The sequence below is a fragment of the Lepus europaeus genome, chromosome 11 (genome assembly GCF_033115175.1).
Source record: "Lepus europaeus isolate LE1 chromosome 11, mLepTim1.pri, whole genome shotgun sequence".
In the NCBI taxonomy this organism is placed as follows: Eukaryota; Metazoa; Chordata; class Mammalia; order Lagomorpha; family Leporidae; genus Lepus; species Lepus europaeus.
In genome coordinates, this window is record NC_084837.1 from 117285413 (window position 1) to 117357501 (window position 72089).

A 72089-nucleotide genomic window follows, 5' to 3' on the forward strand; every position below is an offset into this window, starting at 1 on the left:
AGAGATAGGCTGCACACTGGGTTTCCATTCAGTACTTTCACAGGCTGTGATTCTGTAAGAATATTATTACAGTAAATCCTAGGATTCTCTGAAAATTCCTCAGCTAAATAATAAAAATTTTTTTATTGTAAATGATTTAATGAGTTTATGTTTGCATTTGTCTATCAGCTCATGTTAAATTTTGCAAGTTCATCAAAGCTAAGAACTTGCCTTCTCATAGGTACTTTGCTGAGTGGAGCTAGTTTGGGAATTAATAAGGAATGGGGATGTTTCTTTGTGTTAACAGCTTAAGAGTAATTTGATGTGATCTAGAAACCATGAGTTACTAGGAAGGTGCTTATAAATGAATATAGCCAATCACTTGCCCACGATCCTTTATAACAACCAGCCTGACCCCCACACGCTGTTGTGCATGAATGATTGTCATTTTTGTCAAAAGACTCAGGAAGGGGGTTCAGAATTTATCCTAGGTTTGCTAACCTCTATATCTCATGTACCCTGATTCAGAGCAAGGACATTCAGTTCAGGAAGATCACTTATGATTGATTTTTTCATTGTAGTTGTAACTGTGAAGCCCTCAGACACAAGGAGTGAGGATGGTGCACCTGAAACAGCCATTGTGCCAGAAGCTTGGTACTCACCGGCATTTTTTTTAGATACTCATTTATTCAAAAGGCGAGGTGGTGGAGGGAGGGAGGGAGGGAGAGAGAGAGAGTGAAAGAGTCTTCTATCTGCTGGTTCTCTCCACAAATGGCCACAAGGGTATGAGCTGGGCCAGACCAAAGCCAAGAGCCAGGAGCTTCTTCCAGGTCTCCCACACAGGTGTAGGGTACCAAGGAATTAGGCCATATTCTACTGCTATTTACAGGGTTACATTGCCACAGAGATGTGGGCTAGTTTATATTTTGAAGGCTTAGTGAGAGTCTGGATTATTCTTAGCATGTCATTTACAAAATATTTTTGATTGCAGCAAGTATGTTAAATGGAGAATATAATGTAAATTTTTAAAACTGTTCTTTCTGGGATGGTGCCGTGGCTTAACAGGCTAATCCTCCACCTTGTGGCACCGGCACACCGGGTTCTAGTCCTGGTTGGGGCGCCGGATTCTATCCCGGTTGCCCCTCTTCCAGGCCAGCTCTCTGCTATGGCCCAGGAAGGCAGTGGAGGATGGCCCAAGTGCTTGGGCCCTGCACCCGCATGGGAGACCAGGAGAAGCACCTGGCTCCTGGCTTCGGATCAGCAAGATGTGCCAGCCGCAGCGGCCATTGGAGGGTGAACCAATGGCAAAAAGAAGACCTTTCTCTCTGCTCTCTGTCTCTCTCTCTCTCTCTCTCTCACTATCCACTCTGCCTGTCAAAAAAAAAAAAAGTTGCTAGGGAGCAGGTGCCTCCACTTAAAGGGTTTACAACCAAAGGGCCGTTTCCACTCCGCAGGGTTTTTCTCTGTAGGATGAATTGGACCTCTTCCCTCCTGCAACCCCCAAATTAGGAAAAAAAACAAAAACAAAAAACAAAAAAACCTGTTCTTTCTGGGGCCAGTGCTGCATGGCAGTAGGTTAAGCAACTGCCTGCAGTGGAGTCCCAGATACTCCACTTCAGATACAGCTTCCTGCTGATTACCCCCAGTAGGAATACCCAGATGAAACCTCTGTCCCCTGGCTTCAGTCTGACCAAGCCCTGGCTGAGGAAACCATATTGGAGGGAACCAGCCAGTGGAAATCCTCTTTCTCTCTTTCTCTCCCTCTCTCTTTCCCTCCCCTCCAGAACTGCCTTTCAAACACAAAAATAAATCTTTTTTTAAAAAAAATGTGTTTTCCTTTATCACAGTGATTATCTTACATGGTACAAGTGTTTTACGATATAAAAGATTAGATCTAGACTTCCCCTTAAGATACATACATTATGAAAGCCATGTGCACAGTGTGCAAGAAATTATTTTATTCCCCTTGTTGTGTTGATTCTGTCAGTGTGCACATTTCATTAAGGATCAGTCAGTATTGGACTTGGGTGCATTGAGTAATGTTAAAGGTAGGTGGGCGTGGAAATAATTGAGAGGAAACTGCAATGCTGGAATTTGAGTTTTTGTAACTAAACTTTGGAGCCAGAAAAGGCATCATAATATTTAGCCAGTGATGAGCTAGAGATCAAAATATATAAATTTAAGAGGCTAGCACTGTGGTGCAGTGGGTTAACAACCTGGCCTGAAGTGCTGGCATCCCATATGGGCCCTGGTTCTAGTCCCAGCTGCTCCTCTTCCAATCCAGCTCTCTGCTATGGCCTGGGAAAGCAGTAGAAGATGGCCCAAGTCCTTGGGCCCCTGCACCTGTGTGGGAGACCTGGAAAAATCCCCAATCTGGCTTCAGATTGGTGCAGCTCCAGCAGTTGCGGCCAATTAGGAAGTGAACCATTGGATGGAAGACCTCTCTCCCTCTCCTCTCACCTGCCGCTCCTCTCTCTGTGTAACTCTCTCAAACAAATAAATAAAATAAATAATATATATATATATATATATATATGGGCCGGCGCCGCGGCTCAAGAGGCTAATCCTCTGCCTGTGGCGCCGGCACACTGGGTTCTAGTCCCGGTCAGGGCACCAGATTCTGTACCGGTTGCTCCTCTTCCAGTCCAGCTCTCTGCTGTGGCCTGGGAGTGCAGTGGAGGATGGCCCAAGTTCTTGGGCCCTGCACCCCATGGGAGACCAGGAGAAGCACCTGGCTCCTGCCTTCGGACCAGCGTGGTGCGCTGGCCGCAGCGCGCCGGCCGCGGCAGCCATTGGAGGGTGAACCAATGGTAAAGGAAGACCTTTCTCTCTCTGTCTCTCACTGTCCATTCTGTCTGTCAAAATATATATATATATATATATATATATATACACACACACACACATATATATATATATATAAATTTGGAGATTTGTTTTCTGATATTAAAGTTAGAAGTGCTACCTAGATCTTGTCCCTTTCATGCCTATGTGCTCCTTATTTGGTACAACTTCCTTGGTGCAAATCACACTTTTGCACTTTATCTAAATCCTGGCTTACTTTTGAGGAAAAATAAAATAAAGATATGTGTTCCCAGAAGACCTCAATCCAATAAAATTACCTTTTGTTGACTTTGTCAAAACAAAGGATCCCTTCTTGGCCTGGAGACTATTTCAAAAGTACATACATTTCCCCCTTGAATTATGATATGTTAAATGACCTGATACAGACAGCTACTGAAACACAAGTCAATTGAAGTTGGGGAGAAATTTTGCATTTGTGAGAAGTGTGGAGAAGAAATTCAAAATAGTATATCAGAGAAGACCAGCTAAGAAAATTCAACTTAGAAAAAATGTAATTTTCACACCTTTGTTTGTGCTTCAGAGCAGTTAGAAGGACCAGTGGTCTGCCTCATAGGAGGACTTGGTTTTTGACTGTTAGGGTTACGCACAGAACAATTTTCTATACAGTCTTTGTCAAAATTGGTGCACACATAGACATACACACATACACAAAGATACACATACACATAAACAGACTAAAATGGGAATGTTTGATGGGTGTATGCAGGTAAAATTAGTACCGTAATCCATAAATCCATAAGGTGGATTATTAGCACATACTAAAACATAATAAACATTGATAAAATAGTTATGTTTGTTACCCAATATTTATAGTTTCTAACACATAAACACTGAAATAGAAGAAATAGTGATTAAAAACTGTACTTTATAATCTTATGGAAAAGTCAACCTGAGGGATGTTTTCCTAAGACCTTGCAAACATTGCTTTGCTGTTACTCAAAAGTAGCACTTAGGAAAGATGCACTCCCAAAAGCATAAATACAACAATAATGTAGCAAATTTTAATGTTTTCACAGAATTATCTCATTAATTAGCCCCCTAGTGAAGCATTGTTGGTTTTTCTGCTCTTTGATAATCCTTTATAATACTTCACATATCTTCAAATTTATCATCAAGTATGTTTTCTCAACACATGCACTGATATTACCAGTTCAGTGAGAATGGGGGCATTACAGGATTTAAAATAAAATCTATATTTATAATGTCTTCTTTTTAAAAAATATTTATTTATTTATTTGAAAGGCAGAGGAGGAAGAGGGGAGAGAGAGAGGTCTTCCATCTACTGGCTCACTCCCCAGATGGCTGAAATGGCTGATGCTGAGCCAATCAGAAGCCAGGAGCCAGGAGCTTCTTCCAGGTCTCTCATGCAGGTGCAAAGATTCAAGACTTGGGCCATCTTCTACTGCTTTCCCAGGCCACAACAGAAAGATGGATCAGAAATGGAGCAATCAGTTCTTTTTTTTTATTTCATAAATGTGAATTTACAAAGTGCAACTTTTGTATTGTTGTGGCTTCCCCCCCCAACCTCCCTCCCCCCCGTGGCCCTCCCCTCTCCCTCTCCCATCCCACCCTTTATCGAGTTTCATTTTCAATTACCTTCATATACTGAAGATCAACTTAGTATATACTAAGCAAGGATTTCAACAGGCTGCACTCACACAACCGCACAAGGTATAGGGTACTGTTTGACTCGTAGTGTTTTTACGTTTCATAGTAAAACACATTAAGGACAGAGATCCTACGGGGGGAGCATGTACCCAGTGTCTCCTGTTGTTGATTTAACAATTGGCACTCTTATTTATGACGTCAGCAATCACCCGAGACTCTTGCTATGAGCTGTCTAGGCTATGGAAGCCCCTTGAGTTCACCGACTCTGAACTTGTTTAGTCAAGGCCGTGTCACAGTGGAGGTTCCTTCCTCCCTTCAGAGAAAGGCACCTCTCTCCTTGATGGCCTGTTCCTTCTGATGGGGTCTTGCAACCAGGTCTTGAATTGGTGCCCATATGGAATGCCCAACTGCAGGCAGCGGCTTTACCCACTACACCACAGTGCTGGCTCCATACTGTCTTCTTAAAATCTTCAAAGTCTTCAAGGCACATAAATAATAATTTGGATCATTCATTCTTTCTAGCTAATGTGTCATTACTGTGTGACAATTAGAAACAGAATTAATTCTCAGAGTATGGATGCATTAAGGTTGTATGTTTCCTAGAGAAAATTTTGGCAGGACAGTTTGAGTAGCTGCATAGACCTTCATTGTAGTAGGATATATGCCATTACTTCTAAAAGATTTATTTATTTAAAAGCCAGAGGACACTGAAAGCAGGAGAGACACCAAGATGCTCCATTCACCAAATCACTCTCATAATAAGCTCAGTGTCCTAGGCTTGGACAAGGCAAAGCCAGGAGCCCAGAACTCCATTTGGTTCTCTCATACAGGTGGCAGGGGTTCAAGTAATTGGGCCATCATTTGCTGCCATTCCAGGTGCACTATCATGAAGCTGGATCACAAACAGAATGGCCAGGATATGGACTGATATTCTAATATTGGATGCCAGCATTGCAAATTGTGACTCAACGTGCTGTACTGAAATGCTATCCCTGATAAAAATTATGCTAAAATGTAACTAAGGGGCTGGTGCCGTGGCTTACTTGGTTAATCCTCCACCTGCAGCACTGGCATCCCATATGGGCGCCGGGTTCTAGTTCCATTTGCTCCTCTTCCAGTCCAGCTCTCTGTTGTGTCCTGGGAAGGCAGTGGAGGATGGCCCAAGTGCTTGGGCCCCTGCACCTGCATGGGAGACCAGGAAGAAACACCTGGCTCCTGGCTTCAGATTGAAGCAGCTCCAGCTGTAGCACCCATTTGGGGAGTGAACCAATGGAAGGAAGTCCTTTCTCTCTGTCTCTCTCTCACTGTCTATAACTTTACCTGTCAAATAACTTAAAAAAATAAAATAAAATGTAACTAAAATAAAATCCTTGTAAAGTTCTAGAAATGGTCCCAAAGACACATCAAATATAAATATATTTACAATTTAATTATTTGTAAGAATTAGGGGCTGGCACTGTGGCACAGTGATTAAAGCCCTGGCCTGAAGCGTCAGCATCCCATATGAGCACCATTTCTAAGGGGCCGACATGGCTCACTTGGTTAATCCTCCATCTGCAGTGCTGGCATCCCATATGGGCACTGGGTTCTAGTCCCAGCTGCTCCTCTTCTGATCCAGCTCTCTGCTGTGGCCTGGGAAAGCAGTAGAAGATGGCTCAAGTACTCCCCTGCACCCACATGGGAGACCCAGAAGAAGCTCCTGGCTCCTAGCTTTGGATCAGTGCAGCTCCGGCAGTTGCAGCCAATTAGGGAGTGAACCATTGGATGGAAGACCTCTCTCTCCTTCTCCTCTCACCTGCCGCTCCTCTCTCTGTGTAACTCTGACTCTCGAACAAATAAATAAAATCTTTTATATATATATTATATATATAATCTTTTACATATATAATCTTTTATATATAATATATATATGGGCCGGTGCCACGGCTCAATAGGCTAATCCTCTGCCTTGCGGTGCTGGCACACTGGGTTCTAGTCCTGGTCGGGGTGCCAGATTCTGTCCGGTTGCCTCTTCCAGGCCAGCTCTCTGCTGTGGCCTGGGAGTGCAGTGGAGGATGGCCCAAGTCCTTGGGCCCTGCACCCCATGGGAGACCAGGAGAAGCACCTGGCTCCTGCCTTCGGATCAGCACAGTGCGCTGGCCACAGTAGCCATTGGAGGGTGAACCAATGGCAAAGGAAGACCTTTCTCTCTCTGTCTCTCTCACTGTCCACTCTGCCTGTCAAAAAAACAAAACAAAACAAACAAAAAAACAAAAACCTGAAAACTCAATGCTGTCTTAATCCAGACCCATTTTCTCCCTCCACTGTTTTAAATTAGTTAAATGGAAGGCCTATACCATACAAACGAAATGAACACAGGGCTCATCTCCTTCTAGATGCCATGTCAGAGGGACATCTTCATTTTTTCTGGACTCTGTTACCTGTTACAACAACAATGTTCTGAGTGCAACTGAGGGATTGAGGTCATACCATGGTAGACCGATGGTGAATATATTGGCTAGGAGTGCAGGGGCTTCAATCCAAAAGGAAACAAAGTTGCTAAGCCTTTGCTTGACAAGGCCACTAAGACTTTGCTCGAGTTTCCTGCACTTCTGCATCCCAGTGACTCAGGGTTTCAACAATCCAAGATGGCCCCCGGGGGAGGTACCTAGCCTAACAGGAGACTTCTGTATTCATGAACAATGTGTCCTCAGCTGTGATAGGCCCATGAGGGCATGCCCAGCTCATGTCCTGCCTTACCTTTCAGCTGGTTGGCTCAGTTCCCTTGTGCCCTGGACAGCCCCCTTCCTGTGTCTATAAAAGCTTTTCCCCCTCCCAATAAAATTGAGAACCCAGCTGTGCCCTGGGCATTGACTGATCTCCCAGCTCTGGTATGGTTCCTTTGCCACCGACACTCATCATCCCGCTCAGCCCTTGAGCTCCCCAGGCTGGCCCTGAGGAGCTCTATCGGACCTGCTGCCCCATGATGAGCAGCATAGGAGGACACTTGGATATAATATTTCATTACATGCAGTGTCCACAGTAGACAAATAAATAAAAACAACAAATTTGGGTTGGCTTTGAGGTAGAAGTATTCGGGATGCTGAGGAAGTAGCCAAAGAGTACTCCTTCTTTTATATATGTTATTTCCGAACAAGGACAAAGATAAGGGAGAGGAAAGGGAGAATACACTCATCTTCTGGCTCATTCCATAAATATTCAAAACACCTCAGGATGAGGTGTTAAAACTGGGAGCTAGTAAGGTAGGCATGATAGCAGATTATGACATTAATTGGAGTGTTCACATCCCTTATCAATGTGTCAGTTCAGGTCCTGGCTGTGCTGCTTCCAATTCAACTTCCCGCTAATGTGCTGGAATAGGCAAACCATGGCATCTGGGCTAGTGAATAGCTAGTGAAATGATTTCTAGTTTCACCAGTGAAGTTGCTCTCTGTGCTTGGCTTTGTGTTTTGCACAAAAGGCTGAAGTGAGGAAGTTTTATTAAATAGTATCTTAGTCTCATGATGAAAAAACTACTGAGCTTTAAAAAGAACATGTGAACAAATGCATAAATGAAACTAATAGACATTATGCTACATTAAATAAGCCAGTAATAAGAAAACAAATGTTATTACTTGACGTATATGAGGCTCTAACATAGATCAATTCATACAGAAAAAGTAGAGCAGTTATTTATAGGGCATGTAGTGAAAAATATAAAAATAATTCTTTAGAGGGATGCTGGTGATGGTTGCAAAGCAGTATGATGTATTTAATGCCACTTAAATGTTTACTTAAAGTGGTTTAAGTGCCACATTTAGGCATACATACCTATATAAAACTAAAAACTTTTTTATTGACCACTCTTCAGATAATAATCATAAATATGCTTAATACATACATACATACATTGTCCCATACCCATGTAGAAGTCACTAAATCAATAAAAGAAATCATGAAAAGTCATTTTTGTATAGAAGCATAATTTTAGGGGCTGTCACTGTGCTAAAGGCACCACCTAGGATGCCAGTATCCCAGATGGGTGCTTGTTCATGTCCTAGCTGTTCCATTTCTGATCCAGCTCCTTGTTGATATCTCTGAGACAAAGCTGAGAAAAGTTCATGTGTTTGGGCCCATGAATACACATAGGAGACATGGATGAAGCTCCTGGTTTCTGTTTCTGCTTGGCTCAGCCCTGGCCATTGCAGCCACTGGGGAGTATACCAGCAGCTGGAAGATTCTCTGTCTCTTTTCCTTTAAATAAAATTAATTTTGAAAAGCATAATTTTATATCAGTAAAAATAATAGAAAGAATCCCTGTTTTTCATTCTTTGTGGAACTTTATCTTGATACTTATTCACATGATAACCGTTAACTCATAAATTCTTTCACTCCCAGGGCTGTTATCACACCTTCTGGCTACTAGCAGAGTCCAAAATAGATTCAGTCTCATCACTGAGCTAACACATCCTTTACCTTTGGCAACAAGCAACACTTCTGGTACAAAAAAGGTGAATTTACATTATTTTCTTTGGAGCAACTTCAGCTCTTCCTCTATGCACCTTGCATGTGAACATTAAAATAAAATTAGCTGAACTCAACAACAGGTCAAAACAGACTTTAGAAAGAAGCAAGATGGCTGGCGCCGTGGCTTAACAGGCTAATCCTCCACCTTGCAGCGCCGGCACACTGGGTTCCAGTCCTGGTTGGGGTGCCGGATTCTATCCCAGTTGCCCCTCTTCCAGGCCAGCTCTCTGCTATGGCCCGGGAAGGTAGTGGAGGATGGCCCAAGTCCTTGGGCCCTGCACCTGCATGGGAAACCAGGAGAAGCACCTGGCTCCTGGCTTCGGATCAGCGAGATGTGCCGGTCACAGCAGCCATTGGAGGGTGAACCAACCTCTGTCTCTCTCTCTCTCACTATCTACTCTGCCTGTCAAAAAAAAAAAAGAAAAGAAAAAAGAAAGAAAGAAACAAAGAAAGAAACAAAGAAAGGAAGAAGCAAAAGTCCAGGAAAATTGCACTTTCTTATGGTTTGGAATGAGGCTATTTGGTAGCAATCCCATACATAGATAATGGAAGAAACTGGGATATGGTTCTCATTTTGGATTTATTGAGCTTGAGGTACCATTTGGACATCTACAAAGAAGAATTCAACAGAAAGTTGAAAATGTCCAGAGGCTTGGAAAGAGGCCCAAGCTAGAAAGAAACAGGAATGTAAAACAACAGATGGCCAAATCAGTCATGGTGAATTAGGAGGTGGAATGAATGAGAAACTACATATAGCATTAGGATGGGTCATATAATGAAGGTCGTTGAGGAGTCCATGGAAGAAGCATAACACCAGTTAGTTCTTGGTAGAAACTAATGAAGAAGAATTGCCAAGAGAAAATCATTGACAGTAGTTGCAAAAATGGCAAAGAGTTTAAAATGGGACAAACATGTAGCATAGTAGTTAAGATGCTAGTTAAGCGGCCCTAGTTCCACACCAGAGAGGTTTTGTTTGATTCCCTATTCTGGCTCCTCCTGATCATGTAGACCATTGTAGTCTAGCAGAGTGTGCCCCTAATTTGGGTGACTTGGGCCAGTATTCATCAAATTCCAGCTGCTCTGGGCATTTGGAGAGTGAAAAAGTAGATGAGAACTCTTTGTATATGCCTGCCTCTCTCACTTGGTCAATCTGTCTTTCTAGTTCACAGATATATAAAAAATTAAAAATACATTAAAGTGCAAAGGGTAGAAAGTAGTCTTTAAATCTAACTAGAAATTAGTTATAGGTAAATTTCTGAAATGCTAAAGCAAGTCTATATTGAGTTGGTTAAAGAAAAAAAGAAATGCGGCTGACGATGTGGTTTAACAGGCTAATCCTCCGCTTTGCGGCGCCGGCACACCTGGTTCTAGTCCTGGTTGGGGTGCCGGATTCTATCATGGTTGCCCCTCTTCCAGGCCAGCTCTTTGCTGTGGCCGGGAGTGCAGTGGAGGATGGCCCAAGTGCTTGGGCCCTGCATCCGCATGGGAGACCAGGAGAAGCACCTGGCTCCTGGCTTCAGATCTGCGCGATATGCCGGCCGCAGTGGCCATTGGAGGGTGAACCAACGGCAAAAAGGAAGACCCTTCTGTCTGTCTCTCACTATCCACTCTGCCTGTCCAAAAAAAAAAAAAGAAATGCAAATATTCTCTTGAAAATATATCTTGGACAGTTGGCAGTATAACTTGCACATATGGAAATATATGGAGATTTATTTAAGGATCTGCAGTACAGTCTCCACACATACCCAGTTCTATCCATCAAACAAGCATTTCTCTGAATAATTATCGGCAATAATCTGGTGTGAGTTTTCAAACCACAGTATAATTATCAAAACTAAATAGAAGTAAAGTTAGTGAAAATACAAAATATTCTTTCTGTATTTGAATGTATTCATTCATAGCACATTTATTTCAAATATGAACTTACTAAACCACACATTAATAAAAAAGTTAGAATTGCCCATGAGTTCTGCTGTATCCTATCTGCTTTCCAGGAAGATGGGCTGTCTGCAAAGAAAATATAGGGATCATCCTCCTTGTTTAGTTATGGATGGCTGCAGTGTCATGTAGGAAATGTAATCTTATGTTCCCTTGATTCACCAGCTCAGGTTCATGAGACGGACTGTCTAGGCTGCCAAAAGATATTGCAAACTTTTAACAGTAAAACAAAAAATTCCAAAATGTGCAATACAGAAATGTCAGTTAAATTTCAAAGATTTCCAACTAGATTCACAGGTGACTTCTCATTAGAATCTTTATGATCTATGAGAGAATGGAAAATCATAGTGTGAGTCTTCAGAGAAAAAAAAATCAGTCAACTATATATGTGTGTGTGTGTATATATATATATATATATATATATATATATAGTATATGAGAATACTATACCCTGCAAAGTACTCATTTATGTTGAATGTGAAAGAAAGACCTATGATAACAAAAAGAAACTGAATTTGTCAACATTCACCCAGCCTTACTAAAGAAGCTTTCATGTGTTATGAGTTGTGATTTACAGCAAAAAGCTTTTCTGTAGTAATTACATTCATGAGGTTACACTCCTGTGTGAATTCTCTGATGCATTATGAGTTGTGACTTCTGGCCAAAGGTTTTCCCACAATCATTTCACTCATAAGGTTTCTCTCCTGTGTGAATTCTCTGATGAATTTTGAGTTGTGAATTATAGCTGAAGGCTTTTCCACAGTCATTACATTCATAAGGTTTCTCCCCTGTGTGAATTCTCTGATGGATTTTGAGTTGTGACTTATAGCCAAAGGCTTTTCCACAGGCACTACAGTCATAAGGTTTCTCTCCTGTGTGAATTCTATGATGGATATTGAGTTGTGACTTGTAGCCAAAGGCTTTCCCACAGGCATTACATTCATAAGGTTTCTCCCCTGTGTGAATTCTGTGATGCATTATGAGATGTGACTTCTTGCCATAGGCTTTCCCACATTGATTACATTCATAAGGTTTCTCCCCTGTGTGAATTCTCTGATGGATTGTGAGTTGTGACTTAAAGATGAAGTCTTTTCCACAGTCACTACATTCATAAAGTTTCTCCCCTGTGTGAATTCTCTGATGGATTTTGAGTTGTGACTTATAGCCAAAGGCTTTTCCACAGCCATTGCACTCATAAGGTTTCTCCCCTGTGTGAATTCTCTGATGGATTATGAGTTGTGACTTTCGTCCAAAGGCTTTTCCACAGCCATTGCACTCATAAGGTTTCTCTCCTGTGTGAATTCTCTGATGGATTATGAGTTGTGACTTTCGTCTAAAGGCTTTTCCACAGCCATTGCACTCATAAGGTTTCTCTCCTGTGTGAATTCTCTGATGGATTATGAGTTGTGACTTACAGATGAAGGTTTTTCCACAGTCATTACATTCATAAGGTTTCTTTCCTGTGTGAATTCTCTGATGAATATTGAGTTGTGACTTGTAGCCAAAGGTTTTTCCACAGTCATTACATTCATAAGGTTTCTCCCCTGTGTGAATTCTCTGATGGATTTTGAGTTGTGACTTGTAGCCAAAGGTTTTTCCACAGTCATTACATTCATAAGGTTTCTCCCCTGTGTGAATTCTGTGATGCATTATGAGATGCGACTTCTTGCCAAAAGCTTTTCCACATTCATTACATTCATAAGGTTTTTCCCCTGTGTGAGTTCTCTGATGGGTTATGAGTTGTGACTTAGAGCCAAATGCTTTGCCACAGTCATTACATTCATAAGGTTTCTCCCCTGTGTGAATTCTCTGATGGGTTTTGAGTTGTGACTTATAGCCGAAGGCTTTCCCACAGCCATTGCACTCATAAGGTTTCTCTCCTGTGTGAATTCTCTGATGGATTATGAGTTGTGACTTCTTGCCAAAGGCTTTCCCACAGTCTTTACATTCATTAGGTTTGTCCTCTGTGTGAATTTCCTGATGTCTAATAATATCTAACCTCGGGTATAAGGCTTTTCCACATTCATTACACTCATGCGAGTTTTCCTGTAAGGAAGTACTGTGAATGATGGTATGGCAGGACTTACACCTGAAGGATTTTCCACAAGGCTTACATGCATAGGGTTTTTCCTGTATATATTGTCTCTGATTTATTAAAAGATCTGATTTGTAAAGAAGAGGTTCCACATATCCCATATCTCCATAGAATTTCTCTCCTGTGTTGATTTGTTGATGCTTACTGAGGTTAGTATTTTTATGAAGAGTTTTTTCTATTTGAGTTGTCTTTCCAACAGTGACAGTTGACTTATTACAGGGGTCTCCCATATGGACCGTGCCAAATCTAAAGAATATCTTCTTCCTTTTGAAGTCTTTCCCTTGTCCACTATGTTCAAATGAAGGCTTCACAGTCTGAATCTTATGATACTCACTAAGAGGCTCACAGCATTGGGCAGAGTTCCCAGATACCTTAGTGGCACCAACTTTCTCTCCAGCTTGCAGCTCATCAGCTCCACCATGGGGATACACATTGTGACACACATTGCATTCCTCAGGTTTCATTGATGAATCATTTCTTCTTTTGATAATCAGTTTTGAAACATGACTTGAATTTAAATTAAGTCTTTTATTTAATTCAACTCTTTTGGGAGTTGATGTCTTATTATTTGTAATAACATTCTGCTTAAAATTTTTTTCTCGAATTTCCTGGTTGATCCTAATAATGTCATCACTTTTCATGGCAACTGAAATGAGACAAAAAAAAAACCACTCAATCACATATAATAACTTTCTTCTGGAATACTGATGTAAGGGGAATGAAGATTTTAACATAATCAGTAGAAGACACTTATTCTCATTATATTTTTGGTTTTTTTTCCCTTAAGACATTGATATATTAGGTTGTACCAATAGATTTCTCTGTTCAATCATTTACTACTTGAATTTTATTCAAGTATGGCAGATGGCTTTCCTGGTTAGATTTGCTAATTCACTGCTTAGGGTGCTTGCATCCCCAAATAGTGCCAGATTGAGCCCTGGCTACTCTGATTCCATTAAAGCTCTTGCATATATAAATGAGAAGGCAGCAAGTAATGAATCATGTGCTTGGGACCTGTGATAAATCAGGTTAAACTAGATGAAATTCCAGCCTTTTGGCTTCAGACTAGTCAGACCTAACTGTTGCAGGCATTGGGGAAATGAGCTAATAAATGATCTTTCTCTTCTCATTGCCATTCTACCCTTAACAATGATGAGACAACTCTAAGATTTTAAAGAATGGACAAAAATTTAGTAAATATATTCCCCCATTGCCTAACAAACAGTTTTTTTCCTGTCCTTCTTCTTTAGTTAATTTTTATTAAAAAGATTATGTTGTGAGCTCTCTGATATTTCAATCATAAATATGGGAATGCTTTACTGGATCATTTTCTTACAGGTGAAGAAGAGTGAAATGTTTCTGTACTCTAAACAGTATCACATAGTTGTCTCATGTTCAGTCTTCTCAGGTAAACATTTATGGGATTTTTCAAATGAGAAACTGCTTTTATCTGCACTCTATGATAGCTTCCCCATATTCCTAAGGAAATCTAACATCTTCAGCTCCTCAGAACTGCAGTAGGTACAGAAACATTGCAATATACCACCTTGGGTATACACTCTCTAACAGCTGAAACAATTTGTTTTTGCAACTAGAGTGTGTTTGCCTTCTTTGGAATATATTTTCTAGCTCATTCTGAAATCACTAGTCTTGGTTATCTCCCCTCATTTTTTTCTATAAACACTCATATGTGATAATTTGCATTTTTGGAGGCTTTTGATCAACTGTCTCTTATATTCAAAGAAATCTTAATTTCCTATTCTTTTCTTATCTTTTTTTCTTTGAGACAGAATTCATATTTCAAATGACAAATCTGAGACATTCAACATAAAACCATGAGGTTACTTGAACTTGGGATTCAGAATCTCAAGACTTTCTTGGTGAGTTTAGGATCAGTTATTTTCATGTTTCTATACAAGTTCCTGCTTACTTCAGGACTTCTGATGTCACAGCACAGAGGCTTACTTCTGACCATCTCTTAGCATTCCCTTATTTATTTACATACTTGAGAGTCAAGAGAGTTGGAGAATTTGAGACACACAGAAGCTTGCCAGCCACAGGCTCTTTCCTCAAATGTTTGTAACAACCCATTTTTTTCTTATTTTATTTGAAAGCCACAGATAAAGAGAAAGAGGATAGAGAGAAAGAGAAAGAGAAAGAGAGAGAGAGAGAGAGAGAGAGAGAGAGAGAGAGAGAGAGAGATCACATTTATTGGTTCAGTCGTGAGATTCTTAAAATAGCAAGTTCTGTGCCTGGCCAAAACCATGAGTGGTAACTCATCTGAAAGAAGTTTCAATAGCTTGCCCAACTAACAAGAACTGAAGAAAAGAATAAATGCATGAAGGAAAAGGTATTAAATATAGAGAATTTGGGGAATGTATCTAACCTAGAAAAAAGCCTTAGTAACACCAGAAAAGGATTGGAACATTTTTTTTTTAAATCAAAGAACATCTTCATCAAGAACACAGAGATTTAGAGATCAAATGGCATCCCTAGATACTCTAGAATCCCTTGTCTGATGCACAAAACCAGATATCATCAGGAGTAACACTTGGGAAAAAGTCATGGAAAGAGCATCAGTGAACATATGTTGCAATCTTTCTGCCTTGGCCTCCCTTACCATTAAGTACGTACTGACCTGGAAGGTTCTGATTTAGGAATTCGCTCACCATCCATGGCTCTGCTCCTTGCTCCAACTTAAAGATCAAATCAGGTTTGGTAATGCAGTGTCCTATTAATGCAAACAATGTAAGACTTTGTGAAATCACGATCTTGGGTTATTTATAGGAAAACAGCTTATTTCAGGAGCTATGCAACAAATGTTCCAATTTGGATCCTTTCCTAGATGGTACACACTAGGATTATTCATGGACATAAGTTCTTTAACTGCACATCATTAAACTTTATAAAGTCTTCACTTATTTTTCAAATAGCAAGACAATGTGTTCATTAGGCATGTGATGGGTGCCACTCACCCAAGAAGAGTAGGCTGCTGTAGGTCTCCAGCATCACTTCCCTGTACAGGATTTTCTGAGCTTTGTTCATGTTCTGCCATTCCTCCCAGGTAAAGTAAACAGCCAGGTCTTCAAATGCTATCATCACCTGTAATAGAACACTTGTGGTCAACATATCAACTGTCACAAAACAAATACTGGCAGTTTTTACCTTACAGATGGGTATGAAGGAAGAGGGAAGGATGTGCTTTCATTTTAGACTTGTTGAGCATTTGGACAGCCACTCAGAAGCACTCAGCAGGGAGTCAAACCTATGGCCTACAGGCTGTGAAAAATGCCCCAACTGGAAGAAAATATGGGCTTCAGGTCACAAAGGGCCACGTATTTCAAGGGGAATTGCACCCCAGGCTGAAAGGAGGACAATATTGAATCTCTCTCTCTCTCTCTTTTTTTTTTTGTCCCAAGATCAGTTTAATATTTCACTCTCTAGAGCAAAGAAAGATGATCTGAAAACTGGACACAAAGACCTCTTAACTTCTTTACAAACTACAGTAGGAGCTCCTGGCTCCTGGCTTTGGATCTGCGCAGCTCCAACCATTGCGGCCAATTGGGGAGTGAATCTGTGGATGGAAGATCTCTCTCTCTCTCTCTCTCTCTCTCTCTCTCTCTCTCTCTGTAACTCTGACTTTCAAGTAAAATAAATAAATCTTTTAAAAAAATAAAATAGGGATTAAAAAACCTCCATTTTACACCTCCCTTAAAGTTAATGTGTATTCTCCTGTATTTTCAAAATTCTTGTAAGTTACATTCCATTGCCAAATTTTAAGATTAATAACTTTACATGCAAGTTATAAAAACATGGCAAAATATAACAAAACTGGTGATGGAACCAATGTATAGCTAAACAAAAAGTTCATATCCTAATAAGGAACTAAGGAATCAAAAGCATTTTATGATACTATAAAAGTTATTTTTTCACTATACACAGAACATGTCCCCTATAAAATGTACATGTAAATCACTAAAAATTATAATTTGGTGAATTTATTCTCATTACAGAACATACTAAATCAGTTGGGATAACAGCTCTCTGTCTGCCTCAAAAGAATCTAATTATAGCACCCAGAATCTCCTTTATATCTGATGCAAAGTTAAATAGTTATTTGTGGGATTATTTCCTAATGTATTTAATGAGGCAGAGTTAACAATTTAATATAATGCCAGTATATTACAGTAATGGCACAGTAAATCAGTTCACTACAGATTGAAACACCATTTTTTCATTATGAATGGGGTGCAAACAAATACTGGAAATACTGGATACTTTTTTTTTTTTAACTTATTTGACAGGTAGAATTAGACAGTGAGAGAGAGAGACAGAGAGAAAGGTCTTCCTTTTGCTGATTCACCCCCCAAATGGCCACTACAGCTGGTGCTGCACTGATCTGAAGCCAGGAGCCAGGTGCTTCCTCCTGGTCTCCCATGCGGGTGCAGGTACCCAATCACCTGGGATATCCTCCACTGCCTTCCTGAGCCACAGCAGAGTGCTGGACTGGAAGAGGAGCAGCTGGGACTAGAATCAGGTGCGCATATTGGATGCTGGCACGCAGGTGCCGGATTAGCCAAGTAAGCCATGGTGCCGGCCCCAGATACTTTTTGAAAGGTAGATAAACTACAAAATTACTTATCTTTGATAGTATATTGGGTTTTATAATTACATAAAGATGTGAATGGTCTAATATAGTCACAAATAACACACTTCAAACAAAACAATGTGGCCATATGTAATGATACACTAGAATGTGCTCAGTAGACATTTATTGAATATGGGAATTATCTATTTTTCTATCCAATTACTTTGTACAATGTTTTGCCCACTGTTAAGTGCTCAATAAGTATCCACTGAACATACTGATTAGTAAATAGGTGAGAAGAGATGGGCCCCCTCAAACTGGATGTCAAGTATAATTGGAATCTACGTGGGAAAAAGTGGTTAAAGAAGTCAACTGTATGTGGTTTTTAAGCAAATATACTCAGATGCCAACAAAGCAAATGATTATGCAGAAAATACTGGCACCAGAATAAACAAAGGCAAAGCTTGCCAATAATGGCTAAAAAGGAATTTTAAGGAGAATCCAGAAAAAATGTATATTGGACTAAACCTTTTCCCACCCAATTCATTTTGAGACAGACCAATAGAGGCACTGTAAGAGACTATGGCTGTCTTCCTTGATATCTAGACATCCTAGTTTCAAATAATTTATGGACCTGTTACCCATGAATCAATATAAACCTATTCATATTTAGGGATTAGTTTCCCCAAGTACAAGGTTGAACTTCCTTTTATTTGTCCTAAAATGCTTATTTTCAAACTTGAAGGGACTTCAATTATTCCATGTAGATTTTGATAATTCTTTTATCTTTTCAGACCAGAGTCAAAATATCCGTACAGTATTCATACTGCAGCACCTTCCACATACCCTTTGATCACTTGAACTGCCTTCTTTTTCTGCTTTCAGATCTTTCTTGAAGTGTAGTAAGCAGGACTATACTAGGTATTCCAGCTGCAGTTTGGTCAATCATTGTCAGAATGGCTTCTGCTACGGCAAGGTCTTCCAGTCGTTCTACTGTTTCTAGGATTATAAGATCTTCTATAGTTGTAATCAAAAGACTGACTTCTTGATCTCCTGACTCTCTGCTATGCCCTGGGAATGCAGTAGGAGATGGCCCAAGTCCTTGGGCTCCTGCACCCACATGGGAGATCTGGAAGTAGCTCCTGACTCCTGGCTTCAGATTGGGACAGCTCCGGCCACTGTGGCCATCTGGGGTGAACCAGCGGATGGAAGACCTCTCTCTCTCTCTGCCTCTCCTTCTCTCTGTGTGTAACTCTTTTAAATAAATAAAACTTTTAAAAAATAGCCCTGGAATCACACAAATGAATTTATTGGAGATCATAATGTTATGTTTCACATTTCTGCTTATATGTGGTCATATTTTTGCTTATATTTTAAGAAACTTATTAGCACATGAAGTCTCAGTGTAGTTTTACTATTCAGGAAATAGGAAAAAGCTCACAGTAATTTTCTGAAGCTGCAGGTATACTAAATATTGGTCAAGACTTTCAAGAAGAAATTACTGACAGTGAGTGGGAAAATTTTGATATGCCTTTTAATGTCACACAATCCATAAATAACATCAAGATCAAAAGGAAAGCCATGCTCAGGGCAGTCTTCTACAGCAATACTTATTTGAAACTGGTGAGTTTCGGAAAGTAATCTGAAAAAGTGTTGTTTTTTTTTTTCACAGATTTATTTGCTTATTTGAAAGTCAGTGTTACACAAACAGAAGGAGAGGCAGAGAGAGAGAGAGAGAGAGAGAGAGAGAGAGAGAGAGAGAGAGTCTTCCATCTGTTGGTTCACTCCCAAAATGCAATGGCCAGAGCTGCACTCATCCAAAGCCAGGAGCCAAGAGCCAGGAGCCAGGAGCTTCTTCCAGGTCTCCCACATGGGTACAGGGGCCCAAGGCCTTGGGCCATCTTCCACTGCTTTCCCAGGCCATATCAGAAAGGTGGATCAGAAGTAGAGCAGCTGGGACTTGAATCAGTGCCCATATTGGATGCTGGCACTGCAGGCAACAATAAATGTCTTTTTTAATTAAGTGTAGCAAAATAGAAATCACCATCCAAAAGTTAGAATGCCAGGCATGTACAAATCATCTGACACTACTCAAACCATCTATCTCCTAAAATATAATTTATTTCATCATTTTTACATGCAGAGACTCTCACAGATGTTCCTTGAACTACCAGGATGAATTCCTGGAATATAGAGGGCAGCAGCATGGCTCTAGATACCAAGTGTATGGCAGACCAGGTTTCAAAGACCTCCATTTCTGAAAAACCTGATAGCAGAATGAAGTAATGGGCATGTGGTAGAAAGCAATGTAGACAGTGACTCTCAGACATGAGGGGTTATCCCTCCACCACAGGCCATACCCTCAAAACCACTTAAGAAACATTTGCTATGCCCTTGCCTGTCTTTCTAATCCATACACAACTTTTTTTGAAGGCTGGTCCAGAACTGCCAATATCACCAGCCTTCCATAACTTATGGATGAGGTAAGGTAATATCAACTAAATCATGTTCATTCTGGTCAGTATGATTAATAACTGCTAGGATCATGCAAATCTAGGATCTTTGCATTTCAGTGACTTTTTGCTCTGCTCTGAAATAGTAAGGTATTGTCTCAGAGAGCATCAAGTGGTATTCTGTCAGAAATGATTCTTTTTCCTGGAGTTCCCTTCTTCAAGTATCATAAAAGCTACTCACTTCCAAAGGAAATAGGACTGTCAGCCAGGACCCAAACGTCCATGTTCCTAGAAACTAGGTGTTGTATAAATTTCCATAACCTCAAATGAGTAGTGCTGGTCAGTCTACACAGTGCAGGAAACTAGAAAATTCATTTGGAGAAGATATACCATAAGCCCCACAAATGCAACTGTCAAATAATGTAAGTCAACCTGCACATATCTCACAATGATTTCTCAGGAAATGTGGGGACATTTCACTAGTACCACCAATATACTTCATCTTACAGATGGGTAAACAGTGACAGGGGTACAATCTACATTCAGTCACCCCATACACATTTCAGCTAAAATGGTCTGAAAACCCATCTCCATCCTGTGGCCATCTTGGATAAGACAGATTGTCTGTAGGAATTTTGAAACTACCTTCTGTACACCTGGAGTCACACTGGTCTTCTGTCAGTGCATCATTTGACAAAAAACAACCCTTGAAAGCCCAACCTTATTCACTCTTTCTCCAGCTCTAGAACTGAGGATTTACCACTGGTGTCTCTTCCTGGACCAGCCAAGATCTTTAGGGTGGATCCGAATGACAGATTCTAACACCTCAGATCCATGACTGTCATTTATGCCAGCAAGAGACAGGCACCTGTACTGCTCTCCAAGGTTCCCTTTAACCCCACACTGACATTCACAGATACAGAAATCACCCACACAGTTCTTGAGTAATATGAGGAAAGCCCAGCACCAGGAATTCTTTGGAGATGGTGGTAGTGGTTGGAATGGCACACGCTAAGAAGGAAGCCAGAGGAGAGTTTCCATGGTTCTGTCCTCCCGACATCATGGGCAGATGAGGCTACATTTCCTATAAAACAATGCAGACCTCCATTAGGAAGCAGTGAGGATGACCCATATATTTACTGGATAATCAGCCTCCTGTGACACAGAGAGTATACATCAGAACTTGTCTAACCACATGAGATACCCACATAATACTCCAATTCCTCACTAATTCTTGGTTTGACAGATATACATTTGAAAGCAACATACTATAACTGGCAAAATTCAAATGTGGAAATAATTTTTTGAAATTGTGAAATTTATTATTTAATTCTCATAATTAAATTGTGGTTCCAGAGCCTTTCTTACAAATATTTAGGGAAAACACTAACAACAACAACAACAACAAACTCCAGGGACTCTTTTTAACATAATACATTCAAAGAAGAAACTAATATCCCTGAAAAAAAGGATTTTAATCCTTTAAAATGATGCTTGACCTTACCAACTAAATTAATTTTGGTTCATCAATGGATCGTATTTCACAATGAGGAAAACATTCTAATACATTAAGTGGATTAATTTGGTTGGAAAACAGAGTGAGTGCCGTCTGAAATGTTTGTGAATATTTAAAATTGAAGGAGAGCGGCAAGATGGTGGAATAGGAAGGGAGCACACTATTAGTCCGAGAGAGAGACAGGTTAATAAAAGTGGAGATACTGCAGGGTCAAGGAAGAGTAGGGGAAGAAACAGCAGAGGAAACTCTTCTGGAACTGGTGATTCACAGTGGACCTGCGTGGAGAGCGTGGGAGCCCAAGTTCGGGACAAAAGCGGCAGACTCAACACATCAGCACTGGAACACGAGGTGAGCCGAACCTCAATAGCCCAAGACACCAGTGGGCAAGTGGAAAGAGGAGACTAGAGGGAATGAGGCATGAAACTCCGTGGGGAAAAGTTCACCAGGCTAACCAGAAAAGAGAAAGAAAAAAAAAAAGTGACTGATACAGACACGAGTTTCTCTCTCTCCGCTCACCCCTCAAAGGTGAGCAACACAAAGAGCAGGCGCCATTTTGGACATATGTCATAAGCAGGGCGACCTCAGGTCTGCACCGGCCCCGAGCCTAGCAGAAAAACCTGACTCTGGGGGGAGGGGTGAAATAACAGGAGATTAGCATCTAACTTGGCAAACCAGTGGGAGACTGCAGGAGAATTGGAGCCCACATTGAGGGCAGCAGAGATTCCCGGTGTGGTCCTTGGGAGAGAGCTTCCAATCTCTGGCCCCTGTGGCTATATCATTTGCCTAACTACCTCCATTTACATTCAGCTGTGTGGAATTACTTCCCTTTTAAATCAAAAAAAGAAAGAAAGAAAGAGAGATTTACCACACCTAACCTGGGAGTGACATCTTTGACACACCCTCAACCCTGAGGAACCAAACACAGCTCTCAGTCCACACTCATCTCAAGCCTCTAAGGCTCCACTGAAAGCAGACAGTCCACTTAATATAGAGCCATAGTGTAACAAGAAAAAACACCACAGTGAAGAAACCAAATATCTCCAACATGCCAAACAACAAATGCAAAAACTGAGGTAACAAGAACAAGGAAGACACTATGACGCCCCCAAATGAAAAAGACACCCCAATTCAAGATTATGAAGATGATGAGATCGAAGAAATGCAAGAAGCGGATCTCAAAAAATTGATAAGAACATTAAGAAGTTCTCAAAAACAAATTCTTGAACTACAGAAATCCTTCATGGACAAGATAGAAAATCTCTCTCGTGAAAGTGAAATATTAAGGAGGAATCATAATGAAATGAAACAACTAGTGGAACAAGAAACCGTGGTAGTGACCAGAAATCATAATGAAATGAAGAATTCAATAGATCAAATGACAAACACATTAGAGAGCCTTAAAAACAGAATGGGCGAAGCAGAAGAGAGAATATCAGACTTAGAAGACAGAGAACAGGAAAGGAAACAGGCAAACCAAAGAAAAGAAGAAGAAATTAGAAATCTAAAAAATATTGTCGGGAATCTACAGGATACTATTAAAAAACCCAACATTCGGGTTCTAGGAGTTCCTGAAGGCATGGAGAGGGAGAAAGGATTAGAAGGCCTTTTCAGTGAGATACTAGCAGAAAATTTCCCAGGTTTGGAGAAGGACAGAGGCATCTTAGTACAGGAAGCTTATAGAACCCCTAATAAACATGACCAAAAGAGATCCTCACCACGACATGTTGTAATCAAACTCACCACAGTGAAACATAAAGAAAAGATCCTAAAATGGGCAAGAGAGAAACGCCACATTATTCTCAGAGGATCTCCAATTAGACTCACAGCAGACTTCTCATCAGAAACCCTACAAGCTAGAAGGGAATGGCGAGACATAGCCCAGGTACTAAGAGAGAAAAACTGCCAGCCCAGAATATTATGTCCTGCAAAGCTCTCATTTGTGAATGAAGGTGAAATTAAGACTTCATAGCAAACAGAAACTGAAAGAATGTGTTGCCACTCATCCTGCCCTGCAAAAGATGCTTAAAGATGTCTTACACACAGAAACACAGAAACATAGTCATCAATATGAAAGAAGGTAAAGGAAGGAAACCTCACAGCAAAAGATCACAGGAAGCTCAATTTCTCTTTGACATAGAATTAAACTCTGATGCTCTGTTAAATCAATGTGTTAAAGTAATCTATTATGTTCTCTTGATGTTTGTTAAATTCTAATTGTTCAAAAACAGCTGAATTTTTATTAAGAGCTATGGGTTATTTAAATATGTGCTTATTTTCAAAGATCTGAATAATCACCTTGTAACAATGATCAAATTTGGCCTATATTATGTCATGATTTTAAGGAATCTTTTTTCAACCAGATATTTTGGATTTTGAGCCTTCTTGGCATTCTTGATAGGCATTCAAAATATTAGAAGTACTGTCAAGATGTGATGTGGTACCAAACTTTAAGTTTCTATAATGGAAAGTGCTATTAATACAAATGTTTGAGAATTAAAAAGTCTAATGATCTTGTGTTACTAGACATGATACTATATTAATGAGAAAGCCCCAGAGGCCTAAAGGGTTAAATAATTGTAAAATCCTACAGGTGCTTTCAAAACTATTGTGAAGTAAGCAAGTGCCTCTTGTTGGTTGATGAGTTTATAATTTTAAACATGGCAACTTAAAGTCTTTTGTCATCCACAGTTATATATGATTTGCTGCTCATAAAACTAAAGCGTTGTTGGTTCTGTGTTTAGCTGTCCTCCTATAGGTTCCTATGGACTTTTTCCAGCCACTTCTATTGTATTCAGTACTTTGGGATGGCTCTGTATTCAGATGAAGCCAATAATGTATTAACAGTACCAACTGAGAGAAAGTATGGTTAACTGAGGTTACTAAAAACAAAAAGCAATTCAAATCAATTGGCAATCTACAAAAAGAGTTAAAGATTTTAAAAGCTATTATTAAAATTGCTATATTGGTCTATTATGCTATGTTATATGTGTGTACATATTGTATGTCCACATGGGGAAATTTTATTAAGAGCTTTATTTTAAATGGCTTATAGATAAGATTGTCCATAAATTTAAGCTGCTAAAATCAATCAAAGATACATTTTAATTTGTGGGACCTGAATCTCTGTATCATATGTTTTAAACGTGTTGGTAGAAAGAAACTAAAAACATTTTAGATGGTTGTGCTTAAGTTTACTGGCTAAACAAACTACACCATGTTAGATATTTAAGAGGTGTTTTCAAATACATGATTTTTAAAATTTATAGAAGGCATTGGACCTTCTGGTAAATGTTTTCTTAAGTTGTTATCTAATGGTTGAAACTGTTGTTAAGTATTCATGTGATATTGCTATTGTCAGCAAGCGATCTAGGACTTGCTCCCTGATTTCTCTATTCTAAGCCCAACTTGTTCTTTCATTTCTCTATTCTCTTCAAGGTAGGAAACTAATTCTATTATGAAGGAATCTGTAGGATGCACAATTTAATCTTTAGACCTTAGAAAAGAGATGGCTAACATTTTTCTGTAATAGCATAGCCAAAATAAGAACTTAAATAATAATCTCATAGCTAGATTCACTTCGCCATCAGCGAAGTATACAGTAAGTAGAAAAAACCTGCCTTTCAGACCAAAGGGAAAGAAAGTTTTAAAGTGAGAATATAATTTTCCTCATGGGCATTGTCTACCTTAGAAAAACTACTACAGAACATGCCTGTGACTATAGACTTGTAGTTCAGGCCACCGAAGATTAGAGATGGGACTTGGGCACTCCCTTGACTTGCATCCTCTGGTCTGCTTTAACACAAACCAGGAGGAAAAGAAAGCTAGGCATCAGAAGCAATGGGTGGCAGGCCTATTAATGGCTGATCTGTACAGTGATCTGCCCTCAAGGAGACCCAACAGGCCAGTCCACTGCAGTGGTTTTCAATGTGGTAAGCCTGGGCTTCAGCAGAAGTCAGCTTGTGAAGAGCCCTGGCAGCTCTGCCAAGAGTTGGATCACTGGAAATGGACCTGCCCTGGAGTCGAAGGATGCCCAGGTCAGAGCCACAGATCTTATTGGCTCTAAGCTGAAAAGCCCTTCACTCAGCCCAACTTCCAAAGTGAACACTGCAGCTGAGGGTATGGTCAAGTAGGGTCAGTAACATTGCAGGCAGAACTGTAAATTTCTTGTTAGAGATGCCCCCTGCCTTTACCTGGCCAGCTCTCCTCCCAGGCCAACCACGTAATGAAAGTCAACAGAGTGCCTTCACCCCCTAGGAGGTTCACACCTCCCTTAGGATATACCCCATGTAAAGAGATAGGTAGGTCTGGGCCTCTTAACTTACAAGGCCTAAAGCCCACCAGATTATTATCAAGCCCCTTCTATCAGGTTCTATTTGCCTCTCAATCAGAAAACTTAATTGTAGCTTAGACAGCACCTTTCTTAGCTCCTCTAATAATGACTCTGTCCTTTGTTCTAGACCCTGTCTAGCACACTTGGGCCTCATTCCTTTGTAATCATAACCTCTACTCTACCACCAATGGCTCTACTCCCAACCTGTGTGTACTGATGGTCCTCTTCCCCACTTAATGCTGTATAATTGTTCAAACCTGGTAAATGCCACTCTTAGGATCATTGGTTACTATCCTCACTCTGTCTTTTATGACCTTGTCTAAATATGATCAGAGTCGGCAAACTTGGAAGGCTTCCATAGCCTTGGCAACTCATGACGACAGCCTAGGGTGGTTACTGGCACCATCAACTAGAGTGTCAATTTGTTGGGTCAACAACAGGAGCCACTGTGCACTTGCTCCCCATGTGGGATCTCTGTCCTTAATGTGCTGTCCATTGTGATTTAATGCTATAACTAGTACTCAAACAGTATGTTTCACTTTGTGTTTCTATGTGGGTGCAAACTGTTGAAATCTTTATACTAAATTAATCTTCTGTCTATAAAGAGAATTGAAAATGAATCTTGATGCAAATGGAAGGGGAGAGGGAGCGGGAGAGGGGAGGGTTGTGGGTGGGAGGGAAGTTATGGGAGGGGGAAGCCATTGTAATCCATAAGCTGTACACTGGAAATTTATATTCATTAAATAAAAGTTTAAAAAAATTTGAAATACTTGGTAATTCTATACCCAGTTACTGAACTTTATCTATTCATCACTCCATCCAATTATTTGTGTATATTTAACAAAACTTTAGTTTTATTTATTTATTTTTTAATTTGGTTTCTCTCACAAACTAGGCAGAGACAAACATGATGATGTCATGGAGCCCCTGCTTTTACTCCTTTTCCTGTCTAAATGAGAATGGGCTGAAATTATCAACTTCTTGAGGATCTGAGTGGTAGTATCACAGGCCATTGACTCTTGGCCCACAGCTATTGGTCAGTTTTCTATGTATAATATAATAATTGTGCTGTTCAAATTCCTGTATCATCTCTAATCTGGTATTTGCCTTTCAGTGACTTTATTCTATACATTGAGGGAGGTCAGTCTTTTTATTTTAATATTTACAGAATTTTTTTAAAGATTTATTTATTCACTTAAGAGGCAGGGTTACAGAAAGTTTGTAACTTACTTGGCTAGAGAAAATAAGAATTCATAGATCACAAACTAAAATAATTAAGATGGCCCTATTAAAAAACTCAAGGTCTTCAAGCATTAAAATTTATTACCCTAGACTTAATCATCAAAAAGGTGATTATTTCAACTATTCCCTATTTGGCAGCCCAATTTTATCTATGAAATCTGGAAAAAATAAATAGCACCTCATGTTAGATTACTAAAATCTTAATGCTATGTGCCACCCATATGTCTGCTGTACCTTATATCTAATACCAATGTATCTGATGTCTCTCATTAGATAAATGATGTGTCTCAACTATTACAAGTGTGGAGACTATTTTATTCAAAGCTTTTCCAAAAGCCCCTCAGTCTCTGCCTTCACTTTGAAAGGACACTTCTAGGATATACATGGGCACCTCGTTGATTTTGCCAGCAAACACAATTTTTTCAATGGGAATACAAGCATAAATCACATTGATAACATCCTCCTTGAATGACACTATTTGACACATTGTGAAGAACAAATAAGGCTAATATAGTCCATTTGGGCATCTAGCCCAAACCTTGGAGAGTTGGAAACTGTTATACTCGGCCTACCCATGAATGGGACATGGTGCCAGGTGGGTTTTGTATACTTGAACTGCAAGGGGAGTATCACAGAAATTAATGCTCCAAACTGATCCAGCTCCCTGCTAATGTGTCTGGGAAAGTAACACAGGATGTTTCAAATGCTTGGGCTCCTGCACTCATGTGAGAGACCTGGAAGAAGCTCCAGGCTTTTGATATCAGTCTAGTCTAGCCACAATCATTGCAGCCATTTGGGGAGTGAACAAATCAGAAGAAAGATCAATCTCTCCCTCTCTCACTCTATGACACTTGCAAATGCATAAATGAATCTTTTAAAAAGTAGATCATTTCAATAGATTCCCCAGTGCTCAATCATGATGACTTTTACTACTTTACATTTTTTTTAATTCTTTTTTAAACATTTACTTATTTGAAAGGCAGAGGGGATCTGGTGTGGTGGCACAATGGGCAAAGCTGCCACTCATTAAGTTGGCATCCTGTATAGGTGCCAGTTCAAGTCCCAGCTATTCCACTTTTAAGCCAGCCCCTTGCCAATGGGCTGAGAAAAAGAAGATGGCCTAAGTACTATGGTTCCTGCCACCCACATGGGAGACCCAGAATAATCTCCTGGCTTTGGCCTGGCCACACATTGGCCATTGAAGCCATCTCAGGAGAGAATCAGTTGATGGAAGATCTTGGTCTCTCCTTCTCTCTGTAACTCTCGACTTCCAAAAAAATAAGTAAATATTTTTAAAATGATTTTTAAAAAAGGGAGAGACACAAACACACACACAGAGTGAGAAAGAGAGAGAGAGAGAGAGAGAGAGAGAGAGAGAGAGAGAGAGAGAGAGAGAGGCAGAGAGAGAGAGAGGCAGAGAGATCTTCTAACTTCTGGTTCACTCTCTAAATGTCCGCAACAGCTGTAGCTGGACCACGCTCTCAAGCCCTCCACTTAGATGACAGAACAATTAGGTGACAGGAACTAAGGAATTTGAGACATCATCCTCTGTTTCCCAGGGATATTAGCACGAAACTGGTTTGGAAGTGGAGTACCCAAAACTCAGATTACCATAGCAATATAGAATGTGAGCATCCGATAAGATGGCTAACAAAATGGAAAACCTAAAAGAAATTGAGATTCCTGGACACATACCAAATTTGGGTTATGAAGACACATAGAAAACCTAAACAAACCAAAATACAAGACAGAGTGAATCAGTAATAAAGACCTTCCTAACAAAAAAAAGCCCAGGACCAGACAGCTTCACTGCTGAATTCTACCAGACTTTCACAGAAGAACTAATTCCAATTCTTCTTCAGCTATTCAAAATTGTTGAAAGGGAGGGAATCCTCCCAAATTCCTTCTATTAGGCCAGCATCACCTTAGTTCATAAACCAGAAAAAATATATACAACAAAGAAAGAGAATTATAGAATAAGACCACTGATGAATATATATGCAAAAATCCTCATCAAAAGACGAGTTAATGGAATTTAATAATACATTAGAAAAATGATTCACATGGACCAAGAGGGATGTATCCCTGGTATGCAGAAATGATTCAACATAAGCAAATCAATAAATGTAATATGTCACATTAATAAACTGAATAAAAACCACATGATGATCTCAATTGATGCATAGAAAGCAGTTGATAAAATACAATATGCTTTCATTATAAAACCCGTAGCAAATTGGGTATAAAAAGAACATTTCCTAACACATTCAAAGCAATATATGCTAAATCTTTAATCAGTATCATACTGAATGAAAGATGTTGGAAGCATTTTCAATAAGATCTGGAACCAGATAAAGTTACTCATTCTTGCCATGCTATTCAAAAACAGTTCTAAATGTTTTAAACAGAGCAATAATGCAAGAAAAAGAAATCAAAGGGATACAAATTAGAAAGGAGAAAGTCCAATTACCCCTGCCTGCAGATTACATAATCCTATTTATAGGAAAGCAAAAGACCCCACTAAAAGACTACTGGAACTCATAAGAGAGTTTAGTAAAGTTGCAAGATATAAAATCAACACACAAAAATCTCATAGCTAATAAAGAACTTAATCATGTCAGTACAATTCACAATAGCTAAAAAACTTTTACTGCCTTGGAATAAATTTAATCAAGAAAGTGAAAGAACTCTACAATGGAAATTACCAAATATTAAATAGAAGAAAATGCACAAAAGGAAAAATATTCCCCATTAATAAATTGAAAGAATTGATATCACCAAAATGTCCATACTACCAAAAGCAGTTTTTAATTTTTTTTATTTTATTCTGCTTTATTTTTAAGGATCCACTCATTTATTTGAAAGGCAGAGTCACAGGGAGGCAGAGGCAGAGACAGGCAGGGAGACAGACAGAGGTCCTCCATTCACTGGTCCATGCATTCAGTAAATGAGAAATTTAAAGCATAAACTGCATCTAACCAATATGGTAATCTAATGACCTTGGGAAGAGCAATTTGAGAGGAATAATTGAAATACAAACAAGACTTCATTAAATTAAATGATAACAATGAAAAAAGAAAATGATGTAGATGCCAATATTAATGACTTTTTTGAGGAATTTAAATTGATAAAGCGAATGGCTGGAATTGTGGCACAGTGGGTTAAGCTGCAACGTGCCAGCAACCCATGTGAGTTAGGCTACTCCACTTCCAATTGAGCTCCCTGCTAATGCACTTGGGAAAACAGCAGAAGATGGACCAAGGTCTTGGACCCCTGCCTCTCATGTGCACAACCTAGATGAAGCCCCTGACTTCAGTCTGGCCATGCCCCAGCTGTTGTGACTCTTCAGGGAGTGAGCCAGTAGATGAAAGATCTCTGTATTTTCTTCTCTCTCTGTAACTCTGCCATTCAAATAAACAAACAAAATTTTAATAAACAAGTTAATAAACTGATAAGAAGCAAAAAACCTACAATATTGTCATCTTATCCCAAAAAGATAACAAAGAACAAATGCTTATGATGATGTGGGAAAAGATAACTCTCAGATACTGTGGGTGAACATGCAAATTAGTTCAGGTGTTATGGAGAACCGTAGGGTCATTCTTCAAAAAAGATAAAAATTGATCTATTAGATGACAAACTTCTCTTACTCCTGGCTATGTATCAGAAGGAAATGAAACTTTCATATCCAAGAGACAGCAATTCTACTATAGTGACCATAACACCGTTCACAGCAGCCATGAATTATAACCAATCTAGCTGTCTATCAATGAAAAAATGGACAAGGGAACATCATTTAGACACAAAAAAAATACAACATTGTTACATCTTGCAAAATGTATAAAAAGAGATCATCAAATTAATTGAAATAAACCAGACGCAGAAACACAAATTCCCAGTTTCTTGTCATATATGGAAGTGAAACAAATGGATGTGAACATAGAATTGTGATTATTAAAGACTGAGAAGTATGGAGGCTAGGGAGAGAGGGGGAATGGAAAACAGGTAGCAAAGTACAGTGAGGCAGGAGTCACTTCTGCTGTTCCATAGTATAGCTAGATGACAATAGTGTACATATTAAGTACTGTATAAAAAACTAGAGGACAGGAGCTGGTAGGCTCAAAACATGAAGAGGAAATGGAAACACCAGATATCTGGCTTGATCACAGTTTCTATGGTGTATATGAGTTCAAATACTGCACTATCACCTATAATAATCAATGAGTAGCACACATTAATCAAAACTGTTCAAATAAAATTTTAAAAATCAGAGGCATTTGTATATACTATATACATATATATATTTGTATATAATGAACAATTTGCAAATGAAACTAAGAAAACATTTCCATATATAACAGCATAAAATAAAGTTAGGAGACAATACCCTCCATCCCTGTCACTGATTATTGAAATATACAGCTCCAAAATCAGCAGTCAGCATGGCCTTTTCACTATAACTTTCTGATCAGCCTTTGCATGATTTGCAACCGGATAAACTGGTATTCCAAAAATGTTACTGTTGGGAAACTAAACTTGAACTCAAATGGAGGATTCTTATACTGATCTACTCAAATATTGCTATCAAAATACAGAGGGTCATTGAACTTTTATCTGTGTCTCACAGTTAAAATATAGACTGAGGGTGGGCATTTATCCTAATAGTTAAATAGTCATTTATTGGAGTACCCGAGTTCAATTCCTAAATATGGATATAGCTCCTGACTCCAACATCTTGTTAGTGAAGACCCTGAGAAGCAGTGCTGATGGCTCAAATGATTGGGTTCATGACTCACATGGAAAACCAGTACTGAGTTCTCAGCAACCAGTTTTCCATGACCCTTACCATGGCATTTGTGGGCATTTATCTAATAAATTAGCAAACAGGAATCCTCTGTCTCAAAGTCTTTTAAATTAAATAAGAATTCATAAAAAAAAAGAGATATAGATTTAGATGCCAGGTCACAAAAAGGAGTGTGGTAAGTGTTATATGAAAATATAATGAAATATTTACTTTATTTCCATCTGACCTAGTGGGTAACTGTTTATTCAAAATGATAGTATTAAAAAATGAACTGGGTATCTGTCGCTTCTCAGAAGAGTGGGCATCATGGTGTCCCATATGCAATGGCAGTATCCCATACAGGTGCTGATTTGTGCTCCAACTGTTTCACTTCCAATGCAGGTCCCTAATAGCCCGAGAAAAGCAACAAAAGTGGCCTGATTGGGCCCTTGTCACTCCCATGGGAGACCCAGATGAATCTCCTCACTTCAGCCTATTGCATCCTCAACTTTTGTAGCCATTTGGGGAGTGAACCAGCAGATAGAAGATATCTATCTCTGTAACTCTTTCAAATAGATATTAAAAAAAAAATTACAGAAGGGGCAGGCACTGTGGCATAGTGGGTAAAGCTGCCACCTGCAGTGCTGGCATCCCATAAGGGCACCGGTTCATGTCCCGCTGCTCCATTTCCTATCCAGCTCTTTGCTATGACCTGGGAAAGCAGTGGAAGATAGCACAAGCCCTTAGGCTCCTGCACCCGCATGGGAGACCCAGAAGAAGCTCATGGATCCTGGCTTCAGATTGGCACAGATCTGGCCATTGTGACCATCTGAGGAGTAAACCAGCGGATGATCTCACTCTCTTTCTCTGCCTCTTCTTCTCTCTCTGTGTAACCCTGACTTTCAAGTAAAATAAATAAATCTTTAAAAAAATTTATAGAAATATGATTTGAGTACCCAATAAGCAGTGAACTGCTAATTGCAAGTGAGTTTATCAGTTATAAATGTGTATAATTTCTAGGAAAATCATCAAAAGAAAATTTTAGGAAAAACTGATCCTTGATATAGCTTAATAATAGAGAAGACAAAATGAAATCCTATCAAAATGAGATATGGATATTTGGAAGAGTGGATACCAGGTTACTCATCATGTGTAGTAGTAACTGTGTTTGAGTCCTAAGAACTAGACAATGGCATTAAAATATACCAGAGTGTCTGTACCCTATACTACCAAGGGTACCAATTCTTAAACTAGCTGCCAACAACTGGTAACAGAGTCCAGAGATTCTTCCTCTACTACATAGAAAAGTAATACCAAGACACCTTTCTCTGGTGAGAATACAAATTGATTCAAAGGGGCAATTCTTACATTTGGTCTTAACCAAAGGCAAGAAAAGAAATGAACACATATCATATTGAGTCAATGGTAAGGCTCTTTTCCTCAATCCTAATGCTGCAAAGAACTCAGACAATGGCTACAGTCACCTCTGATGTTGCATGAGGAGCAAAGGGATCTAATTTGGAAGATGACTAGGAATGGGATGTCATGACCTGGCTCCTATCATGCCATCTTGTAGAAAAAATCCTCATAGAAATGACAACTCCTAGAGCTGGCTAAATGGAATTATATTGACAAATCACATCTGCTTTCTGTCCACTCCATTTTGTTCATTTAAAGAAAACCACAAGTATTTTATCACTTTTATGTCTCTTCATTCCAAAAAAATATTTATTCACTCATTCATTTACTTGAAAGAGTGAACAAAAGAGGAGAAATGCACAAAAAGAAAGATAGATAATCTTCCATCTGTTGGTTTTCTTCCCAAATGAAACTGGGCCATAATGACTCAGGAGCCAGGTTCTCTCATATTGCTGGACAGAATAGAATCTAAGGACTTGGACCATCACATATTGCTTCTCATTCTTTAGCATTAACAAGAAGCTACACTGGAGTGGTGACAAGACAAGATTCCATGTACTCCATGATAGAATGAAGAGATCTCAAGTGGAATTTTAACTCACTGCAACATAACACCCACCCTAAGGCTTTCATTTTTAAACATTTTCACCATGTAGCTTGCAATGAGTCTGTGATTTCTGGATTATGAGATTTAAATAACCATCACTTAATTTTTTAAATAACTTATTCAGTGGGGCTGGCACTGTAGTGCTGTAGGTTAATCCTCTGCCTGCGGCGCTGACATCCCATATGGGTGCCGGTTCTAGTCCCAGCTGTTACTCTTCTAATCCAGCTCTCTGCTGTGGCCTGGGAAAACAGTAAGATAGCCCCTGCACCCACATGGGAGACCAGGAAGAAGAACCTGGCTCCTGGCTTCGGATTGGTTTAGCTCCAGCTGCTGCGGCAATTTGGGGAGTGAATCAACAGAAGGAAGACCTTTCTCTCTGTCTCTCTCATTCTCTGTAACTCTCTCAATTAAATAAACTCTTTAAAAAAATAAACCTTATTCATCAAATTCATTTTGTAAACAAAATGACTTTTCCAACAACTGTGACTATACTCCCATTCATTACACCATAACCAATTAATTTGTTCTAGATCCAGGGGAAGCATTTTTCTGCAGTAATTTATCACTTCAATTTTCAACTTTTAAATGCCAACTTATGGCCCTTTCCCATAATATAGACTTCTGAGTTTTTTTTTTTTCAAAGTAAATGTTATTTTAAAAGATTTTTCAGATTTAGAGAAAAAATTGCAAAGACAAAAGTATTTACAGATATCCCACACCCCAGTTCCCACTATTACTAACATCTCATATTAACATGGGACACCACCAATGTTGTACTACTATGTATATACTATTTTTAAAATATTTATTTTCATTTGAAAGGCAGATTTACAGACAGAGGGAGAGGTCTCTCATCCATTAGTTCACTCCCCAAGTGCCTGCAATGACTGGGGCTGGGACAAGCTGTAAGGAAAAGGGGGCAGAAACAGAGAGGAGACAACCAGACCACATTTATTCAAAGAAAATAAAGTTGGAGAGGTTGACCAACTACCAGTGTGCATACAGACCAAACACATGGCAGAGAGCAAAGACCCCAGGAAGCTAGGCCTTGTTATAACTTAGGTGGGCTAGGAGTGGGGGTACAGAACAGTAGGTAGAGGTGAGCTTTTCCACACAGGTTTTTCAAGTTCATTTGTGGGCTGTCAAACCTGAAGAAAAATGCAGAGGGCAGGGTGGGAAACAGTACAGGGTGTGAGACTGAACTGGTCTCTTGAAAGAAGGCAAGGGTAACAAGAACCTAAAATAACTGAGGCTTGTGTCCTTGTGCCATCAATCCTGACTCTGAGTATAGATAAGGAGAAGGGGCACCAGTTATTTTTTTTGGCTACTTCCTGCTGATATGAGGCATTGAAATGGAATGGGGTATCTATACTCTGGATCAGATTGATTGAAGAAGAGCAATCTTGTGTTGTTCCTGCATGATGGCTTGGCACATAGCAGTCATAAGCTCCTGTAATAATCTTCAAAGCATGTCAATTATACGTGTTAGGTATAGCAGCACTATGATTATGGGCTAAAAGGAGAAATTAGAGATATTGCCCATGGCAGAAAAGATGGCCAAAATGATGAGGACAAAGGGGGTTGTAGGAAAGCAAGAGTCCTGTCCATAGTGTGAAGACAGCTATATGCCTGAACACTCCTGTTTTGTCTAGTGTGTATGTGCTGGCAAGGAGCTGTAGGGTGGAGTTAGTCTGGCCTACTTCTAGTCCTGGGAACCCTCATTTCCCCCCTCTGCTTATGGAAACCCTGGCTGCTGCCACAGGTTAAGGTGAGGACAGTTCTTACTTCTTCTAGCTGAATAGGGGTGATTTGGGACTCAGTCAAGACAGGATTCTGGCAGAAGGTGGCTGTTCAAGGGGCTGCAAAATCAGCTCACAGAAACTGTCTTCATTTGAGGTTTCATGTGCATGGTCATCTAGAATTCCAATGCTTCACATCTGGAGAAAACAAATCTAACATGCAGATTAGATACACAGGGTAGAAAACTAAGAACCGAGTCTTTATTAGAGGATCTAAGAAAGGTGCTGTGCAAACCAGGAGAGAGTTATTCTACTGAGAAACAAACAGAATCTGACAAGAGGGACTTGATAATAACCAGGTTGGCATTAAGGCCTGGCGAGGTATATGTGAGGCCTAGACCTATCTATATCTTTACATGGGTTACTAGAAGAGATGTAAGGGCGGTCAGGACTGTGGTGTAGCAGGTAAAGCCATTTTCTCCAGTGCTGGCATCCCATATGGGTGCTGGTTTGAGTGCCGGCTGCTCCACTTCTGATCAAGCTCTCTGCTATGGCCTGGGAAAACAGTAGAGCATGGCTCAAGTCCTTGGGCCCCCGAACCCATGTGGGAGACCCAGAAAAAGTTCTTGGCTCCTGGCCTTGGATCGGCACAACTCTGGCTATTGTGGCCAATTGGGGAGTGAATAAGCAAATGGAAGATCTCTCTCTCTCTCTCTGCCTCTTCTTCTCTGTGTGTAACTCTGACTTTCAAATAAATAAATAAGTCTTAAGAGAGAGAGAGAGAGAGAGAGAGAGAGAGAAAGACATCACAAGGGAGGTGTGAATCTCTTTAGGGAAGACACCCTGTTGACTTCCATGACTAGCTGGCCTAGGAGAACAGTTGGACTGAATATGTTAATTTTGAATTGGTGGCATCTCTAAAAGGAAATTAAAGTCTGAGATGTTATTGACCCTAGGCCATCACCCCAACAGTGATGGTTAGTTTGGCAGCTGGACAGAGGGCTTTTTCAGTTTAGAGAGGGCCAATAGGGCCTGCAGCTTTGACCCAGGAGTCCTTCAACCCCCACAGCAGTTGTTTCCCGTGGCCTTGCTCTTAGAACTAGCAGGGGTCTTCAGTAGCCAGTTTCTGTCACAACAGTTGCTGGCCAAGTGCCCTGACTCCTCATATTGAAACCAGGTGCTATTTGGAAATGGACCAGCCTTGCTGGGTCTCCCTGATGGCAGACCACCACGTAAAGCAGCCGTTAATTGGGCTGTCACCTATTGTTATATGGCTCCTGCTGCTTAGCTCACTCCCCTTTTCCTTATCCTTTTCCTATTAAAGTAGACCACAGAGTCAGCCTTTAGGAATGCCAACCAAGGGGGTGCTTAATCCCATCCCTAATCTTTGGTGGCCTAAGCTAGAAACCTGTGGTCACATGCAACTATGTGGGAGACCCAGATGGGGTTCCTGGTCCTTGCCTTCAGCTTGGCCCACCCTACTTATTGTACCCATTTGGAGAGTGAACCAGTAATGGAAGATATATCTCTCTCTCACTCTCACTTTCTCAGTCTCTATCTAAAAAAAATACATCTTTAGCAATAATGTACGTATTAGCTATTAAACATTGCAGAAGAACATAAAAATATAAGCATTATTCCCTTCTTTCTAGGGAGTACTAGTCATACTTCCCAGAACAAACTACTCTTGAAAGATTCTTACATTCCATTCTGAGACTTCCATATGCCTATATAGAAGGGTACTTTAAAGCACCATAAAAAATGGAATTAAATTATTGTCTGTTTTACTATAATAAGCTTTCAAGCCCATGCATACAAGAAGGTTTCAAAACCATTTGGGTATATTATGAAAAAAATTGAATGAATTTCAATTTTTGCACCAAAGTAATGTCAGCTTTTAACTCCATTTTCCATGAAGCTTTTGAAGTGTCTTCATAAAGATATATGTGCATGGGGCCAGCATTGTGGTGTAACGGTGAGGCCACTGTCTTTGATGCTGGCATCCCTTATGGTCACTAGTGTGTGTCCTGGCTGCTCCACTTTTGATCAAATGTGCCTGGGAAAGCAGAAAAAGATGGTCAAAGTCCTTGGCTTTGGCACCCATGTAGGAGACCCAATTGGAGCTCCTGCCTTTAGCCTGCCCTAGTCACAGCCATTGCAGCCATTTGGGGAATGAATCAGCAGATGAAAAATCCCTCCTTTCCTGTCACTTCAGTTTATAAATAAAATGAAAATAAGTAAATAGAATTTAAAAATATATAATACATGTACTTTTTTTCTTTGCAAAGCGACATTATTTTTCCTGTGCCTTGTTTTACTTAAAAGCACTGTCCCTAAATCATTTTTCAGATCATTATATATTTAATATTTCATTGTACAGATATACCATAATGTATTTTACCAATTCTTTATCAATATACATTTTAAAATTTACAATTCTCTATCAATATACAATATACATTTCTGTTTTATTCCCATAATGAACAGTATTACAAAAAAGTTACATGGGCCAGCGCCGCGGCTCAATAGGGTAATCCTCCACCTTGTGGCGCTGGCACACTGGGTTCTAGTCCCGGTCAGGGTGCTGGATTCTGTCCCGGTTGCCCTTCTTCCAGGCCAGCTCTCTGCTATGGCCCAGGAGTGCAGTGGAGGATGGCCCAAGTCCTTGGGCCCTGCACCTACATGGGAGACCAGGAGAAACACCTGGCTTCTGCCTTCGGATCAGCATGGTGCGCTGGCCGCAGCGCGGCGGCCATTAGAGGGTGAACCAGTGGCAAAAAGGAAGATCTTTCTCTCTGTCTCTCTCTCTCTATCCACTATGCCTGTCAAAAAAAAAAAAAAAAAAAAAAAAAAACACCTTACATGGCTTATGTATTTGACCAAATATACGTAAGATAAATTCCTGTAGTTGAACCATACCAAAGAACATTTGCATTTAAAGTATTTCACAGAGAGTTCTGTCAAAATTTTCCTCCAAAGAGACTCTACTGTATTGCACTCACACCAATATGAGTGCAAGAACCTGTCTCCTCACACCTTCAATATGTGTATGTGTGATCAGTCAGAATTCCCTCAGATGCTCCCAATTTACCATCTCTTTTGATCTCTATCTTTAAGCTTTCTTTTCTTCTTTTCAGCTCTCTGATCACACTTAGTTTTCTTACCAAACTTCTCTGTGAATATGGTCCTGCACTTATTTCCTCTATACTCACCCTCTTCATTGCCTTCTCTCATGCCTCCAACCTCACTTTTCCTGCTCACAAACTTCCTATATAGCTTCCATGGAGTTCAGCACAACTGAACAGAAAACAGGTTCTCTTTCCCTGGCCTCCAAACCTGTCAGCCTCCTGAACCAATAGAAAATGTTAATCAGGAAACATGGAAATAATTAATCTGGGTCATATTATAAGAAGAAATAAATTCCCAATGGTATAGCCACAGGGAAAAGGCATCTAGAAAAATTCTGTATTGTCTTTTGTTAAAATAGAATCTGGGGCTGGTGCTGTGGCATAGCCAATATGGTGGAATGAGAAGGCCATGCCAAGGTGGCCACTGGCAAGCGAGTGTCAGTTACTCAGGAATGGCTTTGAAACCCACCTGGCAATGGAGCCTGTCTGGCAACAGGCTGTGATTGATTGGGGCATAGACCGCCCCTTGACCAGATTGGCTGGTCTTGGCTATATAAGATGTTGTTCCAACTGTAATAAACGAGTCTGCAGGCTGCTCGCCTCAAGCCTGCTTTCACCCGACTCCCGGGGTCTGTGTGGTGACTCCATGCCTCTTGCCCCCACCACGCTGCTCCTCTCAGAAATGAATCCACTGCAACATTGTTGAGAAATCAACTGCAACATCTGGTGTGCCGACGTGACTGAGAGAAAGACAGCATGTCGGACTTGGCGAGGGTCCCCCCTGGAATTTGGCAAGAAGGCCCCTCGGTGTTTTGTGTGCTGTTCGGTTCTGTGAGGGTGAGCACAGAACCCCCTCCTACGCCCTTTTCCTTGTCCTTGTCCTCGGTCTAAGTGACCCCAGGTTAGGCACACACCGCCCAGAAGCATACGTCGCTTCTCGGCTCCTCCTTTTTCTTTTGGTTTGCCCGGCGAATTCACATAAGGGACTGATCATCCCAGAATTCGGAACCAAGTCATCTTCCCTCACTTGAGAGAGGTGACGCTCCGGAGACACCGTGTGGGCATATGGCCTTGACCTAACGAATCAAGGAAGTCCCCCACTAAGCACAGGACATACTTACGATCTGATACACCACTATCTGTTTGTCTAACGTAGGGAAACCTCCTGCAAAATGCCATCAACAGCTGAGGTGCTAGGAATTTGCTTTGTTATGGCAGCAGTGCTGTACGTGTCTTTCCTTTGGCTAGAGTTGGCGTATCATGCCGCTCTTAAGCGTTCAGACATGGGAAGATACCCCCCTCTCAGAATCCTGTGCAGATTATCAAACATAGTGAATCTGTGAGTGATAAGATTTTGGTTGATGACTTAGGGAGAGAGAGCTCCAACGGTGAAAAAAACAATGTAGCAAACAAGGTAGCAAACAAGGTAGCAATGCCTAGTCAGCCACCCCCCCACATACCTGTGGGATGAACTAAGAGGACCTCTAGACAATAAATCATACAATGTCATCCCATCCACACCCTGTGAGGATCCCCACATTTGTGGCAGTACTCGGACACCCCAAGCTCTTAGGGCAGCAGCTGGACCCCATCCCACCTATACATTTGCTGTTAATGTAGGAGCGGATGCAGAATTCAGGCCCTGGATTCCAACACCCATAAATGACCTTACTATGCTAAAAAAGGCTTCTCAAGAGTCAGGTCTTGACTCTCCCTACTTTGAACAAGTGCTCAAACAATGGGCAGCAAACCTTCAAACTCTTTGACTGGGTTGCACTGCTCAAAGCATGTCTGTCGAGACCACAGTTTTTACAGTGGAAAGCCTCCTATCAGGAAGAGGCTGAAACTGTGGCGAGGAATAATGCTGCCTATGGAATAGCAGTAACCTTTGATATGCTTACAAGCCGTGGCACCTACATATATCTTCAAGAACAGGCCCGCATTGGAGTAGTTGCCTATTTTGATCAGGTCAGAGATTTGGCAATTAAAGCCTTAAAAAATATAAATCCTCCTGATTATAGTCAGCTCTTTAGGAATCTAGTTCAAGGCCCAGGCGAATGGTTCCCCGATTTCCTTGCCAGGGTCTTGAAGGCAGTAGAGAAAAGACTACTGCCTGGCCCCAATCAAGACAATTTGGTCAAACAATTAGCTTGGGAAGGTGCTACCAAAGAAGCAAAAGCAGCAATCACCCCAGTCCGTAATGATGACATTTCTAAATGGATAGTAGCCACAAAGGAGGTAAACCCTGCTGATACACCTATACAGGCCCTGACTGCAGCCATTAACAAATTGAGCACAAAGAAATCTAATGACCCTCCAGTTTGTTGGGGACGCCAGGAAATAGGACACCTATGGCGAAACTGCCCAAATGCTAAAAGATGGGGCACGCCCAAAATGCTGTGTCCCAGATGTGAAAAAGGCTTTCATTGGGAAAATATTGCAAGACCAAACCTTTAAACTCCCAGTGGGGTGGCCCTCAGCCCAGCAAGTAAGAGGGAGTCCCACCACCATTAACTGGTCGATGCCTATCTTCAATCTGAGGCCAAAATTGACCCTATATTTAGATGACATTGCCTTTGTGGGTTTAATTGATACAGGAGCAGATGTTACTGTCTTAAAAGCTAGGGACGCAAGAAAAATACAACATTGGAAGACAGCACCTGGAACTGACCTCCAAGGTGTTGGAGGATTAAAATTGGCTGATCAGGTCATCACACCTGTAATGTGGTGAGATGACAATGGAAATACAGGAACCATCTTTCCACTAATTGCTGAGGTTTCCATGACCTTATGGGGGAGAGATGTGCTCTCACAAATGCAAGCGGTCCTTACTATGGATCACAAATCTCCACAAGCCAGCAGCTTTAATGGAGAACCTACAAGTAAGATTCACCCCCAATTCTAGGGGCCACTGCTCACCTCATACAAAAGCCAAGCCCAATCCCCATTGAATGGGAAAAAACAGGAAACATCTGGGTAGAGCAATGGCCAATAATACAACCCAAACTTAGCATCCTTAAAGAATTAGTATAGGAACAATTGGAAAAGGGACACATAGAACCCTCCACTAGCCCTCATAACACACCCATTTTTGTGATACCAAAAAAAAAAAAAAAAAAAAAACAGGGAAAATATAGACTTCTACAGGATTTGAGAGCCATTAACAAAAATATAAAAAAGATGGGAACATTCCAGGCTGGCATTCCCCATCCAGGGACCATTCCTAATGAATACCACATAGTTAACATTGATATCAAAGATTGCTTCTTTTCCATTCCCATTATGGAGCAGGATAAGGCTTATTTTGCCTTTACAGTATGGGAGCCCAATTTCCAGCTACTTGCAAAAAGATTCCAGTGGACAGTATTCCCATAAGGCATGAAAAATAGCCCAGCCATTTGCCAAAGATACGTTTCTCATGCGACCAGCACACTTCAAGATCAGTGCTTGGTCATACATTATGTGGATGATATCTTACTTGCTCACAAGAATGCAGCAATTCTGAATGCCTGTCTAAGTGAGACAGTAAGAAATGTACAATTCCTGGGTTTATCTATTGCCACAGAAAAGGTACAACATTTTCCTCCCTTTCAACACTTGGGTTATCAAATCTCCTCCCTTATATCTCCAATGGGCCCAAACCTAAAAGTCAAGCATAAATACTCACTTAATGAACTTCAGCAACTATGTGGCCAAATCAATTGGCTGAAGCCCTTCCTTCCCCTAACACCTGCAGAACCACTATACAATTTACTGACTAAGGGAAACAGCTCTTCTTCAAAAATCACATTGACACCTGCAGCCAAATCCACTATAGAAAAGATTAACACCCAGTTATCAAATTTAAAGACCTTTAGATATGACCCTCAGGTGCCTCTATTTGCCATAACCATATCTACCCTCAAGGCCCCCTTAGGAGTTATTTGGCAACAACACGGACCACTTTTTTGGGTGCACATAGCCTGGAGCAATTGTCATAAAATAGTAAACAAAGTAGATGCCATCCTTATGATGGGACTTAAATTAAGATATTATGCCAATAAGATATTTAACACAGAGCCAGACATAGTGGTCCTGCCACTATCACAATTAGAACTGTCAACACTGATGCAGAATAGCATGCTCTTTCAAACTTTAATGATAAATTTTCCAGGACAGATTGACAATCACCTGCCAGCAGACAGGCTACTCCAGACACTACAAACCTTAGAAATAGACTATCCAAAACATGCTTTCCCTGCTAATCAACCTATACCCATGGCACCATGTGCGTTTATGGATGCCAACAAGTCACTCTTTGGAATAGTGATCAAATCTTTAACAGAAAAAGATAAGATCCATGTAGAACCCCACGGGGGATCAGTACAGTTGGGAGAAATAAGAGCAATAGTCAAGGTTCTACTCCTTAGCCAAGATGGACCGGTAAATATATTTTTGGACAGCAAATACTCAGTACAGGTAGCAAAGACAATCCCTTTTGCAGTTTTTAACCCAAACAATAAGCCAATTGACCAGATGTTCACAACACTTAAAGAGCTAACTGAAAACAGAAAATACCCATGGTATATATCACATGTAAAATCGCATACTGGGTTACCTGGCTTTATTTTCCAAGGCAACAGAAAAGTTGATTGTCTTATCTCCTGCAACACGGCTTCCATTGGACACTTAGAACAAGCCTGTATTTTGCACCAAAAATTTCATATGTCAGCAAGCAGCATAAAATTGCTTTTCCCAGAACAATGAGCCAATGCAAACACCTAGTGCACTCTTGCAAGAATTGTGCACCCCTCGCCCCATTAGGCCCACTGCAACAAGCAGGAGTGAACCCGTAAGGCCTTGCTCCTAATAAGCTATGGCAAGTGGACGTCACCCACATTAACTCCTTTGGTAAACTTAAGTTTGTCCATGTGGTGGTAGATACTTATTCAAAGGCTGTATTTGCAACAGCCCAATCTGGAGAAAAGGCTAGTAATGTGATAAAGGCAGTTAAATCGGCCATGCTGGTCCTTGGTGTCCCCTGAACCATAAAGACTGATAACGGGCCAACGTATACATCACAGGAATTTAATTCCTTCCTGAAATCTTGGAACATACAGTCTGCCGCAGGTATCCCATACAACCCACAGGGACAGGCAATCATTGAAAGAACTCATAGGACTATTAAAGATCTCTTACAAAGAAACAATCATATGCCCTCAGACCCACAGCTTGCTTTGACTGAGGTCCTTTTCACTATCAATTTTCTTACTTTTGATTCCCAAGGGATAAGTCCAGCTTATAAACACTGGAGATCCTTCCCATCCCAGACCCCAGCCCCTGTGGTTAGGTGGAAAGACGCCCTGACAGGAGAATGGAAAGGACCACACCCTCTGCTAACCAAAGGTCAAGGATATGCATTTGTCTTTCCAGGGAATGTGGAACAGCCCATTTGGGTACCAGCCAGAAACATCAAGCTTGCAACTGACAGCCAGCCAGAACCAGCTGAACAAGACCGAGACTCCGCCTTGTTAACAGACAAACCTGCCTATCAGCCTACCTGAGAAACTGCCCATAGCCATACCTGTTACTGTTTTATACCCCACTAGCTCTGGTCAGCTACTCAAATGGCCCACAGCCTGTGTGTGGTCATGCCATTCCTGATAACCATTGTTCCTCATTCCTACCCCTATCTGAGCAAGCACTCCTGTGGTCTCTTGATTTGAGTGCTGGTTAGTCAATGATGGGTAAGATCCCCTGGGGACACCTAAGACAGGCACAGCTGCAAACGGAAACCACATGGAAACAGGGTCAACAATGGTATGGCCAAGAATCATGCCTCCCGTTGCTCAAAAATAAACAAAAAGGGGGAAATGTGGTGGAATGAGAAGGCCATGCCAAGGTGGCCACTGGCAAGCGAGTGTCAGTTACTCAGGAATGGCTTTGAAACCCACCTGGCAATGGAGCCTGTCTGGCAACAGGCTGTGATTGGTTGGGGCACAGACCGCCCCTTGACCAGATTGGCTGGTCTTGGCTATATAAGATGTTGTTCCAACTGTAATAAACGAGTCTGCGGGCTGCTCGCCTCAAGCCTGCTTTCACCCGACTCCCAGGGTCTGTGTGGTGACTCCGCACCTCTTGCCCCCACCACACTGCTCCTCTCAGAAGTGAATCCACTGCAACATTGTTGAGAAATCAACGGCAACATAGCCATAGTAAAGATTGCCACTTGTAGTGCTGGCATCCCGTAAGGCTGCCAGTTTGATTCCTGACTACTCCATTTCTGATCCAGTTCCATGTTAATGAGCCTGAGAAAGCAGCAGATGATGACCCAGGTGCTCGGGCCCCTGCTCCCATGTGGGAGACCTGAATGAAGCTCCTCGCTCTTGGCTTCAGTCTAGCCCCACCTTGGACATTGTCATTTGGGGAATGAACCAGCAGATAGAAGGTGTCTCTCTCTCTCTCTCTCAGCAGATAGAACATCTCTCTCTCTCTCTCTCTCTGCCTTTGTCTCTCCCTCTCTGTAACTCTGCCTATCAAGTAAATAAATAAACCTTATAAAAAGAAAAAAATATATAGGTAACTTTAAAAGCAATGGAATCTTTTTTTTTTCTTTATTCCATACTACATAGAATTCCCATCTTTGAATCAATAGCTCATGATTTTTATTCATTATTCCTTCTTTGGAACAGGGGTGGGAATAGACAAAGAAGTGGATGAGAAAGAAAGGGAAAAAATAAAAACTTAAAAGTACCAGATTGGACAGGAAGACTGGAGAAGAGGGAATAAAAATAAGATTAAGAAATAAAGCTGACTTCTTAAATCATTAAAAACAGAAATGAAGAAAGGAGGAGGAAATAGGCAAAGAAGTATGGTTATGTTCTGAGAATTATATCCATTAAATACATGGAATCTGTTCTCTTTATATTAATAAATACAAGTGTTTAAAAATTAAAAGCTTTTTCTTCTTTTAATCACTCCAGTGCCTCACTCCAGCACTCTAAAAGCAGAATTCAAAGGCAAGCATGGGTTGCAGGGTTGGGACAGAGTGGAAAGGGCAGTGACAGCCTTACCCTCTAATAGCAACCTCTGCACCCCAACTTGTGACCAATCAGCCAGAATCAGCTTCATAAAATAAACCACGTAGGGGGAAGGCTCAGAGAAAATCAATGACCTCACAATCTCTTTGCCTATGAAGCATCTTGGAAATAAGCATGCTGCTGAAGAAAGTGAGATTATGGCCAAGCTGTATATAAAGAACACAAGGATATAAAGTTGGGAGGCAGTTTGGTGATCCATGAGCACTCACAGTGAACTGCAGATGATGGAAAGGGATGGGTCACAGAATGGGAGCCAAAGCAGGCAGCCCAGATAGCAGTGATCAACCAGACTTTAAGTTGAGACTTATTAGTATTTGCAAAGTGTACAATGAGTTCCACATACAGCAACAGTCATTTTTTTTCCTTTGGACACAAGGCAAGATTTTTTTTTTTTTTCAAATTTTTAACTATTTTTTCATTTCCTTTGAAAGGCAAGGAGAGAGGGGCAAGGAGACAGATTTCTTCCATTTGCTGGTACCTCCCCAAGTGCCCACAGCAGCTGGGAATGTGCCAGCCTGAAGCTAGGATCCTGGAACTCCATTCAGGCCTGGGTGAGTTCAGCTGTTCCTGAGGACAGAGTCCTCAGTGATACCTGCCTTTGTAAAGACACATCACAGTATAAAATCACACCTCCTACTGAAGGCTTTTGGGATCTAAGAGAAAACTTTAACTGCATCACAGGTGAGAGCAAAACATTGACCCAGAGGCTGCTGTGAGCCAAGAGGTTTCCTGCCTACCTGAGAATCAGCCTGCTCACAAGCAAAACCAAGGAAAGAGGACCAAGCAAAGCCACTTGGGACCTGTGAGCAGAGCCCATCTCTTGAGTGAGCAAGAAGGAGGGGCCGGTCATGGGCAATTCTGGGCCCCCTTAACTCTGGAATGGGTGTATAAACTAGCCAGCCCCAATTTAGACTGAACAGACCAATAGGCTGGCCAAAGATTGTATCAAGGGGCCAGCACTGTGGTGCAGTGGGTAAAAACCACCCCTGTCATGCCAGCATCCCATATGGGCACAAGTTCAAGTCCTGGCTACTCCACTTCTGATCCAGCTCTTTGCTATGGCCTGAGAAAGCAGTAGAAGGTAGCCCAAGTCCTTGGGCCTCTGCACCTGTATTGGAGGCCTGGTGGAAGCTCCTGGTTCCTGGCTTCAGATCAGCCCAGCTCCAGCCATTGCAGCCATTTGGGGAGTGAACCAGCATATGGAAGATGCCTCTCTGTCTCTGCTTATCAAATACATAAATAAATCTTAAAAAAAAAAAATGTGTTACCTATTCAGAAATCTGGATACAAGAGTGACCAAAAAAGAACCATCAAGAGAGGTACACAGCAGGAGTAAGGGTGGTAAGTGGGTAATAAATGCACAGATTCTAGCCCAAAGACAGCAGACAATGCCAATGTTCTTGTCTGTTGTAAAGTTTTGTTGTAAACAGCTTGGGGAACATATCTGTAGACAATTCATATGTAAGACACACATGGGCCCATTGCAATTGGTCTATAAATATTATCATTACTATTATTTACTTGAGCAATGATCATCAGGAACTACCTCAGGGAGGAGCAATTAAAGGGAATTATCTCAGTCCCCTTCCTAGGGAATTTTGCATCCTACTTCTTACAACCACTTTTCTAATTTTTCATTTAAAAACAACAGAATCTTTTTTTTCTATATTCTGTACTGGATAGGAATCAATAGCACATGATTTTCATTATTCTATTGTTATTATTTGTATTATTTATTCAGGGGACATAATTCATCCCTGAAGAGGCTTTTTTTCCAGATAGCCCAGCAACTGCCTTGGAAATCACCTGTGATGTCAGATGGATGGACAAGCAAGCCAACAGGAGTCATCTTCTAGGAGAAAGGATACTTTTACCAAATGGCTATATTTCATTCCACAGAAAAATGCAATCTGAAACAAAGAACTTGTCCATCAGTCCCCTGGTTTAAGCAAAGGGCACATGTGCATTATTCCAGGTCTGCACCCCTTTCCACTCTGCTCACATATGGACTATCTGCATAGGGAAGTAGAATGTGAGCCAGAAGTAACACAGCAAAAATGGTCAGCATTTCCATTATAAACTGATTTTAATGACCTCAAATTCAGTCATAAAACTTCTGTTCTTAGCAAGGGACACACACACACAGCCATATACATCCTTTATGAAAACTCTACTGTGAACTGCTTATTTAGAAGTGTCTTTTTGCATTTAATTACAGCAGTTCTCTACTGCTTATAAAAATAGCTACATAAAAAACTGAAAAATGATTCAACTACATCAAACTATTTAAACAAAAAAAACCCCTGGGGCTGGTAGTGTGGTGTAGCAGGTAAAGCCGCTGCCTGCAGTACCGGCATCCCATATGGGTGCCGGTTCAAGTCCCAGCTGCTCCACTTCTAATCCAGCTCTCTACTATGGCCTTGGAAAGCAGTAGAAGATGGCCTAAGTCCTTGGGCCCCTGCACCTATGTGGGAGAACCCGGAGGAAGCTCCTGGCTCCTGGCTTCAGATTGGCACAGCTCCAACTGTTGTGGCCATCTGAGGAGTGAACCAGTGGAAGGAAGACCTCTCTCTCCCTCTCTATCTCTGACTCTCCCTCTCTCTGTGTAATTCTGACTTTCAAGAAAATAAAAAATCTTTAAAAAAAAAATAAAAACCCTAAAAGATAAAATGTTAATTCTGGCAATCTACACAAATGACCTGTGTCTTCTTTGTATTTTTGAATACTTCCTGACCTCTCTTCTGGCTTTCCCCTCCTCCCCCACCCCTCACTCCCTTTATACATCGTTGCCCCATATGCCCCTGAAGCTCTCTCCCTTTGGAGCAGTCTTGTAGACTGCCTTTCAATCATGTGAGAAATGTTACTTACTTCAAAATGATTCTGTAGGACATACCTGTATGGCATCTAATGGCAATAAGCAGACCTTCTAACATCCCTTAACTATATTTCCAGCATATGTGGGGCCAGCATTGTGGCATATTAAATAAAGCCACTGCATATGACACTAGCATCCCACATGGGCTGTGGTTCATGTCCCAGCTACACTACTTCTAATCCAGCTTCCTGGTAAAGTGGCAGAGGATAGCCCAAGTGTCTGTGCCCCTGTTCCTTCATAGGACACTTGGATGAATCTCTTGGCTCCTGCTCTGACCCAGCCCAGCCTTGGCTGTTGTGACCACAGAGGGTGTGAACCAGTAGAAGGAAGATTCACTTCCCTCTTTCTCTCTATCTCTGTGTGTGGTGAGAATGTGGGTGTCTTTCCCTTTTTCTAATTCTGTCTTTCAAAGAAAGAAATATGTTTTAAAAAAGTATTTTAGGGGCCAATGTCATGGCTCACATGGCTAATACTCCACCTGCAGCTCCAGAATCCCATTTGGGTGCCGGAATCCCATTTGGGCACCGGGTTCTAGCCCCAGCTGCTCCTCTTCCAGTCCAGCTCTCTGCTGTGGCCTGGGAAGGCAGTGGAGGATGGCCCAAGTGCTTGGGCACCTGCACCTGTGTGGGAGACCAGGAGGAAGCACCTGGCTCCTGGCTTTGGATTGGCATAGTGCTGGCCATAGCGGCCATTTGGGGGGTGAACCAACAGAAGGAAGACCTTTCTGTCTCTCTCGCTCAGTGTCCAACTCTAACTCTACCTGTCAAATAAGTAAAAAAAAAAAAAAAATTTAAAAAAGGGTTCACACTGTGATGCAGCTAGTTAAAACCATAGACTGCAGAGGCTCCATACCTTATAGGAACCAGTTCATTTCCTGGTGGTTCCAATTCCCACCCAACTCCCTGCTAATGGTCTGGGAAAGCAGCAGAGGATGGCCCAAATTCTTGGGCCTCTGCAGACACATCAGGGATCTGTCTTTGGGCTCCAGGCCTCAGTCTAGCCCAGCCCAGGTTGGTATGCCTATTTGGTGAGTGAACCAGCAGATGGAATATCTCTCTCCTAGAATAAAATAAAAAATAAAATTAAAAAGAAACAAACACACACACACACACAAATTTCTGTCTTTCTGCCTTTCTGATTTTAAAAAAAAGTTTTATAAAATAAAAAAAAAGCTGATCATAAATATTATGACTCAAGTTGACATATAATGTAGCCAAGAAAGCTACTGCTAACTTTGTCTAGTGCCTCCCAATGCTTTTCTGCAGAAAAATCATTTCTCTTCCTTTCCAAGCACCCAAATACAAAAGGCACCAGTGCTACCCAGCATAATGCTGTTTAGGGCTGCTTCAGTATTGAAGGAAAAAAATAGGAGCAAAGGCACAAACCCAGGATGGTTTCAGGGTGACAGGATCCTCCTTACTTTGCACCTTGGTTTCTAATTGGAGATGGTCACAAAGCAAACTTCAGATACTGCAGAGCTGCACAAACACCTTCAATCAATCACAGACATTGCCATTGGCTCTCTGTGTGTACACTGGAAGCAGAACACAGAGCACTCCACAAGGCAGGAGCATGTTATACAAAATTTCTCCACCCTGCTGACCACAATCTCAAGAATGTGCTGATCAAAATGCCATTTCAGTTCAGGAAAGAGACTACCTGACTTTTTCTCCCTCAGATGTATTCCTCTGTGAAGAATCCATCCTCGAGTGGGCATGGCACCACCACACAATGGAAGCCAGGCTAGTAGCAGAGCTATGGCTTTGATGCTATGAGAGGAATGGGTAAAATTTGAGTTCTGACTGGACTAAAAAGCTTCTCCTTGCTCTAGGAGTCTGATACAGATTTGAATTAAAAGATAGAAACACAAAAACCAGCTGAATCTGTTAGGAAAGAAGAAAAGAATATTGGTTTCTTTCTTTCTTTTTTTTTTTTTTGACAGGCAGAGTGGATAGTGAGAGAGACAGAGAGAAAGGTCTTCCTTTTTGCCGTTGGTTCACCCTCCAATGGCTGCTGCGGCCGGCGCATCTCGCTGATCTGAAGCCAGGAGCCAGGTGTTTCTCCTGGTCTCCCATGGGGTGCAGGGCCCAAGGACTTGGGCCATCCTCCACTGCCTTCCCGGACCATAGCAGAGAGCTGGCCTGGAAGAGGGGCAACCAGGATAGAATCTGGTGCCCCAATCGGGACTAGAACCCGGTGTGCTGGCACCGCAAGGCGGAGGATTAGACTGTTAAGCCATGGCTTAACATGGTTTCTAATAGTTACTTTGTATCATATTAGCCTTTAGAGGATTTCATTTTCTATTTATATTTGGGGAAATAAAAAGATTGATCCAGTTCAGTCCCAACACATAGCATCTTTAGCCACTGATCACATTACAGTTAGCCTTCATCACTATCTCCCACTCAACAAATGACAGCCCAACACAATGCTGACACCTGTTCAATAGGCATCTCCAAAATCTTGACACACAAGTCAACAGAAGGGAAATGATGGGGCTGGTATTGTGGCACAGTGGGTTAAACCACCACAGCCTCAAATGATGGCATCCCATATGAATACCAGTTTCTTTTAAAATTTATTCATTTATTTGAAAGTTGGAATTATACACACACACACACACACACAGAGACAGAGAGACAGAGAGGGGATGGCAATGTGGTATAGCAGGTAAAGCCACCACCTGCAATGCTGGCATCTCATATAAGCATCAGTTCATGTCCCAGCTGCTCCACTTCTGATCCAGCACCCTGCTAATGGGCTGAGGACAGCAGAAGATGGTCCAAGTACTTGGATACTTGCCTCCATGTGAGCATGGCCTGGTGTGGGCATGGCCAGGGCCTCTGTCATAGGCTTAAACAAGGAACCCAAAACAAGGCAAGTAATGGGCCTTCTTATTTAAAACCATATGGACTGTAAGATAATCAGCTTGGAGGATCATTGGGTGACTGTAAAGAACTGGGCACAGAAAAAGTGTTACTTGTTTATATTTATGCTTTTACGGTCCTCCACTTTATGCAGATCCAGATTAAAATAGCTCCAGTTAATCCGCACAGTTGATTGTGTTACCTTCAGCTCACTTGGCAAAGAGATCAGGGGCAAGTAATTGATGGAACAAGGATATAAGCCTTAGCCATTCTTGCTCATTGCCCAAAAGAGATCAACACGGGGCCAGCGCGGTGTGCAGTGGGTTAACACCCTGGCCTGAAGCGCTGGCATCCCATATGGGTGCCAGTTAGAGACCCAGCTGCTCTGCTTCCCATCCAGCTCTCTGCTATGGCCTGGGAAATCAGTAGAAGATGGCCCAAGTCCTTGGGCCCCTGCACCTGCGTGGGAGACCCAGAGGAAACTTCTGGCTCCTGGCTTTGGATCAGCGCAGCTGCAGCTCTGGCCATTTTTGGAAGGCCTCTCTCTCTCTTTCTCTCTCTCTCTCTGTGTAACTTTGACTTTCAAATAAATAAATAAATCTTAAAAAAAAAAAAAAAGAAAAACATTGGAAAGTATTCCTTGCCCTTGAATCTCAATTGATTCTCACACCCTATTGCCTTCATACCCCACCCTGGATTCCTTTCCAGGTTCCCAAAGCCCCACCCAGTTCCAGGAATTACCCTCCACCTGTGACCCCCTATATCCACTCCCATCCCAATCCCTCCTAAAATATAAAATTTACAGCCCCTGGGGGTCCAGGCATCCTGCCACATATTCCATCAATGCACATGAAGGCAGTTGGTCACACACCTCTATGAATTTATTTTCTCTGAATAAATTCAGTCTGGCTGTAAATTCATACACTGCCTCCTCTCTATTCTGCACCTCTTTTCCTAACATTGTGGTGCTCTGTTTGAGGAGGCACCAATCTGCAACTGTTTTCCTAACAGTAATAACAGTTGACATCCTTGCTAACAGACCGAAGGGCTGAAGACAGACATCAAAAAGCAGCAAAATAAATCAACAGCTATGATTCCATGGCCTCAAATTCAAGATTGAAAAAATGTCTGTCGGCCAGCGGCGCCATGGCTTAACAGGCTAATCCTCCACCTTGCAGCGCTGGCACACCGGGTTCTAGTCCCCGTTGGGGCACCGGATTCTGTCCCGGTTGCCCCTCTTCCAGGCCAGCTCTCTGCTATGGTCCGGGAAGGCAGTGGAGGATGGTCCAAGTCCTTGGGCCCTGCACCTGCATGGGAGACCAGGAGAAGCACCTGGCTCCTGGCTTCGGATCAGCGAGATGTGCCGGCCGCAGCGGCCATTGGAAGGTGAACCAATGGCAAAAAGGAAGACCTTTCTCTCTGTCTCTCTCTCTATCCACTCTGCCTGTCAAAAAAAAAAAAAGAAAAGAAAAGAAAAGAAAAAAAAAAAGAAAAAGAAAAAATGTCTGTCAACTAAACACGGAAGAGCGGTAAATCCATAAAGCTACAGCACACCCTTCATACTGCTCCCACTTGGAAAAAGTCAACTGAACACTAGGGTCCCAGCAACCAGCTGTGTCCACAGGGACCCCACCGGGCCAGCGAGCGCAGGATGGAGGCCATGGAGCAGATTCTAGTCTGATCCTCCTTCTCCAACCCCTGCCCCTCGGGCTCCCTGCTGAAGGCTATCAAGACCCACCCAGCTGGAATGGCCTCTGGATACAGCAGGAGGCCTGACCAGATGGCATTCTCTGATCCACTCAAAGTGAGAACCGGCCTTATTAATATTTAAATAAATATATTTAAATGTTTAGAGAAAAGGAATCTTGCTGATTTTCGCTGTGCTCTTATCAGTCCTACTCGTGCAGCTCCCCAATCCGATGACATTCCCCTTATAACTAAAAAATAAAGCACGTTAGGGAAAGTTTGGGCGAGGTATCATGCCACTGTTCGTGCGCTGGGAGGCAGCAAGCGGCGATGGGAGACGGGACAGTCCGGATTCCAGCCCTGACTTTGCACGGAAAAGCTGCCAGGATCACTGAGAAGCAAGTGAGCCACATCTGGGAGCCGCCAGCCGCCCTAGCACCCACCCCTCCCCCACACACGCATCCTGGCACCTTCCTACTCTCCATACTTGCCGGGCAGCACGTCCTCTTTCTTCAGGGCACACGAGGAGCAAAGCAGAGTGCTGGGCAGAGAAAGTCCCCAGCACGTGGGACCCACAGGCAGCAAACGAAGAGGCGCAGCGGCAGCGGGTGGGAGGCTCTGGGTGTGTGCTCGCAAACTGCCTGGGATTGCAGTGCGGGGCGAGAGGCAGTGATTGTGTGGGAAGGATCAGAGCAGCCTCTCGGTACTGAATGAGCTTCCTCTGCTCCTCAGAGGCGCTCGGGCAGGAATGCGCACGCGCAGATTCTTTCGTAACACGGAATACGTCGGGACACCTGAGGACGCTGGGAAATGGAGTCCAGGCCGGGGCATCTGGCTCTCCCCAAGGGCTTCAGAGGGCATTTGCTTTTGTTTACATCCCTCCTCTTCCTTCTCACCTCAAAATCTCAAGGATCGGTTGGTATTCTTCCTTTCCTGAACAAAAAACCTTAACAAGTGACACCCGCTGCTGCTAACTGATACCCAAACCTTTGCTTCTTCATAAAATGCATTCTTCTGGAAAAGTCTTATTTGCTGCTTTGTCCCTGGAAATTTCTCTCAAATAATAAATAACTACGAACACAATATAACTTTTAGAAGAGGTGTGGAAGTCATAGTTTAACATCCAAATATGAGAATACAATTTTTATTTGTGTTTTATTGATGTTTACAATTAGTTTTTAAAGAATTTTATGTATTTGAAAGGTAGAGTTACAGAGAGACAGAGGCAGAGAGAGAGAGAGACAGAGAGACAGAGAGACACAGAGACAAAGAGGTGTCTTCCATGCACTGATTCACTCCCCAAATGACTGCAATGGCTGGAGCTGAGCCTTTCTGAAGCCAGGAGTATCTTCCAGGCCTCCCACGTGGATACAGGGGCCCAAGTACTTGGGCCATCTTCCTCTGCTTTGCCAGGCCATAGCAGAAAAATTGATAGGAAGTGGAGCAGCCTGGACTCGAACCAGTACCCACATGGCATGCCAGCACAGCAGACAGTGGCTTTACATGCTACACCACAGTGCCGGCCCCTATAGTTCTTTTCAAATTATTTTTCACCATCTTTTAATTCACCAAGCACAGAAACAAACAAGGGAACTGGATACAGAACTAACATTGTTGTGTGTCTTATAGGAGCCGGGTTAAGAGACTAAATGCCTTACATCTATCATTTACACCTTAGATTAATTCTGGAGACAGTATCATCAGGAGTTTATAAAGAAGAAACTGAGGTGCAAAGAGTTCAGCATTTACCCATGGTGCTATCACTAAAAGATCTGGGTTCAAGGTCAACCAAAATCTAATACTGTTTTAGGAAAGCTTTCTTTTGCCTTGGGGCTTAGTTTATAAAACCCCAGATTTCTCATCTGGAAAAACAGTGAGAAATAATCTGCACTATAGAGAACCACCAACAATAATAGCTTGTCTAAAAAACGAAGGAGATTCAAAGTTGCTATTATTCCATGGTCATTTTTCTTAGGTTCAATATCAAGAAAGCACATATAAGTATTCTTAAGAATATGTGTGGGTTTTTTTTTTTAAGTTTTTAAGTAAAAATGTAACTGGATAACTGGATGACATGGAGTTCTATGTTTATGATTACTTCTGTTCATTATAGTCCATGGGGTTAGGCTGTTGCTGGATTAGGAATGCTTAAATTTTTATCCATTTACTTCACACTAGTATTTACTACCTTAGGCAATATTCTTTCAGTAGATTCCTCTTTCTTGCCAAATTGAAAATTTCATTGGCCGGCACCGTGGCTTAACAGGCTAATCCTCCGCCTTGAGGCGCCGGCACACCGGGTTCTAGTCCTGGTCGGGGTGCCGGATTCTATCCCGGTTGCCCCTCTTCCAGGCCAGCTCTCTGCTATGGTCCGGGGGTGCAGTGGAGGATGGCCCAAGTGCTTGGGCCCTGCACCCGCATGGGAGACCAGGAGAAGCACCTGGCTCCTGGCTTCGGATCAGCAAGATGTGCCGGCCGCAGTGGCCATTGGAGGGTGAACCAACGGCAAAAAGGAAGATCTTTCTCTCTGTCTCTCTCTCACTATCCACTCTGCCTGTCCAAAAAAAAAAAAAAAAAAAGAAGAAGAAGAAGAAAATTTCATGAGGACAAGAAATGTGCTTGTATTGATATTGTAACTAGGCACCTTGACAGTCTCTTAATTGAATGAATAATTGAAAATATAAAAAACCAACAAATAAGACTTCTGACCTCCAAAAACTGTCTAATAAAGGATTCAAGTCTATTTGATGACTGCCACAATTAGATGATATATAATTTGTTGTTCTGATACAAATTTGATCATAAAAGGGGCATATAAGTCACTACACAGGGTTGAAAAGTATAAACAGAGATCATCCAGGGCCACACAGGTTAAATGTTCACTCTAGCTATGTAAGACATTCCATTTATTTATTTAATAGGCATTTATTAAGCAATCCTTTGTGTGGTGTATTGATAGAACTACCAGCCACTTGATTTCCTTAGCAATTGGAGTAAGATATACTGAGGAACCAGATATAGGCAGAGAGAATGGGCTGAATCATGAAAGGTTTTGGACACAAAAGTAAAAAGACAAAAGGCAGAGAAGTCAATTAAAGAGTCTTTCACAGGTAATTTAATAGGAGCTACACCAAGTGTGAATGAAGAAGAGGCAACACATTACAGTGGGATCTAAAAGGTAGAATCAACAGTATTTCAATGCTTAATATGGTAGATGAAGGCAGAAGGAAACTTTTGTGTAAATCTTAAATTGGATTTTATTATTTAAAGTATAAGGTGTTCTCAGTGTATAATGCTCATCAATAATAAATGTCTACCTCCAATCAACTTATAGAGTTCCCATAAAACCAGAACACAATCTCATAGGTTGATGCATTCTATGAGCCCTATGTCAATCATCAAACCAAACATTTTTAACTGCTACCATATACAATAGTCCTTATTATGATGCAGTTAATTAGAAACTAGAAGACATAATCAGTGTCTATAAGAACAATCTAAATAAAAGTTAAATTTAAAAAACCCATAAAATTATATCATTCAAAGCTGAATTTGGCATACTTCACTAATTCACAGTTCATGTATCCACCAACCTCAAGTACTCAATGTGCAATGAAGCAGGAAATAAGTAAGAATTTTCCAGAATAGACAAAATATGCATTGTAAAGTCCAAGTGAGGTGTCATGCCACTGAGTCAGTATCATGGCTCTTAAATAAACTCACTGTGTCTTGGCTACTCTGGTGGGAGTGGATGGGCAAAAAGAGAAGAATAAAGTAATAGATGTGAACAAGAAGTGAAGAGGGATCGGAGGCGGCAAGATGGCGGAATAGGCAGGGAGCACACTTAGTCCAGGGCGAGAGAAAGTTTAATATAAGTCGAGATACTGCAGGGTCAAGGAAGAGTAGGGGATGAAACAGCAGAGGAAACTCTTCCAGAACTAGTGATTCACAGTGGACCTGCGTGGAGAGCGTGGGAGCCCAAGTTCGGGACACCAGCGGCAGACTCAACACACCAGCGCTGGAACGCGAGGTGAGCCAAACCTCCATAGCCCGAGATACCAGCAGGCAAGCGGAAAGAGGAGGCTAGAGGGAACGAGGCTTGAAACTCCGTGGGGAAAAGTTCACCAGGCTAACTAGAAGAGAGAGAAAAAAAATAAAAAAAATGACTGATACGGACACAAGTTTCTCTCTCTCCGCTCACCTCTCAAAGGTGAGCAAGACAGAGCAGGCGCCATTTTGGACATATGTCATAAGCAGGGCGACCTCAGGTCTGCACCAGCCCTGAGCCTAGCAGAAAAACCTGACTCTGGGGGGAGGGGTGAAATAACAGGAGATAAGCATCTAACTTGGCAACCCAGTGGGAGACTGCAGGAGAATTGGAGCTCACACTGAGGGCAGCAGAGATTCCCTGTGTGGTCCTTGGGAAAGAGCTTCTGATCTCTGGCTCCTGTGGATATATCATTTGCCTGCTAACTACCTCCAAGTACCTTCAGCTGTGCGGAATTAATTCCCTTTTAAATCAAAAAAAGAAAGAGAGATTTACCACACCTAACCTGGGAGTGTCATCTTTGACACACCCTCAACACTGAGGAACCAAACACAGCTCTCAGTCCACACTCATCTCAAGCCTCTAAGGCTCCACTGAAAGCAGACAGTCCACTTAATATAGAGCCATAGTGTAACAAGAAAAAACACCACAGTGAAGAAACCAAATATCTCCAACATGCCTAACAACAAACGCTAAAACCAAGCTAACAAGAACAAGGAAGAAACTATGACGCCCCCAAATGAAAAAGACACCCCAATTCAAGATTATGAAGATGATGAGATCAAAGAAATGCAAGAAGCGGATCTCAAAAAATTGATAAGAACATTAAGAAGTTCTCAAAAACAAATTCTTGAACTACAGAAATCCTTCATGGACAAGATAGAAAATCTCTCTCGTGAAAGTGAAATATTAAGGAGGAATCAAAATGAAATGAAACAACTAGTGGAACAAGAAACTCTGATAGTGACTAGAAATCATAATGAAATGAAGAGTTCAATAGATCAAATGACAAACACATTAGAGAGCCTTAAAAACAGAATGGGTGAAGCAGAAGAGAGAATATCAGACTTAGAAGACAGAGAACAGGAAAGGAAACAGGCAAACCAAAGAAAAGAAGAAGAAATTAGAAATCTAAAAAATATTGTCGGGAATCTACAGAATACTACTAAAAAACCCAACATCTGGGTTCTAGGAGTTCCTGAAGGCATGGAGAGGGAGAAAGGATTAGAAGGCATTTTCAGTGAGATACTAGCAGAAAATTTCCCAGGTTTGGAGAAGGACAGAGGCATCTTAGTACAGGAAGCTTATAGAACCCCTAATAAACATGACCAAAAGAGATCCTCACCACGACATGTTGTAATCAAACTCACCACAGTGAAACATAAAGAAAAGAACCTAAAAGGTGCAAGAGAGAAACGTCAGGTCACTCTTAGAGGATCTCCAATTAAACTCACAGCAGACTTCTCATCAGAAACCCTACAAGCTAGAAGGGAATGGCGAGACATAGCCCAGGTACTAAGAGAGAAAAACTGCCAGCCCAGAATATTATACCCTGCAAAGCTCTCATTTGTGAATGAAGGTGAAATTAAGACTTTTCATAGTAAACAGAAACTGAAAGAATTTGTTGCCACTCATCCTGCCCTGCAAAAGATGCTTAAAGATGTCTTACACACAGAAACACAGAAACATGGTCACCAATATGAAAGAAGGTAAAGGAAGGAAACCTCACAGCAAAAGATCACAGGAAGCTCAATTTCTCTTTGACATAGAATTAAACTCTGATGCTCTGTTAAAGCAATGTGTTAAAGTAATCTATTATGTTCTCTTGATGTCTGTTAAATTCTAAGTGTTCAAAAACAGCTGAATTTTTATTAAGAGCTATGGGTTATTTAAATATGTGCTTTTTTCAAAAATTTGAATAATCACCTTGTAACAATGATCAAATTTGGTCTATGTTATGTCATGATTTTAAGAAATCTTATTTCAACCAGATATTTTGGATTTTGAGCCTTCTTGGCATTCTTGACAGGCATTCAAAAAATCAAAGTTTCAAACAATCTGGTCTCTAAAATTTCCAGTAAATCCTGGACTTTGGTTTTTCCAGTTTGGGCCCAACTGAAAAAATCGAAGGACCTATGTCTCTCATCTTATAGAGACACCAACTAATCAGTCTATTTGGAGTATATTAGAAGTACTGTCAAGATGTGATGTGGTACCAGACTTTAAGTTTCTATAATGGAAAATGCTATTAATACAAATGTTTGAGAATTAAAAAGTCTAATGATCTTGTGTTACTAGACATGATAGTTATCTTAATGAGAAAGCCCCAGAGGCTTAAAGGGTTAAATACTTGTAAAATCCTACAGGTGCTTTCAAAAATACTGTGAAGTAAGCAAGTGTCTCTTGTTGGTTGATGAGTTTATAATTTTAAACATGGCGACTTAAAGTCTTTTGTCATCCACAGTTATATATGATCTGCTGCTCATAAACTAAAGCGTTGTAGGTTCTGTGTTTAGCTGTCCTCCTATAGGTTCCTATGGACTTTTTCCAGCCACTTTTATTGTATTCAGTACTTTGGGATGGCTCTGTAAACAGATGAAGCCAATAATGTATTAACAGTACCAACTGAGAGAAAGTATGGTTAACTGAGGTTACTAAGAAGAAAAAGCAATTCAAATCAATTGGCAATCTACAAAAAGAGTTAAAGATTTTAAAAGCTATTATTAAAATTGCTATATTGGTCTATTATGCTATATTATATGTGTGTACATATTGTATGTCCACATGGGGAAATTTTATTAAGAGTTTTATTTTAAATGGCTTATAGATAAGATTGTCCATAAATTTAAGCTGCTAAAATCAATCAAAGATACATTTTAATTTGTGGGACCTGAACCTGTGTATCATATGTTTTAGACTTGATGGTAGAAAGAAACTAAAAACATTTTAGATGGTTGTGCTTAAGTTTACTGGCTAAACAAACTACACCATGTTAGATATTTAAGAGGTGTTTTCAAATACATGATTCTTAAAATTTATAGAAGGCATTGGACCTTCTGGTAAATGTTTTCTTAAGTTGTTATCTAATGGTTGAAATGGTTTGCTAAGTATTCATGTAATATTGCTATTGTCAGCAAGCTATCTAGGACTTGCTCCCTGATTTCTCTATTCTAAGCCCAACTTGTTCTTTCATTTCTCTATTCTCTTCAAGGTAGGAAACTAACTCTATTATGAAGGAATCTGTAGGATGCACAATTTAATCTTTAGACCTTATAAAAGAGATGGCTAACATTTTTCTGCAATAGCATAGCCAAAATAAGAACTTAAATAATAATCTCATAGCTAGATTCACTTCGCCATCAGCGAAGTATACAGTAAGTAGAAAAAACCTCCCTTTCAGACCAAAGGGAAAGAAAGTTTTAAAGTGAGAATATAATTTTCCTCATGGGCATTGTCTACCTTAGAAAAACTACTACAGAACATGCCTGTGACTATAGACTTGTAGTTCAGGCCACCGAAGATTAGAGATGGGAAACGGGCACTCCCTTGACTTGCATCCTCTGGTCTGCTTTAACACAAACCAGGAGGAAAAGAAAGCTAGGCATCAGAAGCAATGGGTGGCAGGCCTATTAATGGCTGATCTGTACAGTGATCTGCCCTCAAGGAGACCCAACAGGCCAGTCCACTGCAGTGGCTTTCAATGTGGTAAGCCTGGGCTTCAGCAGAAGTCAGCTTATGAAGAGCCCTGGCAGCTCTGCTAAGAGTTGGATCACTGGAAATGGACCTGCCCTGGAGTCGAAGGATGCCCAGGTCAGAGCCACAGATCTTATTGGCTCTAAGCTGAAAAGCCCTTCACTCAGCCCAACTTCCAAAGGGACCACTGCAGCTGAGGGGATGGTCAAGTAGGGTCAGCAACATTGCAGGCAGAACTGTAAATTTCTTGTTAGAGATGCCCCCTGCCTTTACCTGGCCAGCTCTCCTCTCAGGCCAGCCAAGTAATGAAAGTCAACAGAGTGCCTTCCCCTAGGAGGTTCACACCTCCCTTAGGATATACCCCATGTGAAGAGATAGATAGGTCTGGGCCTCTGAATTTACATGGCCTAAAGCCCACCAGATTATTATCAAGCCCCTTCTGTGAGGTTCTATTTGCCTCTCAATCAGAAAACTTCATTGTAGCTTAGACAGCACCTTTCTTAGCTCCTCTAATAATGACTCTGTCCTTTGTTCTAGGCCCTGTCTAGTGCACTTGGGCCTCATTCCTTTGTAATCATAACCTCTACTCTACCACCAATGGCTCTACTCCCAACCTGTGTGTACTGATGGTCCTCTTCCCCACTTAATGCTGTCTAATTGTTCAAACCTGGTAAATGCCACTCTTAGGATCATTGGTTACTATCCTCACTCTGTCTTTTATGACCTTGTCTAAATATGATCAGAGTCGGCAAACTTGGAAGGCTTCCATAGCCTTGGCAACTCATGACGACAGCCTAGGATGGTTACTGGCGCCATAAACTAGAGTGTCAATTTGTTGGGTCAACAACAGGAGCCACTGTGCACTTGCTCCCCATGTGGGATCTCTGTCCTTAATGTGCTGTCCATTGTGATTTAATGCTATAACTAGTACTCAAACAGTATGTTTCACTTTGTGTTTCTATGTGGGTGCAAACTGTTGAAATCTTTATACTAAATTGATCTTCTGTATATAAAGAGAATTGAAAATGAATCTTGATGCAAATGGAAGGGGAGAGGGAGCGGGAGAGGGGAGGGTTGCGGGTGGGAGGGTAGTTATGGGGGGGGGGGGGAAGCCATTGTAATCCATAAGCTGTACACTGGAAATTTATATTCATTAAATAAAAGTTAAAAAATAAATAAATAAAATTAAAAAAAAAAAGAAGTGAAGAGGGCTCCAGCAACAGTGCTGCAGAGCTCTGTGGGTCCTAACTAATGTAATGTGCAGGCAGGCATTATATTTATTTGTTTTATTTCTAAGAGAATGCCATGCTCTCACTTGTCATGGAACCATAAGAACTGAGCACAATCAGAGCATTCAAGGTCAGCATCCACAATTCACTTAGTGAGAATGGAACAGAGTAGTTAGCTTTATTGAAACCATTATTCTATCATTCTGTTTGGAGCCATTGGAGCAGGAGAGCATATGGTACCAGGAGCATGGTGTGTGGGTGTCTCATGGTGGTGATAGCTGTGCAGAAGGAGGGGTGGCAGAGGAAGAGATGAGCAAGAGCCCCTAGCACTGTGGGAGTGAGGAACTGAGGAGGGAAGAAGACAGGGGTGACTTTTCTGCATTATGTCTGGAACTTCCCTGGATATAATTGATAGAACATGAATGATGTATATAGAATGCTTACCATAAAGGCACTTACATTCCTGGGGGACAGATGACAAAGATATAAACAATTACAAAAAAAATGTGAAAAAATCTGTAGATGCACAGTAGAATCACCTACATCATTTGTGAATACTATCCCCATGACAGGCAGGAAACATTGGGTTAAGGTCAGATTTCAGAGGTGACAGAGTCAAGAAATGATACTTTTGTCTGAAATGAAGTTAGGCAGATGATAGATAGAGGTATGGTAACTTAAGCTGGGGCCAGAGCATGGATCCTAACTGGGAGGCTGTCAAGCCCATCATTAACCTGGACAAGGCTGAGCTCTCCCATCCTCTATCCTGGTGCCCATATCTTTACAGAGAGTCATTACCAAGAAAGAAAAACTCATCTCTGTCTTTGCCTGACTAGAGGGACTGTGGGTGCTCCCCACATTTGAGGCTAGAATCTTTTTTTTTATATTTGACAGGCAGAGTGGACAGAGAGAGAGACAGAGAGAAAGGTCTTCCTTTGCCATTGGTTCACCCTCCAATGGCTGCCATGGCTGGCGCGCTGTGGCCTGCGCACCACGCTGATCTGAAGGCAGGAGCAAGGTGCTTATCCTGGTCTCCCATGTGGGTGCAGGGCCCAAGCACTTGGACCATCCTCCACTGTACCCCCTGGCCACAGCAGAGAGCTGGCCTGGAAGAGGGGCAACTGGGACAGAATCCAGCACCCCGACCAGGACTGGAACCCCGTGTGCTGGCACCGCCAGGCAGAGGATTAGCCTGTTGAGCCACGGCACTGGCCGAGGCTAGAATCTCTTTACCCAGAGGTTTTCTCTTTCATAAGAAGACTCTTTTCTAGCATTTTCTTAGTGAAAACCTCTCCTTCCACCAGATCTTCCAAGGCCCACATCAGAGGGCAGGTGATAATGACTTGTTGAGTGCACAGAAAATTGAGGTGCATCTAAATAGAAGACTCATCTTAAGAGTCAAAACTCACCTCATGGGTGTACTGCAAGGTGAGAAAACTGAGGCAGGGGATTTTGGTCATGCTCAACCTTAGAGTCCTCCTTAAAAAGCAAAAAAAAAAAAAAGGAAAGAAAAAAATCTTTCATAGCTCAGAAATGCCCAGCTGCCCACCTCTTGAGTACATGCTCCTGGAAAATGATATATCCCCTAAAACCAGAAGTAGGGGCAGGCAGCATCTTGATACCCTAGAAAGCATATGGAGAGAAAAAGCCCCACCCCACTAGAACCCATTTTTCAAAGGATCCAGCAGAAGCCTCAGAGGCTGGCCTCATCACACTTTTGCCCACACGGGAGGCAAGACACAAAGGGTATGAAGGTGTATTATGAGTTGTGGTCTTGTGGTGCTGGCTACAGCTACCAACACACTAGGAATGAGTGGTAGGCAGCAGTCTAAGCTATCCCTGCTCTATCTGGCCAGCACCACAGCAAGCATGGACAGAGCCTGCTCCTGGAGTGCCTGCTGAGGCCAACAGCTTCATCAAACCTACAGTCAGAGGAAGGAGGAAGCACTGCTGCAAGGTTGGAGAGTTGCCATAGCAACAGCATTTTCAGGGGGTGATGTGGCAGGGGCCCTGGGAAGGTGGGCTGGTCTCCTGATCCTATGTCTTTCCTCTTATGCTCCTCTAAGCTTTGCCTGGGTTGAGCACAACAACCTGGGTGGGTGATGCTGAGAGGCCACCAGATGAGATTCTGGTTAATGTATACAGGTTGTGAGTCACAGTGCAAAGAGTATGTGCAACATTAGGTGTTGGCCAATGTGCTCACCCACATGCATGATCTGAAGGTCTGACACAGGGAGAGTAGGGCATAGGGTTTGCAAGACAGACTGGTGAGTGAGTGAACAGGCTGACTTCTTTCCTGGGACTACTAGAGAAGGGGAGGAGAGGATTGCAGGCTAGAAACAGAGCAAAGAGATAGCAGTTAGTACATCCCATTTGCCCCTTCCCCAAGATGCACAGCCAAGGTTAGCAGCTGACTTCTTAAATCTGAATTGGTGGTAGTAGTCATGTTTGAAGTTGTGAAGAAGGGACTAATGTGGCTAACATTCTGCCTGTCCTTCCTGCAAAAGGCCCAGCAAATAATATTTCCTTAAAACAAAAATAGGCATGCACATAGTGTGGGGCTTTATTGAGAGTTCTTGCAAAATATAAGTACTCCTCGCAGACTTGAAGCATGTTATGTGTGTGGCCCCTCATTGGGGGTTTGGAGATTCATCATTAGGGCTGGATTTTGTCTCTGGTGGAGCACAAAACTGTCTCTACTGGAGTCTCTGGCCACTCTTATTGCATTTATCTTTGTTAGTCATTTCCTGAGGTTCCCAGCTCAAAGGCACTGAGCATGAATCTCTTTAGCTAAAGACTAAAATCTATCTGAATCACAATAGATTGTAATTGGCTAAATTTTCATTACAAAGTTTCTACCAGAACTTGCCTTCATCAAAGTCTGCTTTATTCTGACTTTTTCATGCACAGTGATGGAGCCAGGACAAAAAGCCTTAAATCCATGTTAACCTCCCACTTACATAACAAGCAGTCCCCTGTTTCTCTACCTTGCTAATGCAACCCCACCCTGCATTGATTATTCCTGCCCTACCTAGTTTATTGGACACAACACTATTTGAAGACTTCATATCAGTCTAAGAGCTCTCCATCTCCTCCCAAGCTGTCTCCCCCTTCTCATAACAGCCTCACAGTCCAGCCTCAGTCTAAACCCCTCTCATCTCACACTGTTATCTCAAAGGACCTTTAAAACTTAGAAATGCTATCCAGGGTGCCACATGTGCTACCGGAATTTGGGGTGGCTTACAATTTCACCTCGGTCTTATTACTAAATGCCCAATATTAATAAGCCCAAGAGGATTCTTGCCTAATATTTAGAGAAGAATTCTAAATACCAGCACAGATAATGAGGCAGCATAGTACGTTTTAAGCTTTTATTTAATGCAAGAGGTATCTAGGAAAGTGAAGACTTTAGTTCAGGTTGGAGAGAGGGAAAGTCTGGAAACTGGGGTAGCGTCCATACCACTCAGAGAGCAGACGAAAACCACATGCAACAAGCACCTCAAACTGCTATCCACCGCTTATCACCAGCAGCACCACAGCGGCAGAGAGCCTTTTGTTGGTAATCCCTGCCTTAATATATATTTTCCACAGGGATTGGCTTGTGGCCAGGTGGGTGCTCAGGTATGGTCAGGTAGAGAACGAAGTCAAATAGGGGCATTGTGGGGGGTTTAAGAGAGGGTGTAAGGTCACACAGAGGCATGGCAAAGGTATCAGGTGGGGCGAAAAGTCACACAGGGGCATGGCGAAGGCGTGGTCTTCCAGCTCACAAATCTAACCAATTTTAGCCTGTATGCCTGCCTGCTTCACTTTTATTGGGAGGTGGGTGTCAGGAAGGGAGTTGCTGGTGTTATGCCATCACAAAACACACCAAACACCAGGGTAAGGGAAAGGGTTTATTGGGGGAAACCTAGCAGACCGGAGGGAAGGGGCGAAGAGGGAAAAGGAGAGTAAGAGAGAAAGAGGAGAGAGGAGAGGAGAGAGGGGAGTGAGAAAGGAGAAGAGGAGCTAGAGAAGAGAATAAGCCAAGAGAGCCACGTGTTCAGGAACATGTCCTTTTAAAACTTGGCTGGAGGGCTTGCAGGGAAGCAGGAGTAGTGAATCCCATTAAGATGGGGGTGGGGCTGACACCAGTGGTTGGGCCATGTGGCTACCTGGCTTTGGCAATGGCGGCAGGGACTAGGGCCTAGGATGTAAATCAGAGTGTAGATCACACCATAGATAAAACTGTGCCATTTTCCTAACAGTTGGGAAGAGATGGATGAGATTTTCTTTATGAATTCTGGGTATTTCACTAAAGCTTTTAACACTTTGGTGATTTAAGCTCTTCAGATTAAAAGCTCATTAACAATTCCTACCCAAAGATGCTGAAAATAATCAGCTATCTAGGTTATAGACCTTGGCTGTGTCCTTACTCCAACTTGAAATTTCTAAAGAGGACTTCACTTAATGTTTTGAAAGTGAAGTTTTCAGGAAGAGAAGACTAAGAACTATGCTTTTTTCCTTTACTTAGAATTTAGTTGTGTTAAGAAAGGGGAGTGTGGAACCCAGGGACTGTTGGGAGGCCTGATCTCCTAATGGCTACCCATGGTTTCCTACAGCTTTTTAATGTAAGTGAAATCAGATAAGAAAGGTTATTGTACAAGCAAGAGGACTCTGGTCATCAATATATTGTCCATAGTAGAGACTAGGGTGCATGGGGAGTCTTCAAGAATTCCATTAAAAAATGTGTATAAGGCAATCCCATCAAGGTGGCATGTACCAATGCCATCTCACTAGTCCAAGTGATCAATCTCAGTTCACAATTGATGGCTCTGATAGGTCTAAGAGTCAAAGGGATCACACAAACAAGACTAGTGTCTGCTAATACTAACTGATAGAATCAAAAAGGGAGAGAAGGATCCAACATGGGAAGCAGGATACACAGCAGACTCATAGAATGGCAGATGTCCTAAATAGCACTCTGGCCTCAAAATCAGCCCTTAAGGCATTCTGATCTGGCTGAAGAGCCCATGAGAGTATTGTAGGCATGGAAAGCCAAGACACTCTGGCAAAAAAACACAAAAAGACCTAAATGAAAGATCTCTGTGAGTGAGATCCCATTGGAAAGAATGGGGCCATCAAAGAAGGATGTACCTTTCTCTGAAGGGAGGAGAGAACTTCCACTTTGACTATGACCCTAGCGGAATAAGATCAAAGTCAGCGAACCCTAAAGGCTTCCATAGCCTTGGCAACTCATGACTAGAGCTTAGGGAAATTAGTGACACCATAAACAAGAGTGTCAAATTGTTAAGTCAACAACAGGAGTCACTGTGTACTTACATCTCACGTGGGATCTGTCCTTAATGTGTTGTCTAATGTGAAGTGATGCTATAACTAGTACTAAAACAGTATTTTTCACTTTGTGTTTCTGTGTGGGTGCAAACTGATGAAACCTTTACTTAGTATATACTGAATCGATCTTCTGTATATAAAGATAATTGAAAATGAAAAAAAAAAAAAAACCCTGGTGTTAAATTGGAAATTGCGTAGAAAATTAATTAATTTTTAAAATAATATCATGTAGGATCTCTGTCTTTAATGTGCTGTACACTGTTATTTAATGCTATAACTAGTACTCCAACAGTATTTTTTTTCACTTTGTGTTGCTATGTGGGGGCAAACTGTTGAAATCTTTGTTAATATATACTGAACTGATCTTCTGTATATAAAGAGAATTGAAAATGAAAAAAAAAATGTGTATAAGGGAAAAACTAGATACTGATTTTTAAAAATTGTACCAACAGTAACTTACTCCATTTCTCCTGTAAACTTTTTTTTTGACAGGCAGAGTGGACAGTAGAGGGAGACATAGAGAAAGGTCTTCCTTTTTGCCATTGGTTCACCCTCCAATGGCCACCGTGGTAGGTGCGCTGTGGCCGGCGCACTGCGCTGATCCGATGGCAGGAGCCAGGTGCTTATCCTGGTTTCCCATGGGGTGCAGGGCCCAAGCACTTGGGCCATCCTCCACTGCACTCCCTGGCCACAGCAGAGAGCTGGTTTGGAAGAGGGGCAACCGGGACAGGATCGGTGCCCTGACCGGGACTAGAACCTGGTGTGCCAGTGCCGCAAGGCGGAGAATTAGCCTACTGAGCCACGGCGCTGGCTTCTCCTGTGAACTTTTTACAATCCTTTTGGGTATAGTTTAGTCTATGTGAGGTCTAGAGCACTCTAGGAATACAGGAGACATTATTAGGTCTGAGACTGCATCATATGTTGATTGTGCTTATAGGCTCAGAGTATGGGAACTCAAGTGTGGCCCATTGGACTTAGCCTGATGGGACAATAGTAGTAATAAAGGCAAGCTAGTACTGAGTAATTACAAGCCAGATATGGTTCTTAGCATTTTAAATGTGTTGCCCTATTTCATTCTTGCTTAAATGGTAGTATCATTATTATCATAATTTTACAGGTGAAGAGAACAGAGATTGCCCAAGATGCTATTGGTAAAAAGTGGCAAGACCAACATTCAAACCTGGAAGGATTTTTTAATGATGATGCTTAATTTTAGTTGGACGTGTCAGAGTCTGGCTAAGTATACATACTCTGTATAGTCTCTGCACAATGAGGAAGGCTAAAACTTTCAAAAGTCATTATACATGACTTAACTTGATGGAGCTAGAGAAGAATTTGAGGCCCAAGGGACTTTTCCCCCACCTTGGATGAGAAATCTAAGAATCCTGGTGTCTCCCATATCAGCCAACTTTCAGGAGTGGGTGAGGTATAGTTATTTTGCATTCTGTCTTTCAAAGGGATGTTGGCCTTTTGCCTCTCCTGGAGTTTCTATAGTGAAACACAAAGCAGCCTGGAATGACATGCTTTTAATTAGTTTTGAGCAGTGCAGTAAATGAATGACATTGAATTAGAGTGGCAGAGAAAAGGAAGAAAAATTTAAACAACAGTTTTTTTGTAATAATTCTTTAATAGCTGACAATCAAAGAATGTTTCTAGAATGAACAAGGTAAGGGTATACTACACATGATGAACTGAATAATCAATAACTTTATCATAGCCTTATCAACTGAAAATAGAGAACTTATAAACATTATTTTTAATGCTTATATAAATTAGCTTTCACTTGGACACTTTAAACCATACTTTTCTATTACATAGTTCACCCACTTCTTGAGTGTCTGCTATTCAATGCCAGGTGCTTGATCCAGTGGCAGAATTATCATTCAGCTTGAGTCACTCTACTGAACTATCAACAGTAGTTAAAGAATCCTAAAGCAGAGGTTAAAATGAAATCATTATTTTGATTTACAATGAATGTAAAATACACCAGAGATCACTGTGCATGAAGCAATTTTGAGTTTACATGTTTATAATGTTTCAACATTTAAAATGTCTTTTCTTTCTAAAGAGAAGGTGTAACATGTTGCTGTTAATTTCTCAACAATGTTTCAGTGGGTTGGTTTCTGAGAGGAGCAGCATGGTGGGGGCAAGAGGCACGGAGTCAACACACAGACCCCGGGAGTCGGGTGAAAGCAGGCTTGTGGTGAGCAGCCCGCAGACTCGTTTATTATGGTTGGTACAACAGCTTATATAGCCAAGACCAGTCAATCTGATCAAGGGGCTGTATATGCCCCAACCAATCACAGCCTGTTGCCAGGCAGTTTCCCAAGCCATCCAATCACAGCCTGTTGCCAGTCAGGCTCTTGTTGCTAGGCAGTTTCTGAAACCATCCAATCATGGCCTGCCGTCAGTCAGGCTCTGTTGTCATGTGGTTTCCTCTGTTGTCATGTGGTTTCCGAAGCCATCCAATCACGGCCTATTGCCAGGCAGTTTCTGTTGTCAGCGGCCATCTTAGCATGACCTTTTCACCTCAGTGGCCATCTTGGCATGAAATTTTCACCTCAGCAGCCATCTTTTGTTTTTGTTTTTGTTTTTGTTTTTGAAAGGCAGAGTGGACAGTGAGAGAGAGACAGAGAGAAAGGTCTTCTTTTTTCCCGTTGGTTCACCCTCCATGGCCGCCATGTGGCGCACCGCACTGATCCAAAGCCAGGAGCCAGGTGCTTATCCTGGTCTCCCATGGGGTGCAAGGCCCAAGCACTTGGGCCATCCTCCACTGCACTCCCTGGCCACAGCAGAGAGCTGGCCTGGAAGAGGGGCAACCAGGACAGGATCGGTGCCCCGACCGGGACTAGAACCTGGTGTGCCGGCGCTGCAAGGTGGAGGATTAGCCTAGTGAGCCGTGGCGCCGGCCAGCAGCCATCTTGATATGACCTTTTCACCTCATTCCACCACAGTAACATGTACATATGTATACAGCCATCTATGTACACTGGATTGTAGTTGAGCTCCTGGTGAATCTTTTGTTCCCAGATGCACTTACAAAATTCATGGGAGCACCACTGCTACAAGACCTTCTTCTAAAAATATTGCACAGTAAGACAGAAAAAGCAGCTGATACATATTATTAAATTTTCAAGTAATGTTATGTACAGTATTATTGTCAATATATGCTCAACAGTAAGCTTAGAACTATAAATATACAATATAATTAACATTAGAGAAGAAAACTGTTACAAGTAATGGGAGAGGGCATACAGAAACTATTTTCCTGGGGTAAAAGAGAAACAAAGGGAGGGAAAAGCCTAGGATGTCATCCATTCAGTACGCTTGTCTAAATTCTTTACATATGTTTCTACATTTTTTCAATTAAACAAGGTACAGATAATTCTGTAACAATATCAAATTGCTTCCCTAATAGCTACTTGCCTTGCCAGTCAAATTCGCTTTATGTTAGGATTTTAAAAAATAATAAAAGTCAAGATGAGAAACCATTATCATCCTGGTTCCAAGTGACATAATTTGGCCTTTCATCAAAACTGGTAATTTTTGAAGTTTTGCTGCACATGAAAAGAGGTGTAGCAGAACATGATTAAAAAATTTGTTAAAAATTAACAGAAAATCATCCTTGAAGGAGCTTTCCAAAAGACACCATAGGCAGCAGTCCAGTTAGAAATATCAGCCCTGAAGAGGTAGAAAATTTGAGCGCATCATCTGAAGACAGTTTTGGCACCATCTTCTCCCTCATCAAGATCAACGTTTTCAAGTAAGACAATTTCATGGTAACAGGGAACCAGGTTCCATAACTGCACGAAAAGGTGCTGGTCAACTCCCATGTCTCAATAATTAGTCTATTACATAAGAAACAGAACATGGTCATGGACACACATGCACTTGATTTATTTTTGTCTATTTCCATGATCAAGTTTATTCATAAGTGAATTAGATATTAAGAAATACAAAAAGGTATCATTATAACAACAATACAAATGAAAACCCCTGGGGGCAGAGCCAAGATGGCGGATAGTGAGGACGTGAACCACAGTTTGGGAAAATAAAGTTTCATAAAAGTGGAATTACTGTAGCCTCAGGAAAAGATTCAAGAAAAAAACTGCAGAGGAAATGCTTCCAGATCTAGTGGATGTGACACAGAGGACCTACAGGGAGCCCACCACATGGAAACCCAACTGCGGGAGCTGAGCCACAGAATCTCGCCAGTGCGGGAACGAATGGAAGGTAAGACAAAGACATCAGAAACCCGAGACATTGGTGGGGAAAGGCAGAAACCTCTCTCTTCACTCACGGAGCAAAACAAAGAGCAGGTGCCATTTTACATATGTAAAGTGGCAACAAGTACACAAACTCAGTAACTTTGGAACTTTGGTGAAACTTGAGAACACATTGAGGGCTGCATAAACTCTTTGTGTGGTCCCAGGGGTAGATCAAACGAATACTCACAGAGGCCAGATTTCAACTACTCTCAATTCC

The 72089-nt window shown here is 41.5% G+C and overlaps 1 protein-coding gene across 1 annotated transcript; it reads right to left on the minus strand.

Moving 5' to 3' along the window:
• Positions 1 to 11323: 11323 nt before the first annotated feature.
• LOC133770420 (zinc finger protein 345-like) lies at positions 11324 to 43462 on the minus strand. The gene is made up of 5 exons (XM_062206560.1): positions 43394 to 43462; positions 20962 to 21116; positions 15967 to 16093; positions 15630 to 15722; positions 11324 to 13637 (listed from the first exon to the last, which is right to left on the minus strand). Exons 1-5 carry the CDS (start codon positions 43455 to 43457, stop codon positions 11581 to 11583), a joined length of 2496 nt encoding a protein of 831 aa, XP_062062544.1. The 5' UTR covers positions 43458 to 43462; the 3' UTR covers positions 11324 to 11580.
• Between the last annotated feature and the right edge of the window lie 28627 nt (positions 43463 to 72089).

Excerpts from the sequence above, each read along its gene's own strand:
- LOC133770420 (XM_062206560.1), bottom strand. The coding sequence starts at position 43,457 with ATGGAAGCCGTGTTGCAGGAGATAAGACAATCAACTTTTCTGTTGCCT. Across the intron at positions 16,094-20,961 it reads ATTACTCAAGAACTGTGTGG|GTGATGATAGCATTTGAAGA; the intron begins GTGATTTCTGTA and ends GTTCTATTACAG. Across the intron at positions 13,638-15,629 it reads CCTAAATCAGAACCTTCCAG|TTGCCATGAAAAGTGATGAC; the intron begins GTCAGTACGTAC and ends GTCTCATTTCAG.